The sequence below is a fragment of the Chenopodium quinoa genome, unplaced genomic scaffold (assembly GCF_001683475.1).
Source record: "Chenopodium quinoa cultivar QQ74 unplaced genomic scaffold, ASM168347v1, whole genome shotgun sequence".
Taxonomy (NCBI): Eukaryota; Viridiplantae; Streptophyta; class Magnoliopsida; order Caryophyllales; family Amaranthaceae; genus Chenopodium; species Chenopodium quinoa.
The window spans coordinates 1692953-1765041 of NW_018743285.1; the positions used below are offsets into that span (position 1 = coordinate 1692953).

Sequence of the window (72089 nt, forward strand, 5' to 3'; positions counted from 1 at the left end):
AACCAGACAGATTCCTTGGTATTGTCTTAACCGAAGATCAAGACATCCTAGTTATGGATGGTGATGAGCCAGTGACATACAAAAAAGCTATGACGAGCCCCGACTCTGCTAAATGGCAAGAGGCCATGAAATTCGAGATGAACTTCATGTCTGAAAATCAAGTCTGGGACTTGGTTAATTTTCCCGAAGGTTATACACCTATCGGTTGCAAATGGATTTTCAAATTGAAAACAGACAAAGATGGAAATGTATCTATATACAAAGCTAGACTGGTGGAAAAAGGTTACAGGAAAATTCACGGAGTTGTTTATGATGAAACCTTTTCACCTGTTGCAATGCTTAAGTCCGTCTGGATAATCCTAGCAATTGCTGCATATTACGATTATGAAATATGGCAAATGGATGTCAAAACCACCTTCCTTAATGGGATTTTGGAAGAAACTGTTTATATGACACAGCCGGAAGGTTTTGTCGATCCAAGCAATGCTGGGAAAGTATGCAAGCTTAAGAAGTCCATTTATGGACTAAAGCAGGCAAGCAGAAGTTGGAATCCGCGATTTGATGAAGCCATTAGTAAGTTTGGTTTTATCAAGAATCCAGATGAGTCTTGTTTCTACAAGAAGGTCAGTGGGAGTGACATTGCATTCCTTGTATATATGTCGATGACATATTGCTCATTGGAAACACCATTAAACTGTTAGAGTCCGTAAAGGGCTGGCTGAGAAAGTGCTTTTCAATGAAGGACTTAGGAGAGGCACAATACATATTAGGCATCAAGATCTATAAGGATAGATCTAAGAGGATGATTGGATTGAGCCAAATTACTTACATAGATAAGGTACTAGCACAATTCAACATGGAAGGGGCCAAGAGAGGGCACCTACCCATGTCCCATGGCATAATTCTCAGCAAGAAACAGTGTCCACAGACACTTGATGAGCGAGAGAGAATGAGTCAGATTCCATATGCTTTTCTTATTGGATCGATCATGTATGCCATGATATGTACTAGGCTGGATGTATCGTATGCCTTGAGTGCTACAAGCCGATACCAATCAAACCCAAGAGAGGCGCATCGGACTGCGGCCAAGAATATCCTAAAGTACTTGAAAAGGAACAAGGATAAATAATTCCTGGTCTATGGTGGCTGTAATGAGTTGGTTGTTGAAGGTTATACTAATGCGAGCTTCCAGACTGACAGAGTCGACTCCAAGTCGCAGTCGGGGTACATATTCTGCCTCAATGGAGGAGCGTTTAGTTGGAAGAGTGCGAAGTAGAGCACCACTGCAGATTCTACAACTGAAGCCGAATACCTGGCAGCTTCGGAAGAAGCTAAGGAGGCAATTTGGATTCGTAAGTTCATTGGTGAACTTGGTGTTGTACCATCAATCAAGGGTCTAATAGACCTCTATTGTGATAACAATGGAGCTATTGCTCAGGCCTGGGAGCCAAAGGAACAACATAAGGTCAAACATGTCAAGCGGCGATTTCACATGATAAATGAATGGAAATCCGAAGGCAAATTCAGAATTTGTAAGATTGGAACGGACGACAATGTAACTGATCCTTTGACTAAACCTTTGTCTCAAGTGAAGCACAACAAGCACGTTGATGCAATGGGAATCAAGCACATTGGAGATTGGCTTGATTTCCCTGTATAGATGTTTTAATTAAACTTGATGTCTTAATGTAAAACACTATGTTGAACCATTCAATTTTGGAGCAATTAAATTTTCTGCAAATTTATTATTACTCCATGTCTATTTAATTGTGGTTTAGAATTAAATAATGAGCCCATTCGATTTTTGAGAATATTCAAAACAGGGTATCAAGACCATGTCTTGGATAAAGAAATATGTCTTGGATAAAGAAACACCTGTTAAGTGAACATTGAATATTTTAATCAAAAATTATCCCTAATCGAGGTCATTTAAACGATGGATGATTAATGACCACTTGAGATTAGTTTATAGTATGATTTATAGCACCGTTTCTTGTGCTACGAGGACATGAGTCGTAAATCATTTAGACAGGTACTAGTTTGGAACTATACCAGATAGACTTATGAGAATAATTTAAGAGATATCAAATCGTCATAAGTATATTTCTCATTATGGCTATCGGAACCTTTTTCCTCGACCATGAGTATTGTAAGTTCTCTTGTTTGAGTACTGGTCGTTTTGATGTTGTCAAACGTTTGCCGTAAAAGGGGATTATAACAACAGCACTCAGGCGACTAGGTCCTCTTAGTAAGGGAAGCTTACAGTACAAGACTAGGAATGTCCCACTATTAACAATAGGGAATATGTCTTTGTTGTTTACAAGGCCTCTCGATGAGCGAGACTGTGAAAATGCATGGCCGTGCTCAGATAGATTTAGAAATCATCTGTTTATTGACAGTCGAACTCGAGAATCGAGAAACACTTCTGGACGTAATTAGGTTGCGAAGAATCTTACCTTATAGTTCATGAAGAGACATTAAGCGACATAGGAAATGGGCTATATACAATTTGCACACTTGTCCGGAAGGATAAGTGCGAGATTGAAAGGAATGGTGTCCTTCCAACAGGTGTATTATTCCGATAGAGGGTTCAGAATTATTGAATAGCTAATTCTTCAGTAAGGTCAAGTGAGAGGGATGCCTAGGTGGAGGCCGTTTCCGATCAGTAATATTTATGTACAATTAATATTAAAGCTTAATCTTGACTGAACCCTTCGGGTCGAACCCAATCGAGCAACCGATCTGAGATGAAATGTCAAAGTTTTACAAACAAAGACGTCGGATATCGAGCTTAGAGCGTCGAGATCGAGCGTCGCAAGAATTCGACGAGACGCAAAATCAATCAAGTTACAACTACGAGCCTAGTCGTGGCCTCGCATTGGCCTAGCTATGTGAGTGCTAGGCTAGGCAAGACCCATCGTAAGCCTATCATTCTAGGCGTTCTAGGCCCTTGTGTGTGTTCTAGAAGGCCATGTTCCCAAGCTTCGCAAGACTAGGCCTTGCTAGCATGCTAGGCGCTGGCGCTAGGCAAGGCCGAGCACTGCTCGTCGCACCATCACAGCCACGCACCATCGTATAGCAGCATGCTAGGCGTGCCATGCTATGCGTGGTGCTAGGCGCTGGCACCCTTGCTAGCACTGCATCCCTAGAACAGCACCAAGCAGCAGCGTTCATGTGCATCGCTAGCAAAGCACCAAGCAGCAGCGTGCGTGTGCATCGCTAGCACAACACCAAGCAGCAGCGTGCATGTGCGTATGCCTATTAGTGCAGCGCCCAGCATGCATGGCTCGCTAGCAACACGCATGCTAGATGTGCGTGGGGTGCTTGCTAGCTGGCTGCGCTATGTGCGTGTGGGGTGCTAACTGTGCTGGCTGGCTTCCCAGCCTTGGTGCTAGCCGCCGGCTGGTAGCCTTGGCAGCCAAGGCAGGCTGCCAGCCAACCACATGGAGGTTGCCGATTTTGACTAAGTAAGGACCAAAGGGTTGTGGGAATTTCCTTGGGTACCAAGGTCATGGTCCCCCCCCCCTTGGAGATGGTCCTCACCTAATTTTTCTTCCTCCTTATGCCACTTGTAACTTATTGATTGATTTACAATTTTAATTTTGTTTTGATTAAAATAAAATGGGAAAATTGCAAATCTCCCACATTGATCAAGAGTGGGAATTCAAGGTTCATTTCCCTATAAATACCAAGGTTTTGGGATTCGGGAAGAACACTTGAGTGGAACTAAAAAGGCATCTCCTTAGAAAAGTGAGAAAACCTTAAGTTCGTAAAACTCTAGTTTTTATTGGTCGGGTCCCGAATAACCTTCGGGACTTGGATCGTTCGGGTCAGGTTCACGGGTACGAGCTGTCGGAGACCTTGCATTTGCAGGGTTCATGTAAGAGCTCGGGATTCGAGCGAAGCATGCGACAAGGGTAAGAATGTCTTCTCTTTCTCTCTCTTAGTTGTTGTTTAATTAGTGATTGCATGCTTAGTCGGTTTAATTAGTGTGCGGGTCTTGGGTGGGTTTCCCTTCAGCGTAGAGTCGGACTCTACGAAACCCAACAGAATGTACTAGTTTGCTTGAGAAAATTAATTCTTTTCTGACCTATAAGCAAACTAGTCCATACTCTAACACCTACAATTCAGGGTTGAAAAATAACCAAAATATGTCGTACAATGGTACGAATGTGCTTAACCCCCCACCACAAGTACAACAACCACAACAGAGGTACTACCAACCTCCACATCAGAGACCGCAACAGATTGTTACTCCTCCTTTTGATTCTGGCTTGTCAGAAATCAAAACAATGTTCGTTAATGTGCGAAACAGATGCAGATGATGCACAAATTGACTCGATCCTAGCACATAATAAAATCATGGATAATCAAATTGAGAAACTTTCCTCTACTCTGCAAAGTCTCCATTAGGGAGCCTTACCATTGCAGCAAGTACAACCTAGTAACCTACAGATCACGTGATTGCACTTACTCTGAGAAGTGGTTCAAAATATGATGGGCCTTCTATGCTCAAAGATGATGAACCTACCATTACAAAAATTGCTAATCCTGATTTTGTTTTCCCAAATAGTGTTGTTACTAGCCCTGCAGGGCTCTAGGGTAAAACTAACATTTATGATGATACATTGCAGGGTATAACTTCAAAGAAAGTTACAACTCAAGAAAAGAGTGGAGATGTACTGAAACCAGTTGTCAAACTACCATTCCTTAATAGACATCTTAAGAGTAAGCTAGATAAGCAGTTTGGTAACTTTCTAGAGGTTGTCAAGAATTTGCAGGTAACGGTTCCTTTCACAGAATTAATTACTCAAGTTCCTGCATATTCTAAATTTATGAAAGAAATATTGACTAGAAAAAGATCTATTAGTGAGGTTGAGACTGTTGCTTTTACTGTAGAATGTAGTGTTATATTACAGAATAAATCTCCACCTAAACTAAAAGATCCGGGTAGTTTTTCTATTCCATGTCATATTGGTAATCTGATGATTGATAAAGCTTTATGTGATTTAGGTGCTAGTGTAAGTGTTATGCCATTATCTATGAGCTTTAAATTAAATATGGGTAAATTAAAAGCTACCAATATCACTCTACAAATGGGTGATCGTTCCGTTAAATACTCTTTAGGTGTTTTAGAGGATGTTCCTGTTAGAGTAGGTATATTTTGTATACCTGTTGATTTCATTGTTCTTGATATGGAAGAAGATTTGCAAATTCCGATTATTTTGGGTAGACCATTCCTTCATACTGCAGGGGCAATAATAGATGTGAAAAGTGGTAAACTTACATTATGTGTAGGGGATGATAATATTACTTTTAATCTAAATAATTTCCCTAAAAGCCCCATGTTAGAGGAAAAGTGCTTTAGTATTGATGTGGTTGATGTAAATAATTTTTCTAATAAGCCCCAAGCTCTCGTTAGAGATTCCTTGGAGGCGGTATTTTGTGCTACATCTTCCACAGGAAAAGCTACTACATGGAAAGATGAAGTGGATGCTATAGAAAGAACTCAAAATTGTGTAGGGCTTGGATTTGAAGATGAACAAGTGGAGAAAAATGAGAAAATTAAAAAAAAAAAATCGGACTCATAGTGTTGTAGAATGCTCGACTGGAAGAGCACCAGCCCAAACGGGCGCGAGAGGAAGTCCGTATGCGACCAAAAATCGCCCTACCAGGCGAGACCCGCTGACCAGTCGCAGAAGAAAAGAGGATTTTAGCCTACGAATCGCTTGACCGGGCGAACATCTGCCCGACCGAGCACGAGAACGAAGATTAAAAAAAAAAGTCAATTTCGCCCGACCGGACGAGATGGCACCCGACCGGGCGTGAGAGCGCGACAACAAGACAAGCCAACTTCAAGACGCCATATCTTTTGCGTTTGTTAATGAAATTTTGCGTGTGACCTATTGTTGAAAAGATCTTCAAGTCTAATTTCCAATGAAATTAGAATCACTGCATTATCATTTGTATAAAAAAGTTATGAGCAAAATAGTGAACCTGACTCGTTTTTGCCTCTTTTCCTACTAACACTTTGTTTCCTTTTTGTCCAGAATTGTACCAAAGTGATGAATTGTGATGCTTGGGATGGTAGTTGCTACGAGTTTGATGACGAGGGGTAGTCACTTGGGTTACTAACTTCTCTTTAAGCCAATGAGGACATTGTCTGATTTAGCTTGGGGGTAATTTCTTGTATATATAGGTACTCTTGCTTTCCCTTTTCTTTTTATTTTCTTTGGTGTGCTTAGTTTTGTTTTCTTTGATTTCATAGTATAGATTTTATTGTTTTCTAGGGTAGACTTTATTGCTTTCAAAAAAAATAAAAAAATACGATCCAATGAATGGTAAATCATGCTTCCTTGTGCCCCATACATGAAAATTGTTTTGATTTGATTCTTGGTATATGATGATGAGTATTGTGGATAGGTTAGCCATTATTTGATGTTTGATTGCTTGGATTCCCTAACATGAGTCAATTTTGTCCAACTATTTGTGGATTTGGTGCTTGGCTAGTTGATTTGGTTAGGAATTGTGTGTTTGTTCCTGGTATGTCAATGAAGTTGAGTATTGGTTTGCAACTTCGAGTAATGTTTGTATGGCTCCCTATTATGCACATTGAGGAGGACGAAGGCATTTGTTCTCTTAGGTGGCCTTCAGATGATTTTAGATACATTTGTTCCCTTCTTGCTACCCATGTTGTTGCCTTGACTTTTTATTGTTTATTTAGCAGCATTACAAGCCTATTTAAGCCTCATTAATTACTAGTCCCAAGCTTGGCTTGGGGGAGCTATTAGTTAGTAAGGTGAGGGAGTTGTAGTGTGCACATAATTTGCACAATTTGGGTGGATATGAGAAGTTATATGTTTTTTTTTGTTGATTGGAAAAAATAGAATAGGGTGTTCAAAAGATGAAAAAATTCCAATGTGAAAATAAAGAAATAAACAAGAGCAAAAAAATAAATTGTCTCCATGTTCAAGTGTTCTAATTGAAGGTTGCTCAAGAGAAAGAAAAAAATATTCAAAAGGAAAAAAGAATTCAAAAGTTTGTTTGATTCGCTCAAGTTCTTAATTATCAAATCTTTATGAGCGAAATTGTAAGAGTTGGAAATTGTTGATATAATTGGTTGTTTGGTGAATATTTGGTTGAGTTGAGTTGTGTTAGAGACGATTAATCATTATTTATTTTTGACTGAGGTTTATTAGGATTAGCTCCCTAAATCATGAATTTACTCTCACATTTTCCCAAATTTATCCTACCTTTTACCCTAACCTTACGTTTCAAGCTTTGAAGACCTTCCGACCTTTGTGCATAGAGTTGTATGAATGTGAAATTAGTTGTTTATCAATGCAAAGAATGATCTGATATATTTCGAGTCGACTACTAGGTTGAGCGCTTGTTTTCTTAAACACACGAGTGTTGTGAGTTTGGGAGGGCATTGTTCACATTAAAGGGGCTGGATGGAGAGCAATCGAGTACATCTTTTACTCCTCGCATAAAAGAGTGAAGAATGCGTGAGCACTAGTCTTGAATTCCATATACACTTGTAATTTTCTCTACTTGACAATTGTTAGGGAGGATGAGTAGTTAGATGAATTTGTTGGATTTGCCTTGAATTGGTTATACTTGGTTTTTTTTTTATTTTGGGGTGAAGTATGTTTTAATTGTTCATTGATGAGCTCTTTGCTTTAGGACAAGCAAAGGTTTTGTTTCGGGGTTTTCTGATGTCCTGCGGGAGAGTTACAATTCCGAGACTGGAACCGGACGCCTGTACCTGCAAAACAAACGGATGCTCCGGATGATTGGAGATCCGCCTCTGACGGTCAAGTTAGTACTTGATTAAGGAGTAATTAATGCGGAAATTAAAGTGATTGGGTCTCTCTAGGTGAGAGTGTTTAATGTGTGTAATCTGCGTTTTTGCGTTATATCCCTTAATTGGGATTAAGGGAGGTATTTATAACCTCGGGAAACGTGTCAATCTAGGTTTAGGTTAACCTTGGGCTGATTGGGCTTCCCTCGGAAGTTGGGCCTAGGTGACCGGTTATCCCAGGTGTATTGGGAAGGACACGTGTCGTGTCGTAATTGGTCCATAGTGGACGGATCATTGCTTGACACGTGGCAGGCTCCTATTGGCCCATGTGATGGACACATGGCGGAACCTGATTGGTCCACTTGTCAGATGGGGATTGGTGGGGAAAAATCCCCTAATCAGGTTTGGCTTGGGGGAGTTTGATATCTTCATTTTATATAGTGTTGTACCCCTGTCCTTTGGTCATATTTAGGAGTATTCTTGGCTCTTTAGAGCCACTCTTATTACTAATATGTGTTTTCTAGTGTTTTCGTAGATTTGGTATTGTTTTATAGGATATTATAGATTTGGAGCATTTTCCCGGACTTATTTGAGCCCCACTACGAGCACTGGAGTAGGATCACATTCATATGACCACATTCCGAAGCCCAAGGCCGCGTTGGAGCAATCAAACCGGTGATTAAGGGCTTGGCAAAGAAGAAGAGACCGAGGCAATGGACCAAGTCTTAAAGACCCAAAGAGGAAATGCGAATTGGGCTAAGAAATAGCCCAATCAAAGAAGTCCACATATGCTCGAGTGCTCGCCCGACCGGGAAGGCCCTCGCCCCGAGGCGCGCCCGGCGGGCGAGGCAGATGGAAAAAAGTAGCTCTTCGCCCGAAGGCGGGCCCGGTCGGGCGAAATGGCGACCGACCGGGCGCGTGTTTCTGAAAGTTGTTTAACGACTTTTATTTTTTTTCAATTAGGATTTTCTAGCCTAAGTATAAGTATGCTTTTATTAAGCGAGTTTTGGGACGTCTTTCATTACTTAATTTCCAGATTTTTGTTTTAATCTTTTGGTTAATACTCTTGTTCTTTCTCTCTCTACACTTTTAATTTATGCAATTCATTATTTCCGTTCATTTTGGTAACGATTTCTTCCCTTTTATTTTCAGTAATTAATTGCTTTGGTTAATTATGTCTTGTTTATTTGCTTTGCTTAGCTTAGATTTAGATATGTGTGAGTAGTTTTATTTCTAGGGTTGTGGAGATCCATAAATAATATGAAGGGGTAATTTATTATTGTTGATTGTCAATGCTTGATTGATTTCCTACTGATTGATTTAATGCTATGCAATTAGATTTGCGCAGGTTTAATTTTATGAGTTATATATGCAATATTGATTTGAGATTCAAGAGATGAGAATTGATGTTTAGGCTTAGTTTCAATAGGCAGGTTAATTTATAAATGGTTAAGTCAAGATTCGAGAGATGCGATTTAATACCGGTAGATTAATTTTGTGAATGTATTACGTAGCGAAAGCCCTTTATGATCTGATTAATTGATGCATTGATAATTGTTTTTGTGTTTTACCTTGGAATATTATTTATTGGTGAACCTATACCCTAGGCTTTGATTTATTGATTTCCACCCTTATTCAATTTGCTTTAATCTACTTATTTTCCTTATTTTAATTCTCACAAAAATAATTTTGCTACTTAATAGTTTAGATTATATTAATTATTTAGGAATAGAAAGACTTGTTTCCCTATGGATTCGAACTTACTTCCCTATCTACTTTAGTTAGAGGACTTAGGTAATTATTTTGATTAGGTGATACGACTCTAGCCTTTCAAGTGTACTAGCCAAATGCTTTAATGGCGGGATAAAATATTCTACTACTTTTCTTGTTTTGGACAATTTCAATTTTGCTACCACAGACTTTGTTTCTTTTGAAGTTCCACTCACATAAACACCTTCTCTTACAGAATGTGGTTATCCTGTTACCACCATTGTGCAGATAGTAATACTCATACCTGTTCTCAACAGCATGTGTTCTCAATGCTTTCCTTATAATAGTGCTGTTGCGGAACTTCAACTTCTTCACTAGCACAACAGGTTTTTTGAAATTAGTTTCTTCATGAAACCATGGACTGTCATCCTCTTCCTCATCTGACCCATGCAAACTTCTAAGCTCATCTGACTCAGAACTTTTAGCATGCACATCCACTTCCTTCCAACCAATGTCCTTGCTTAGTTGTTTCAATTTCCCCTCCCTTTCAACACCAACACCCTCTAAATTTTCACCCTTATGTGTCACAACCTCCAAGCTACTATGTACTGCAGTTAGGATGCCTTCTCCAGTCTGCTTATGCCACTCATCATCGTCACTGTTTACCTCTTCTTCCCAAGGCTCCCAATCAATCTCTATATTAGTTGCATCTGAGCTTGATGACCCACCTACATCAGTTGCATCGAAGCTTGCTGACCTATAACCTGATTCCTCCTCTTCACCCAATTTTAGAGCCCTCTTTGCCTTTTCTTTCCTACTTCTCTGCCCTCTACCCTTATGCAGCCTCACACCACTATCACCAATTTCCCCTGAAACCTTACCCTTCCCCTTATCAACAGATCTAGAAAACCTAGGGCTTCTCTTTACTTTGCTCACAACAGGTTCTGTTTCAAGAACTGTACAAAGTCTAGGGCTCCTTCTCTAGACAAGGTTAATAGGTTTTTGTGTTTTGCTTTGGGTTTCAAGTGGGATAGGGCTTTTCTGTGTTTAGGATGGCTGTGTTTGGGTTGGGTTGGATCCAGCAAGAGTATGGGCAGACACTTGGGTTTGAGGTGGGGTTGAGCATTGTTTTATTTGAGATTGCTGTTGTTGGGTTGGATTGGATCCAGTAACACTTTGGGCAGACACATGGACAACCCAGTTGGATGCAATTTCATTGAGGTTGGAATTTTCTGGGATTGTGGTGGGGTTGTTATCTTGACCTTCAATGCTCTGGGGGTTCTCACTAGGGGTGGGGTCATCAGAAACTGTACAATACAACTCTAAATACCCATCCCTGTGCTTGGCTTCTAATAACCCTGCTACATCCTCATCAGTTTCTATCTTACTTTTATCAGTCATCCAAGTCTTACCCTTTTCTTTGTACCAGAGCACATATGTGTTAGGTACATCCCACCCCATGTCCCTAATCCCTTCAGTACATAAGTATCTTAAGTATCCCACTGTCAAGTAAGTTAGAGATACTTCCCTTTTCCAATATGTGAACCCAGCTTCATACACTTGGTACTGGACTCCCCTACGACTCTTAAACACAAAACACCCATATATTCTTAGCTTAATATCAACATTATCATCACCATCAGCCATTTGTTTTAATATACAATAAAATAGTAATAAACAAACAAATCAAACAATATTATATTCCTAACACTAACTAAATCAATGCAATTGCTACAAAAAAGGGAAATTTCATACACCCATACCCTACCACATGACTGTGCAAGCATCAATTTTAAATTAGTCAAACAACATTTCTTAAAATAATCAAAGTTCATTAATCTAGGGTTTACTGCATATTCTCCCTAAAATACCCCAACCACAATTAATTATTGCGAAATTACCATCATTGTTGGACCACTTGAAATAGATAGGGTTTCGTACCTTCCAATGCGTCGTTGTCAGGCGAATCTTCAGCTTACAACAATGGAGATGACGCTTCCTCGCAAGTGTTTGTCTTCCACTACTTCGTTGTTCCAGTTAAGGCTTTCCACGCAAACAATTATAACCTCAAATTTGCAGAAAAGTAGAGATGAGAGATGGAGATGGTGACAGAGGAGAGAGAATTATTAATAATAAAAAAAAAACAAAATATTTAACTTAACCTTCAATTGAGTTAAATATGGGGGTTGAGAATATTCAATGGAGACAAGGAAGAGTTAGGTAGGCAGAGGATTAGATTCCAGGACAGAGAAGAAGTGAGGGGAGGTAGTTAATTGATGTGGGGCCCACCAAATGGAAAACTTAACAGCTGATTTAGATGGTATAGTAAAATAAATTTTTTTTAAGGGATAGCAAAACTGAGGTGCATGCCTTTTAGTGGTAGCAAAATTGAAATTGTCCTAATAACTATTATGAGTAAAAAAAATCTTAATTAAATTAAATTTCTTCAAAAAAATTAAATTAAATTAAAGTTATTACTCGTATTTACAACTCAATGAAGAACGCAATAAGAAAGATAATAGAGCATTAGCTATTGACAAGAATTAACGAATTGATATCAAATTTGAAATTTAATCATATGAAAAATGTAGAATCTAAACTAATTCAAAGACTAATTTCATCAAATTATCAATGAATTGTAAATTTGTGACATTCGACATGAACATTAGTTCTAAAAAACTAAAAGTAGAAACCCTAATTAACAATCTTCCTTACTCAAAACATGAAATAAAATTATTGTCAAAATTATAATCGGAAACACATTTCAAAGAAAATGAGTATAATATCACAAGATAAAACGCATGAAGAAATCAAATATGAAAGTTGAAGTTTGGGTTTGAAAAAATCGCACTTACGATTTTTGAGCTTGTGATCAACAAAAGAAAGAAAAATTAGAGATCCTGAACTCAGCACGATTGGATTTTGAATTGTGATTAAGATTATTCAACTTTTGATGAACGAATTTTGAGGAAGGAATTGTAAATGTGATCCACTCCTCCTCTCTGTTACAGAGTATGAAGCAAAAGGAGATAAAAATAGCGGGACATTTTAGGTTTTAAAATGAGAAAGGACAGCGACATGAAATGTTATGTTTTGGGTATTGGGATTAAAATATTTCTAAACTCCCCCCATCCAAAAAAAAGGTTATTTTATATATGTCAATATGATCCAAGGTGATTCTTTGGGTGGGCCGTGGGTAAACTAACTTTTGTCGTTTTCATTTTAAGTTAATATCACCCTTCAACAATAAGTTTTTTTTACTAAGACTAGGGTATGTAGTGTGCAATGCGGCCGCTCGCATGGCTAATTATGTCCGGAAAACTCTTTTAGTTTAACCTTATATCACAAATTTAATAGTCAACAATATTAATAAGGGAAAATAAGTAAATAAATATTTTTTAAGGGTGTAAATGCCTGCACACTAATTTTGAGACTTCAAAAAAAGATGCAATTAATATTAAATGAGGGGAAAAAAAATAAACGTTTTAGAGGATATAATGTCCTAAAATTATTGAAAGAGTTATCTCATAAATAAAAAACAATTTACATTAATAAAGGCAAATAAGTAAATAAACATTTTAGAGGGTATAATTATCCTAATAATATTCATAAGAGTTATTTCATACATTATAAAAGGTAGGGATAATTAAGTCAACCATTATGCTCTATTTTTAAATAAAATAATCTTCAAATTTTTAGTTTTAGGACTCCCAAATTATAATTTTTTGATGTTGGATACTACTCCCTCCGTGTTTAAATAAGTGAAATGATTCTCTTGTGTATGTATGCTAATGTAAAACTTTAACTGATAATATCTGTAATTAGCAATAAGTAAAAATTTTAACAATTGAATATTTATAAACTATTCATTGAGATGATTCCAACAAGTACACACAATGCTGTTTTATTTATTCTTATGTATAAATCACAAACATTAGTCAAAGTGAATTTGATAAATAGTGCAAAAGGCCAAAACGTGTCACTTATTTAAACACGGAGGGAGTACGTCAAGTTATTTATCTTAGTGTCCATCTTAATCCTTCCATCCGCGATAACTAGGTAAAACAGAATAAAACGAGACATAAAATCTTATGAAATACTACCGTAAAAAAAAATTAAAAATTTTGATTTTACTACCAAACTCCTCTTTTTGACCGTTTATGATGTCATCTTTTCCTCTTAACTCACGTTAATCCCTTGGTCAACCATTTAAACGACCCAAAAAAAAAGGAAAAATACAATTCCTCCTAACCCATGGTTACCCTAGCTAATCTAAACCCCTGTTTCCTTTCTTTCTCTCTCATAACTCCATTTTGACCCTCTAGCCTTCAACCTTCATTGAAAATGACTCTAAAAATTAATTGGTGTCACGATCTTCTACTCTGCAATGAATCCTTTACTTTGCAAAATTGTCAGAATTTCGAGCAATGAAGGAAAAGGGGTGATCATTGAAGGAGGACCAAAATAGAAACAATTTACGATTTCACTTTAGAATTCGTTAATAGCTTAATTCAAAGAAAAATCCCTTATTATGCTTTGTTGATAGGTTAATTCAAAGAAAAATACAAAAGCCCTATGTTAATCAACCAAAATCACAACCCATTACCCCTAAAATTTAAAGACCCTAAAATTCAAAACCCTAGAATTCGAAAATCCTAAAAGGCGAATTTATTAGAGGAATATTACATGTTCACCTGGAGTAATTGGAGGTTCATTGGGAAGAATTAGTGTGAATTTGGAGCAAAAAGCTTGGAAGGTATTTAGCAATGGTGAAGAGGAAGATTAGTTAGCTAGGGTAACCATGGGTTATGTTGGATTTTTTTTTCCTTTTTTTTCGTTTAAATGGTTAATCAAGGGTTAAACATGGGTTAAGGGGAAAAGATGACATCATAAATGGTCTAAGGGGAGTTTGGTAGTAAAATCAAAATTTTTAAATTTTTTACTGTAGTAATTCACAAGTTTTTTAATTTGCAGTAGTAATTTTCAAAATGACATTAATACACGGTAGTAATTGGCAAATTTTCCTAAAATCTTATATAAACTCATTGCTAAAATCATGTATTTGTTATCAATATGGGTAAAAATTAGAAAAACGATAGAGTATGCAATCCTTATGGCTGCATATAAGAAGCCAAAAATAGAAAGAAAAGAGGTTAACTAACTATTTATATATTACACTGATTCACGCATAAATTGTTGATAAATTCCCAAATTAGTACTAAATAGGAAATATTAAGTGCGTATATGCAACCCTACTTATACACCATGCATTGTATTACATAAGTGCTACAGTTTTATAATAGTTTAGGACCCGTGCCATGCACAGTAAGTCCAAAACAAATTATACATTAATTATACAACTATATAACAAACAAAACAGGTCGAAAAAAAATATCAGGGATATCCAATGAATATCGGAGACCTAAATAAATTATGAATAATACAAAATGTAAAAATAAACAGATTAAATAAAGTAAAAATATAAATAAAGTAGAATGGTGAACTAAAGGTAGTTGATCACCAATCTTATGGTTGTTATTTTCAAGGTAGAAAAAACATAGAATTATATAAAATTACCTTTGTGTCGTATAACACCATTTTCAAAGAAGTTGTTTCATTAAGACAAGCTTTTAAAGGTACAATCCATAACCTAATAACTCTAGCATGTACAACTACATGCTCATTGGTAGGACTAATATCGTTAATTGAACTCTGATTTGTTGTCATGATAAAAAGATGATTGTGGCTCCTAAATACAATTATTAATAGATTTATTTATATAGTATAAATTATTCAAACTTAACAAAAAAAAAAGTTTGGGTTAACTAAGTTTAGTGGTATGAAAAATTATAGAGAATTTACTTATAAAACTTATAATATAAGATTGTCATTTTGTGAAGATATTGTGCATGTATGGAAAAGATATTGTGATATATGTGTCCCATGACTCCCATCTAATAGTAATGATTCACCATAAACAAACAAAAAAAAAACAACCTAATACTCCCTCCGTCCCCATTTTTTTGCCCCATTGCCAAATATGGGTCAAATTTTATAAACTTTAACCATAAATTCCTGTTGATCTACAAAAGGAAATATAATCATGTGGGATCTTGTTTTGTTCGTATCATTGTAAATTTAATTAATATCAACTTTTTATAATTTTTAAGCGTATGAAATAGAGAAATAAACAGTTTAACGCATGTTTTGGAGACCGCACAAAAATGGGGCAAAAATAAAGGGACAGAGGGAGTAGTAATGATATTGTGCGTGCATGTAATGGTAAAGTCCTATTAATGTGATAATTTTGCTACTTGCATAAAATCAAATTAATAATCAATTTGATTTTTTATCTTTAAAGAATAGTAAATCAAATTAAAGAATCAGTTTATTATAATAAATTATATGGATATTCTCAATGGTAACCCCCAACTTCTGCTACACACTAATGGTAACACCCTTTTTTTTGGATTATACAAAATGACCTTAGTTAAAAATTTCATCCCACTCACAGCCTTATTTCATTAAATATTAACTATGGTTATATTTATATTTTTTTTATAAAAAGAAAAATTAAAAAATTAATCCCAACCCCCAATCCCCCATTGATTCCGGCCAACCCAGCCCCCTTCCCTTAGCACCGTTCTGGCTAGCCCCCTCCCTTACTCTGTCCAACCTAACCCCCTCCATTTCCATCCCCTTCCCTTTCCACCGTTCCGGCCAGCCCCCTCCTCTACTCCGTCCAACCCAGCCCCTCCCTTTAGTCCTTAACCCCGTCGCGACCATCCCCTGCTACCTCTTCCGTTTCGGCTTGGATGCTTCAATGATCATCATCACCACAAATCCCCACCATTAATCCATTACCACCATAAAATCGCAGCCGTTAGACAGGGAGCCGGTTCCAGATCCTCGGGTCGTTTTTAGCAGGGGAAAGGGGATAAGGTTTGTTTTCCGGCAAGGGGAGATGAAGGGTGTTTTCTGGGATGGGGGAAGGGAGGGGGATGTTTTCAGGGGAGTGGGAACACCAATCGGCGGTTTTCGGGGTCGGGGGAATGGTGGGACTACGTTCTGGCAGGCAGGGAAGGGGAAAGGTGTTTAGGTGGGAGTGTTTCCGGCGAGGTTAATGGGATGAGGTTGATTTTTTCTTTTTCTTTTTTTAGTTTTAGTTTTTTTTTTAATAAATTTTTTTTTCAAAGTTAACCATAGTTAGTTTTTTTTTTTAAAATAAATAACAATGTCATATGTGAGATAAATTTCGTAATTAGGGTCATTTTGTATAATCCAAAAAAAAGTGGGTTACCGTTGGTGCGAAGCAGAAGTTGGGGGTTACCGTTGTGAATATCCATAAAATATATATAGTATAAATTATTCAAACTTAACACACAAACAAAAAAAGACAAACAAACAAACCAAAAAAAAAAAAAAAAAAAAGGGGTTAATGAAATTTAGTAGTATGAAAAGTTATCCAAAGAATATACTTATGAAACTTATATTATATGAGTGTGATATTATGAAGATATTGTGTGTGCACGGTGCATTTATAATAAAGATATTGTGTTATTAAGATAATGTATGTCTTCCATCTAATAGTAATGATTCATTGAATAAAGAAATCTAGTAGTAATGATATTGTAAATTTTTTTAGAAAGTGTGATTATACTGTGTATATTAGAGAATATAAAGTTTATTAAAAAGAATCAATTTATTATAATTTCGAATCAAATAAATTCATTGTTATATCATGTTTCCTATTGTGATATTTATATGTTGAAAATATTTTAATCAAAATATATTCAAATTATATACTTGATATATATAATTTAAAAAATTATAGTGAAATATTTAATATAAGGAATGAGATAGTTTAATTAAAAAAAAGAAAGAGAAAAAGGAATTTTTGAGGGAAAATGACAGCACCAGGAAGTGACACGTGTCGTTCCTGGTGTCTGTTTAAGTATTATGTTATTGATATTGATTAGATATTAAGTTCCAAAATACCAAAAAAAAAATAAAAATTTACAAGATTAATTGGATTTTTTTTCATAAGTTTTTTTTTTAAAACAATTGTTTCTTTGTATTATTAAAATTAATAGGTAACCTACAATATAATAAGTAATTATACTTCCTCCGTTCTTTTTTTATTGCATCATAGGGGTTTTGGAGGCAAAATTTGGTAGTGGGAAAAAGTAAGAGAGAAACGTAAAAATACAAAATTGTCCATGTAATTGAAAGATAAAATAAAAAGTAAGTGTGAAAAAGTAAGGGTATAATGGGTATTTGCAGTGTGAACATAGATATTTTTTGTCCTAAAATGGAAGTGATGCAATATTTGTGAAACTTCCCTAAAAGGCAAGTGATGCGATATTAAAAGAACGGAGGAAGGTTATGTTTTTTCATCTTAAGATCAATAACTATTACTAAAATAACAATCGTTGACACCATCTTTGCACACGTGTCATTTTTTTATTAAAAAACTAGATTAGTTCCCGTGTGATGCCCGGATGCAATTAAAGAATTTATAATTTTGTACATTTTCAAGTCACATTGTCATTCAAAATGTGTAAAATCTTTGTATTAATATAAACCAAACTACAAAAAGTAAAATAATATAAACAAAAGAAAATTCATGTCTACAACAATATTTAGTGGCCTGGACTTTGTAATTAGACGGAGCAATCACATATATATACAGGGTTAATATTTGGTTTTTCTTATAATATTTGGTTTTTCTTGTAAAATTGGATTTTATAAAATAAAATCTTTAAAAAATCTTTTCATAATTTAAAAACTTATATTTTATAAACTTTCCATTTTTAAAGCTTGCCAAGCTTTGTCACACCTCTAATAAATTCCATGCACAAAACTTTCCTAACATATTTACAACAATCCTTAGAAAAATAAACTTAGCATAAACTTATATATTCTAGCTGGATTGTCTCATTAATTGCTGTAAGTTAAGGATACCTAGGCTTCACGCAAACCAGGATTAAGTTCCTGCTGTCCTTTACTTTCCAGCTCCTTGCTGGAACTTCGCAGGCCAAGTTCTTATAGAAGATGCTGTCTTCAATGCAGACCAAGTCAATCTTCTTAACTTGCTGTCAAGCATCTATAAGGGAACTTCTTTTAGTGTTCCTGTTATGGAACTCAGTCAGTTTTAGTAAGGAACTCAGTCAGTTCCAGTAAGGAACTCTTCTTCTTCTTTAACTTTCCTTAGTTTCCCCTTGAGTCTTCATAGGCAGGATACTCTTCCACTTCCAAATTCAACTTCACTTGTTCTAGTCACAACACTTAGAGAAATTCGCATCAGTTGAAGTTTGCTTTTATCCATCATCATCAAAACTCTTAAGCTTCAAAATATACCTAATGATAATGTACTATATAAAAGTACTTTGCAGTTAATATTTAGCTTCTCCAAAAAAAATGAAAGAGAAAAAATAATTAAATAAAAAAAAGTTTAGGCGGGAAAGAATTGAAGGATAAGCTGATACGTGTTAAATTTGGGAAAAGGGATGATCTCAGCGGTTGTTGTTTTAGTATTAGTTATAGTAGATTATTTGCTTATGACATCATCGTTTTTTTTTTTCTTTCCAATTTTTTTTTTAATATATAATATTTCTACCAAAATCCAAATTCAAAGATTAGAAACATGATTTTTTTTTTAAAAAAAATTGTGTGTATCAATTACCAAAATTGCATTAATGACTTTTCTCATCCCAAAAGTACTCTTTTATATGATTTGTTCCAAAATCAATTAATCAATAATATAATTTTTTTTAATCGTGCATTGCACGAGTACTAATCTACTAATAAAATAATACATTTCAGACAAGATATTCTACATGATTCTAAATTTCCAAGTCCAGTTACTAATGCACTATTTTGCATATATCATTCAAAAGGTTGTGATGCAGGGAGCAAATATCTTAAGTCGTATTATTTCTGGCACATAAGCAATAGTTCAGTTTATTTAGAGCCAATTTCGTTTTTATTAAGTTCAACAGATAAAGGCAAACCCAAGTTTCCAGAATATGAATAAGCCTCATCAAAATCAATTTTGAACGCATCTAATAAGAATAATAAATTGATTCCCTATCTCGTTTAAAAAGTATGAGAATAAACTTATGAATAGTGTGAAGATAATTATAAACTTCAAAATGTTTGTTTACCTCTATACCCCTCTTGATATAATGTTAATTGTCTTTAAGTTTTTCCTTGTGTAATTTAATGATTTAAATCTAATGATTAGTGTTTGGACAGTTGTACCTTCTCAAATGTTTATTTACTTATTTGCCCTTATTAACATTAATTGCCTTTTTTAAAAAACTTTAAAGAATAGTGTGCGGACATCTATACCCCTAAAAATATTTACTACTTATTTTCCTTCATTAGGTTGCCACCAACTGAAGGAACTTCCTGAAAATGACTAGCTATAGCGCGCATCGCGCGTGTTAGCTACCCTAGTTACATAAAAAACTTGTGGTAATAAATTGAACAAAAAATTGATAAAAATAATCCCAACATTGAATTATTTTTAAATAATCCAAACTTTAGGGTTATTCGCTCAAAATGGTCTCAAGTGACCGATAACCTGTTATAGAGGTAAATTTGTTTTTTTGAATTTAAGTGACACATGTCACCATGTGAATGGTTGCAATTGTTAGTGGTTGCCGCTGCTTTGGTTGCGCCATTGCGGTGGATGTTGGTTGTTCTTGGGGTTGTGCGGTTTCTTGTGCTGCTGCGGTATGAAGAGGTGGCTGGTTGTTAGTGGCTTGGCGGGTTGCGAAGATGTTAGATATTTAGAGTGTATGTGGAGAACAGGGGCCACGCCCGCGGTGGGTTGGCCGCGCCCGCGACCAGCCATCTCCAGAAACTTTGAGTGAATCGTAATTCACTCTGTCCGTGCCCGCGGGTTGGGCTGCCGCACCCGCAGTCCTTCGGGAGTTGCGGTTATTCTTTCGATTCTTTTTATTTTAAAGAGAAGAGAAGGAATGTTAGAGAGGAGATAAACCATTATTTAGTTTTTCTCTCTTGTTCTTCCTCTCCAAGAAATAGAATCCTCCACAATTTCATTGAGAAATCTTGCAAACTTCTCATTGAAAACTCTTGAAATTTAACCTTCCTTGTGAATTGTTCATTGTATTTCGATTCTAATGCTAGGAACAAAATTTGCTGTCAATTGTATCTCAAAGAGGATTTCTGGTTTAACCCAACCCCCGTGTGGGGGAAATAAACCTCTTTAGGAAAGTGTATACACGCCTTACAGTGCATCAAGGTTTGAGTCTTACGGGACATTATAATTCTCATGTTCATGCTCGTTATCATCGGCTTGGAGGAAAGGCAAGTTCGATTTTTCACACTAGTGTAGTCTTTGTAAATTTTCAATAATTTCTTTGACATTTCTAATACTTGAATTGATTGTAATACATTGTTTTGTATTTGATTTTATAATTTATATTGTAATCATATAATTTAGATTTTATTCCCACACATATTTTAAGTGTTTTCTTAATCACTGTAAACCTAACAATCTAAAGAGGTTTATTAAGGTTTATAGTGATTTCAATAAGAAAACACTTAAAGAATGTGTGGGAAGAAAACCTAAATTATATGATTACAGTACAAATTATAAAATCAAATACAAAACAATGTATTACAATCAAGTATTAGAAATGTCAAAGAAATTACTGAAAATTTACAAAGAGTACACTAGTGTGAAAAATCGAACTTGCCTTTCCTCCAAGCCGATGACAACGAGCATGAACATGAGAATTATAATTTCCCGTAAGACTCAAAACTTGATACACTGTCAAAGGCGTGTATACACTTTCCTAAAGAGGTTTATTTCCCCCACACGGGGCTTGGGTTAAACCGGAAATCCTCTTTGAGATACAATTGACAGCAAATTTCGTTCTTAGCACTAGAATCGAAATACAATGAACAATTCACAAGGTTAAATTTCAAGAGTTTTCAATGAGAAGTTTGCAAGATTTCTCAATGAAGCTGTGAGAATTCTATTTCTTGGAGAGGAAGAACAAGAGAGAAAAACTGAATAATGGTCTATCTCCTCTCTAACATTCCTTCTCTTCTCTTTAAAATAAAAAGAATCTAAAGAATAACCGCAACTCCCAAAGGGCCGCGGGCGCGGGTGCCTAGGCCGCGGGCGCGGACAAAGTGAATTACGATTCACTCAAAGTTTATGGAGATGGATGGCAGCGGGCTTGGAGAGGGCGCAGCCCACCCACCGCGGGCGCGACACCCCAAGCCGCGGGCGCGACCCCTGTTCTCCACATACACTCTAAATATCTAACAGAAGATACGGGATGCGACCATGGGGTTTTGGTGGTCCAGGAGGTAGGAGAAAGGCGTCACCGGTGCCGGCGTGAGGGAGGTGTTTCTGGGCACCGGCGGGATAGAGGGCTCAAGGACGGCCTGTGGCTAGTGGTGGGGAGATTGGTTGTGGGTTGGGCTGGGTTTTTTTTGTATGTTTTTTTTTTTCAACTAATTATGTGGTGACACGTGTCACCTTAACTTGTTATCATAGGTTAGGTGACCAGTTCGGACCATTTTGAGCGAGTGACCCCCAAAAGTTCGGATTATTTAAAAATAATCCAAAGTTGGGGTTTTTTTGAACGAACGGGCAAAATTTGAAATTTTTCCTAGATTGAAAAGAGAGTTCAGTGCATATTTCTAGCTTTGACAGCTAGACTATGAGCTCTCTTGACTTTGGATCTACAAGCCTTTATACCCTTGAAATATCTGAGAGAGCTTACTCGTATAAGCTTGTGGAGTTGTGGTAATATTTGACGGGTTGGATTTAGAAGGTGGTAAAATATTAAACAAAATTAAAGGAGGGTAAAAAAAAATGATGTTATCAAAATTGGAAAATTAAAGGGCAAAATTAACACTCCAATTTTTTTATTTATGTTTTTTTTTTTGGGAAATTCTAGACTATAACTCTCTATTATTGACTTTTTCAAGTTATATCCTCTCCTTTAGAAAGTCACACGAAAATTCGAATTCACAATATGTGGCTTTTACGTTATTTTTTTGCCAAATTCGAGCTCAATTTTGTTCTTTAGGGTTCGAAATTACCCCTATAATCTTTAACGGAATATTTTCAGCACGCAAATCAAGAAAAATAAATTAAAAAGTGTAAAGTGGGCCCCACTAACGGTGACCGTTGGCGGTAGGATAATGACAAGGTCACTATTGAGACATCACAAACTGTGTGGCCAACCACAATTTTATTAATTTTTGAAAGAATGGTCGGGGTTACTTGGTCATGGGAAACTCACTCGTTCGGGTTACACGGTCAGTTAGGGCTTACTTGGTCAAGGGTCATTCGACCGGTCAGAGATTACTCGTTTGGTCGGGGGTTACTCAGTCAGGGGTTACTCGGTCGGTCAGGGTTTATTTAGCTTAGTCAGGGGTTACTCGGGCGGTTAGGGGTTACCTTGTCAAGGTTTACCCAATCAGGGGTTACTGACAGGATCTAGTCGTATCACCTAATCAAAAGAATTACCTAAGCCCTCTAACTAAAGCAGATAGGGAAGTAGGGTTGAATCCACAGGGAAACAATGTTTTTCTATTCCTAAATAATTAATATAATCTAAATTATTAAGTCACCAAGTTGTTTTTATGAGAATTAAGCTAAGGAGAATAAATAACTAAAGCAAATAAAATTAAGGGGAAATCAATAAATCAAAGTTCCGGATATAGGTTCATAAATAATATTCCAGGGTAAAACACAATAATTAATCAGTAATGCATCAATCAATCAGATCATAAAGGGCTTTCGCTACGTATTACAATCAGAGAATTAATTTAGCGGTATTAAATCGCATTTCTCGAATCTTGACTTAACCATTTATAAATTAATCTGCCTATTGAAACTAAGCCTAAATATCAATTCTCATCTATCGAATCTCGAATCAATATTGCATAACTCTTACAATTAAACCAGGCCTAATCTAATTGCATAGCATTAAATCAATCAATAGGAAATTAATCAAGCATTGACAATCGACAATAATAAATTACCCCTTCATATTATTTATGGATCCCCACGAACCCTAGAAAATAGACTACTCACACATATTGAAATCTAAGCTAAGCAAAGCAATAAAGCAAGACATGATTTATCAAAGTAATTAAGTTGTTGGAAATAAAAGGGAAAGAAATCGTTACCAAAATAAACGAAAATATTGAATTGCATAAACCAAAAGAGTTGAGAGAACAAGAGTAATAATCAAAAGCTTAAAACTAAAATTAGGAAATTAACTAATGAATGACGCCATTGTCTCGCTTAACAAAAACGTATTATACTAAGCTAAGAAATCCTAAATTAAAACAAAGTAGAAAATCGTCATTAACAACTCTTAAACACGCGCCCGGTCAGGCTCGCCTTCAGCTGCCGGGCCAGAGCTAAAAAAGTATGCCCATTTCTCGAGCCGGGCCAGGTCAGGCCAAGCTTCGAGTCGGATTTTTTGTGCCAAAACTCACCCAAAATGGTCGGGCCGTGCGGGGTTTTCGGGCCGGGCCTAAAAAATAAACTAAATATGCATAAAAACGCATTCCCAATCCCGTCCAAAAAAATAAAAATTTCAGGCAAGGCCGGGCCCAACCTGATTTGGGCCGATAGCCCAAAACCCGCCCAAAATCGGGCCGGGTCGGATCGGGCCATACTTGATCAGCTCTACCTTCAGCTGAGAAACTCTCGCACGCTCGCCCGGTCGGGCACGCTTCAAGGTGAGGGCTGCTACTATTCTTCCTTCCTCGCCCGGCCGAGCGCGACTTAGGGCGAGCATCCGGGCAACAAGAACTCTTCGATTGGGCTCCTTTTTGGCCCAATCTAGATTTCCTCTTTGGTTCTTTAAGACTCGGTCCATTGCCTCGATCTCTTCTTCTTCGCCGAGCCCTTAATCATCGGTTTGATTACTCCAACACGGTCTTGGGCTACGGAATGTGGTCATATGAATGCGATCCTTATCCAATGCTCATAGTGGCTCAAATAAGTTCGAGAATATTCTCCCAATCAGCAATTTCCTATAAAACAATACCAAAGCTACGAAAACACTAGAAAACGCATATTAGTAATAAAAATAGCTCCGTAGACCCAAAAATACTCCTAAATATGACCAAGGGATGGGGGAAAATCACTATATAAAATGGACATATCAAACTACCCAAAGCCAAACCTTTGCTTGTCCCAAGCAAAGATCTCTTCAATGAAAAAATAAAACATACTTCCTCCCAAAATCAACTAAAACCAAGCATAATAAATTCAAGGCAAATCCAACAAATATGCATCAAAGTCAACCAATCAAATACATCTAATTACCAATCCTCCCTAACAATCGTCAAACAAAGCGAACCACAAGTGTATATGGAATTCATGACTAGTTCTCACACACTCTTCACTCTTTTATGTGGCGGATATAAAATGTATCCGATCGCTCTCCATCCAACCGCTTTATTGTGAACAATTCCCTCCCAAACTCACAACACTCGTGTGTTTAAAAAGACAAGCACTCAACCTAGTAGTCGACTCAAAATATGTGAAATCATTCTTCACATTTATAAACAACTAATTTCACATTCATACAACTCTATGCACAAAGGTCGAAAGGTCTTCAAAGCTTGTAATGTAAGGCTAGGGTAAAGGGTAGGATAAATTTGGGAAATTGTGAGAGTAAAGCTCGCTTTAGGGAGCAAAAACCTAACGCATAAAACCAAGGTCAAAAATAAATAATGACCAATCATCTCCAACAGAACTCAACTCCACCAAAATTTCACCAGACAACAAATCCAATCATATCAAAATTTCCAAATACTTACAATTTCACTCATAAAAATATAATAATGTAGAATTTGAGTGAATCAAACAAACTTTGAATTTCTTTTTTTCAACTTGAAATTTTTCTTCGGAACTCATTTTTTTTTTCTTTTAATCAACCTTCACTTCGAACATTTGAACATTGAACAATTTTTTTCTTTTTGCTCTTTTTTTTCCCTTTGAAGTTCACTTTCTCTTTTTTTTTTTCCTTTTTCTTTTCTTGAACTTTTCTTTTTTCCATTATGCTTTATTTTTTTCAAGGAATTTCAACTTTCAAACTCATCAAAAATAAACCATAATAAAAAACAAATCAACTTCTCAAAACCCACCCATATTATGCAAAATAATAGCGCACTACATACTCCCTCACCTCACTGACTAATAGCTCCCCTAAGACAAGTTTGGGACTAGTAACCAATGGGGCTTAAATAGGCTTATAAATGTGGTTAAATAAACAATAAAAGGACACAAGCATCAACATGGGTAGCAAGAAGAGAATAATGTATCTAAAATCATCTGAATGCTACCTAAAAGAACAAATGTCTTCGTCCTCCTCAATGTGCATAATATGAGCCATACAAACATTACTTAAAGTTAAAAACAATATTCAACTTCATTGACATACCATGAACTGTCACACAATTCCTAACCAAATCATCTAGTCAAGCACCAAATCTACAAATAGTTGGACAAAGTTGACTCATATCAAGGCATCAAAGCAATGAAACATCAAATCATAGCTAACATATCCACAATATTCATCATCATGTACCAAGAATCAAAATAATTTTCATGTATGGGGCACAAGAAAGCATGATTTATCATTCATTGGAGCATATGTTTGTAATTTTTTTTTTATTTTTCAAAAGCAATAAAATCTACACTATAAAGCAATAAAACCTATACGAAACACACCAAAAATCAAAAAGAGAGAAAAAGAATAAGATACTTCTACCAAAAATCTCCCCTTAGCTAAAATCAGACAATGTCCTCATTGGCTCGGGATTTAGCCGCAGCATAGCTAATTATCACCATCCTCATTGTAGACACCTGATTGTGTCTCCCCAAAACCAAACCCAGTGATGAGTACCTTTCACGTCTTTGATTATCGAGTTCGGTGAAGAGTTGAAGAGTATCGTGAATTTCCCTTTAGCCTTGACCATTTCTAACCTTTCCTTAAATTTTTTAATCCAAAATCAATTATTTCTTGCCCATAAAACCAAAATAATTCATTTCGTGTCTTTGAAAATCATTCTTTCGTGTCTTTGAAAATCATTCATTTCGTGTCCTCTTTATAAAATCGTACAAAATATTATATTTTTGTCCTTAATCTGGGTCCAATAATTATGTAGTTGGATAAGATTTGAAAAGATCTTTCCAACGATATATTATAAGCTCAAATCCGAGTCATAACGAGGAAGTTATGGCCAAAATACTAAACTGAGCCCAAACCGAGCCTTACCTATGACCCAATGATCATGTGGAGGGTCCATTAACCTTTAACATCATTCTTAAAACCCTTAGGATTTATTATTAGCTTCTAGAATCTTCTATAAAGTTTTAATTTATCCTCTTTTTGAAAAGATTAAATTTAAGAATTTTATGTCGGATAAAACACTTGTTTTTAATAGATTTAATTATGATAAAATAAGGATAAGTACGGATATTCGACTAACCCAATTTGATTGGAAGTCGGATTCCGTACGGATCTTATATTCTGAAAAGCATCGCGCAACGATGGAATTATTGCACAGCTATGCAAATATCGCGCAACGATACGCGATGAAACCATTGCCACGCAATGAAAAGTATTTTACTCTAAGTCGAATTCTGACTCTTTTTCTGATCTTTTCCCTTGTTTTTCGCTATAAATAGGTTCTTTTTCCTCCGTTTTCATTCACCGACAATCATCGTTTCAATTCCTCTCTAAGCTATAAGCTTCTCTCTCTCTTTCTTAACCTAACCTAAACACATCACACACCATACGTACGACCTTTGCGAGACTTGAATACTCCAAATCTTTCTGGAAGTTGCCTTCAACCTCGACGTGAAAGGTTGATATATTTGACGGTTTGGTCCCTTATTTATATTTTAATTATTCTTATTTGATTTATTTGTTTGTTTATTTCTTTCTTGAAGTTACTAACGTGTGTATTGTCTTAATAGAAAGATGTACGAGGCATCAAAGTGAGTAGATCTATTATCTTTATTCCTTGCTTTTGATATAGAAATCATGTTTAGAATTTTATATTAATTCCTAGTATCATGTTAGGATTATTCTTAATTCTTAGTATCATGTTAGGATGCTTTTATTATTTCTAGTATCATGTTAGGGCGTTATTTTAATATTCCTAATATCATGTCGGTTTCTAGTGTCATGTTTAGGCTAAAGTTGTAATATTGATTATTTTTTAGTGACATGCTAGGGTTTGTTATTAATCCGTTTAGTATCATGCTTAGGATCTTGCTAATATTATTTTTATTATTAGATGATGATTTGTTGTGTCAATAATTATTATGTTGCTTTATTGTTATTGCTTGATCACGCCCTTTCTTGCAGGTTTAAAGGGAATTTGTACTTGAAATCACATCTAATAAGATAATTAATAATTTGGTTTTAAGCTTAATATGATTTTAATTTCAAGTGATCCCCAATAATAGATTTATTTGTGCATTAATAATCAACCAACATAGATTAAACAGGCTTAGGGTTAACTTGTTGTATGTATGTTGATCGGGAAGCGCACATGAATATCATAAGAATTAAGTAGAGGCCGATTTAGGGCGGGTTCAATCTCTTTTAGGTTGGATTCGTACCATCATCCCCGAATATCCAGTCATGGTTCCGAACCACTATGAAGTTAGCGATCTCTGTGATCGTGAATGGGGTGTAACCTTCACACCCGTGAATGGTTTACAAGTTCCTAAAACTTGTTGGCGACTCTTTTTCTTTAACTTCTTTCCCTTTGGATGCCACCATGCTTAAATGCATGATCGCACTAGGGTTCAAATTTGATGTTTGAAATATTCCCTACGATTTTTTAGCGACTCCGCTGGGGAGGATTTCTAATTTTGATTCCTAAAATTTATTTTGGCAATTGACTTTAGAATGAGTGGATGAGACTTGAAATGTTCTAGATATTCATGTGCGTAATTTTGATTAACGTTGTGGCATAAGCATAAAAAGGTCTGCATTGGAAAGACCATCCGTAATGCGTTAAAAACATAGGAATTTTACACGTAGGAAAATTGAGAAATATCTTTCACAACTAGAATCTAAAAAATACTATGAAAAATCAGAAAATTCTGAGAACACAGAAAGTTGCCTCGAAGCGTTGGAACTGTCGCGAGACGACAGGATCCATCTCCATGCGATGGCTATATCGCGATGCGATTTTGCTATCGCTGCGCGATGGCTCTTGTTTCCTCACGCCGAGTTCTTCCGACATCGCGCCAGGAATCTGCCTTCTTGTTTTGACCGATTCTAGTACTGTTTCTCCGATTCTACTTCCTAATTAAGTTTTTACTTCTTTTCTGAACCCTTATATGTTCTACATATGATTTTAGCCCCTGAGAATTCACACTCCATCTACCCAATCAAACTCTCCGTGCAACGACGGGTACATTCAAGTTTGTGAATTCACCAAACCATGGAAGCAAGTATAACTTACGGGGTCCCATCCATACGCGCCAACCTTTCCAAAGGTAAGGCTTCCACGCAATGCATCTAGATCATAACCATGGACCCTCTTTGAATACCATAATCCTTGAACTTTAGAGAACTAGAGCCATGGTTAGGTTGCAAACGCGTTGCATCATATTGTGACTATTTGACTAGTTGTGCATTCTTTACTTGTGCATATCTTTCTTGTGATAAACTAACCTCTTGTGTTGACTTGTGTTTATAAAGTCTTAATTAATTAACTAATGACTAAAAAGGACTTTGATTAATTAATTAATTGATTAATTAAGATTAATAAAGTCTAAACATACTTGACTTAGTGAGACTATAGGTTTCCTTTTTGAAAGAATTACCGAAAACAAATTAAATTAACGTTTCAGTTCTGGCGCGGAGGTTTGATTTGTCACGCAAAACGTTAGCTTTCATTGCTACGCGATAGTTATATCGCGCTGCGATGGAGCCAACGCGACACGATATTTCCATCGTCTCACAAAGGTTCGAATTTTCTTCCTAAGTCTTCGTGTCGAGTCTTAAACTTTTTTATTAATTAATAATCGAAGTCATAACTTAGTCTTTGTTTGAGTCTAACCACATGTCTAGTCACATGGTCATGACACGAGTCTTGAACATATCACTTTCACTCATAAGTCCTTGCACACACTCTGTACATACTTCTATCACACCATGACCATGTCTTAGGTCCATGCATGAGTCGTCTTTTCCGTCATTTGAGTTGAGGGTCCATCCTATTCCCCAATTTTTTCCATATCTTTCCATATTCAATACTTTCCATATACACATATACCTTCCTACATATCTTCCTACATGATCTCCCCATACATATCATTCACCCCATACACTATGATATTTTCCCATCTATACATGTTGAATTGAGTCCAAGTCAAAAAATTGACAATGAGTGACCATGGTTTCCTTTTTCACAGCGTTTGGTCGAGGAGAGAAGGGCGTTTGATCAAGGAAAACACCTTCATTCAAGTACTACTCTTTGATAGACCGATTCGACAAAGAAGAAAGTTCAGAATAATGGCCAGTCAAGAAGAAGTTGACCAACTTAAACAAACCGTCAATGGACTCGCCGAGATGCTTAAAAGGCTCACCACTCAAGTTAACTACCCTAGCAAGCAAGTACCAGTCGAGACCATCAAACGCATAGAAGAAAGCTTGAGTTAAATGTCTAATGACTACAAGTACCATGGGATTAGCTCCAAAGGGGTCTAAGTGGATAAGAAACTTCTTCTGCAAAAGTTTTCTGCCAATGACATCCTCAAGTTCAAGCCAACTGACAATCCTTACTTTCACTTAAGAGCTTTTGAAACAATCATGGACATTAAGGGAATTGATAAGAGAGTTTTCCCTTCACTCTTCCCGCTTTCTCTTGAAACAGTATGTCAACAATGGTTCTTCTCTATAGACAAAGAGAAGATCGCTACTTGGGAATCCATTACACATGATTTTATTGATAAATACAAAGGTAATATCCAAGTAGAAACTGATCATATGGAGCTTGAAATACTTAAATATAAAGATAATGAAGGATTTACTACTTTCTATAATAAGTGAGGGGACACTTCCGCTAAAATGATCGAAATTCCAAGCGAGAAAGCATCTATAAGGATGTTCATTAAGAACCTCTAAGAAAAGTATCAAAAGCATTTGAAATATCAATGTAACTTGAATACTTTCAAAGCTGTTTATAACATAGGCATTGAAATTGAGGATGACCTTATGAAATCAAAAGTTGCTAACAATAGTAACAACAGTGGCTGGAAAGGTAAAAAGAACGACAATCCTTCTTCTTCTGAAAACACCCACTCTAGTAACAATGTTAGCACCTTTAATCTCAATGATGTCTTAGCCATGGATAATCAAGGGCCAAGAAAGCAACTAAGGAAAGAGTTCACCTCTATTGGGATGAGCTATGACACCGCCTTCGATCGTCTCCATGCCAAGGGACTTATCACTCCTATTGGACCTATTTAAGATCATGCACCTGAAAAGAGGTTGCCTAGTTGGAATCCAAATGCACACTACAAATACCTTCAAGGTAGAGGTCATACTACCGAGAGTTGTTGGAAGCTAAAAGAGGTCATCCAATATTTGATCGATAATAACAAACTTACCGTTCCTTCAGCAGGCAAGAAGACCGAGTGATGATAAGCACAAAGCAAGAGGCGCGTTTCAATGACAAGATTCCATGATTTCTTTCCTTTCCTTAAAAAAAAAAAAAATAAAAAAAATCATTGCCGAACTAAGCACAAGGTATGCTAATGATTTGAGGCACTCCTTGTAGCCACATCATATCACCTTACCCCATTCAAATGTACAATCCTTTCTTGATAAACCACTTTAAGCCTCGTCTAACGATAAACCTTTCTTTTTTCAACCCACATCTACTTAACCTTGGGACGGGATAGTGTGCAACTTATGCAACTCTTAAATACAAAAGCTTGAGTGCTTTTTATCAAAGTTCCAAAATTTCAAAAGTTTAAAACAGTAGTATAAGTGTGCAAAAGGGCAAGTGTTCCAATGTCTTTGATATGAACACGTCTCAAATTGCGTCTCTTATCGAGTGCTCGGTACCGTGCCTGAGAAACATAAATTCCAAGTGAGTGATAGACCACATGATCATTGCCCATACTTAGAGAAGAGAATTCAAAAACAAATTTCAAGTGAAAAAAATAAAGAAAAATGAGTTCAAAAGTGAGAAACCTCAAGCATACAAATACTAAGATTCAAATGCAAGATTGCACACCTTGGGGGTTTATGTTGGGTCTTGAGCCTTTATCTCTTGTTCTTTAAACCTTTAGCCTAAACCCGTTACAACCCTTGAAAGACCTCCTTGAGGTATACACACACTTGTGCGAGGTTCGGCTAGAGCTACGTTCGGCCTGATTCCTAACGGATACGTAGGCTACCTCGCATTGAGGTGCGGCCGTAGTAAAAATTCATTCACATTCACATTCATGCATGATCATATCAAGGGATCTCCAATGTTCATCCCTATCCATTTAGAGCTAGACTTGGGGGCTTGATCCCTACTTCATTAGCCTACCTAGCCTAAGAGTCATCATCATTTGGCTCTTCTCAATAGTTTCCCACACCCTTAGCTTTTGTAGCTTAACCTTAGTGTCACTTTCACGCACATCACAGATATATAGCCAAATAATCCTTCCCTTAGGAATCCTTTGTCATGAAATCTTGATACAACCTTGAAGCATGCCTTGTCATCTTTGAATCACTCATTATCACAATCATCAATCATTGCATCACAAAGTATGAAGTACTTAGCCTCCGCGCCTAAGTTACCTAAATACTTTCATTATCGAGTCATCACTTTAGATAGTTTAGGATGCTACAATCCTCGCACCATGAGATATAACGACCAATGCATACACTTGATTAAGCTTACTCAACATGCATCATTACTTGATTCATTCTTTTCATCTTTTTCCTTTTGCGATTGGGGAAGTTCAAAAACTTCATTTTTTCCGATACTTTACCTCTTTTTCTCTCGGGAGAACTCGATACCTTCCACAAGAATGACGAAAAGTTTTTTTTTTTTGCATTTTCGAGCACAATCATTGTACAATGCAATCACAAGTCATGCACATTGAGTCATGTCGTGTCATCACATTAAGTTGATTTAAACACATTGAGTCACACATTGAGTCAAGTACCACTAAGTCTTGGGTCAACCTCAAAGAAACTATAAAACATGATGAGCAAAGTCCTATAGTCCAAAATATAGATGCGAGTACACTAAGTCCCTAGCTGAAAAGCAACCTTTACAAAAGATTTGAGGCAATTTGATTAAGCGCAAATGAGAAAAAGGCAGGAACAACAACAACGAAATGAGGAAGAAGAAAGGATATAAATCTGGAAAAACATGAAAGTATCGCGCAGCGATGAGAGCTAGAATTGTGCAATGCGTCCGCTCCTGTCGGCGATGGACTTTGTGAATACTATAGATGGATTGTATGGACTAAATTTGAATAATTGTGCTCTTTGGTATGCCATTTAGCCCTTAAGCAATTGATTTGATTATTAATCGGCCCAATTACAATTTTGATTAATGATCGGCCTGATGACGATCACTTTATTTGATTAACGCCTAAGATTGGAGATACTTATGATTTCTACAGAAATTAATGTGAAGACTCGGAGAATTTTAAGATATGATTCTTATGATGAATTTTCCAAAGCTGGAAAGGTCTATCACTTCTTGGAGTGAAGACTTCCCAGCTTATGGGAATTTATCAGGGTACAAATTGAAGGGTACAAATCCCTACCCTCTTTGTGAAGATGATTTAGAGGCATTGCGCCTGGAAAATTGTGGCAAACATGTATACATGGATAATCGTGGACATCTTCCGGAAGGCCACCCTTTTCGAAGAAATAAGAATGCCTTTAATGGAAAAGTTGAGATGCGAGAAGCTCGTGCCCCTTTACGTGCATCTGAGGTTTTTCGGCGAGTCAAAGACATTGAAAAAGAGTTTGGTAAGCCTTATAAAAGTAAGTCAAATAGGGGTTATAAGAAGCAGTCTGTGCTATGGTCACTCCCATATTGGAGACATGTAGAAGTAATATTGTCTAGATTTAATAATAAATGTGTGTGATGCTATTGGGAACATTATTGAATATGCCACGAAAGACAAAAGATGGAGTTAAAGTTAAAAGGGACATGGCTAACATGGGTCGCTTAGAGTTGGCACCAGAATCTCGAAGAAAACGGTGGTATCTTCCCCCAGCTTGCTTTACCTTGTCAAAAAAAGAAAAAACTAGCTTTTATGAGTTGTTGCACGGTTTAAAAGTAAATGCTAGATACTCTTCTAACTTTCGGCGCCTAGTATCGATGTCTGACTTAAAATTGGTTGGAATAAAATCGCATGATTGTCACGTCTTGATGCAACAATTATTACCAGTTGTAATTCAAGGAATACTGCCACCTCAAGTGAGGCATACAATTACAAGATTTCCTATCTATTTCAACACTATTTGCAGTAAGGTGATAAATCCAAATATATTAGATGACTTACATACAGATATAATTGAGACGATGTGTCGATTTGAAATGTATTTTCCCTCATCTTTCTTTGACGTGATGCCTCATTTGGTTATTCATCTTGTACAAGAAATTAAACTTTGTGGCCCTGTGTGTATGAGATACATGTATCCTTTTGAAAGAGTTATGGGGGACTTGAAGGGAAAGTTCATGAATCAGGCCAAACCAGAAGCTAGTATTGTGTAACGAACGATTTTTGAGGAAGTGGCAGCATGGGTTGCTCAGTATCTTGCATGTGCACAAGTATTGGGTTGCCGAAGTCTCGACATGATGGAAGGCTTATTGGTCAAGGTATTGTTAGTAGGAAAAGGACATCACTGGGTTATGAAATGAAGAATAAGGCTGAGCTTTTTGTGTTGCAAAGTCTTATTGAAGTTCATCTATACTTGGATGAGCATATGAGTTTTCTTAGAAATAAATATCCTTCAAAAAATCACCTTCAGTTGATAAAGGAGCATAATTGTTCATTTGTCTCATGGTTCAAGGAATAAGTGATGTCTTAATTGTCCACCACACCGCTTGAAATACCTGACACAATGAGAGGGTTGGCATATGGTTCCAAAATTCAAGTCGTTTTATATGAGGGTTATTCAACAATGGGCATTCCTTTTACACAAGGCAACAAGATGACAAATCAACGATGCAAAATAGTGGTGTTTAAGTAATTGGTTTGACTTCAGAATATGTTAGTGCACGTGATAAAACACTTGTGGATAGAAAGAAATTTTACTATGAAATCATTGAAGAAATAATAGAGTTGGACTATGTGGATCTCAAGATTGCTCTCTTCCAATGTCAATGGGCTGATAGTAGCCATGGTGTAAAAAAGGATGAACATGGGTACTTGCCCCTTGTAAATTTTGGTCGCCTAGGGCATCTAGCTGATCTGTTTATATTAGCATCACAAGCAATTCAAGTTTTCTACATGGCTGACCTGGCTGATTGTAATTGGTCAGTTATTCTAGAAGGCAAGGGAAGGATAATTCTCATTGAAGATGTCGTTGACGAAGATGAATACGATGAGCAATTCAATAATTTCTAGTAGCGAATAAGACACCATCTTCCTCATGGAACATCCCTACTATAATCGATAATTTTGGGATAACTTTAAAATGTGTATATCATAATGAAGGATCTTATGTTGCAAAAGAGAAAGAGTGATAAAGGTTTGAACTTTGTATTTTCTTTTTTAATACTTTCGTTATATGTTTGTAAAATATGCGTAACAAATTCATAACATGTATATTCTGCTTACATTTTTCAAGTTTATAAGTTGTAAACTGCATAAAATTAATGTATTAATGGTTTTTTTTTCTTTAATATATTGCAGGCATATAATAATTGAGGATGAGCATATGATTACTGATGGGAAATCAAAGCAACAAAGGGAAGTTTTACAGACGGCAAAAAAAGGGGCAAGAGGTCCATTAAAAGGCCTAAAATCCAAGTATGGGGCTTCAAGAGTTCTCGAATAGGATGAACTGTATTGACCCATTGGGAAATGGGTAAAACCATACAAGGCTCATCTCGGTGAAATCAATTAGGCTAAAGTATTTATACTGATTAAAGACTGGGCTCATGTTCCAAAAGGCATCAAAGACACATTGTGGGAAGATCCCAAGGTAATTAATATTCGCATTCCCAATGTTAAATGAAATACTAATTATTACATGTATTTTGAAGTTGTTGGTATATAATAAAACTGATGTTTTGTGTTATGTTTTGTTTAGATAGAGTTTCAAATTAAAGAGGATGAAAAGAAAAAAAGGAGGGTCCTACACACTTGTGCTGAACAATGGAAGGATTTCAAAACCAGATTGGTGAGCGGTTGGATCACATGCACAAGGAAAATGCTCGAACAAAATAGAATGTTGTATGAAATTTTTATGATTTCATAACGGAAGATGTGTGGAAAGAATTTGTGAATGCACACATCACGGATGAATTTAAGGTATATGTTTCATTATAAGTAGTAAAAATGACTTTTTTTTCAAAAAATATGCTCAAAAAATACCGCATCTCTAGCTTCACAAATCGATCTATCACTTAAAAGCATGAACCTATAGGCTGCACTATTATGAGCATATCCAATGAACACACAATCAAAAGTTTTAGACCCAATGGTGGATTTTCTAAAATCCGGAAAGGCCACCTTAGCCAAACACCCCCACACTTTCAAAAAAATTAAATTTGGACTATATCCCTTCCAAAGTTCATAGGGGGTTTTATCCAATTTTTTATGGGGCATTCTATTGAGATATTCAGAGATAGCAAGTCCCCTCACGGACTTGTTGAAGAAAGTCAACAAGTGGAATTGGTTGGAGAAACAACAAGGGGCTTTCCTTAAGCTCAAAGAAGCAGTGATGAAAGAACCGGTTTTAGCCCTCCCTAACATCAACAAGCCATTTGAAGTTGAGACGGATGCGTCCGACTATGCATTGGGCGAGGTCTTACTCCAAGAAGGCCACCCAGTTGCTTATGAGAGCCGGAAGTTGAGCGGTGCCGAAAGAAGGTATGCTGCCTAAGAAAAAGAGTTGTTAGCCATTGTTCACTGCTTAAAGGGGTGGAGACACTACTTGTTGGGGGCAAAGTTCATTGTTCGCACTGATAACACTACAGCCTATTACTTCCTCACCCAACCAAAGTTAATGGGGAAGCAAGCTCTTTGGCAAGAGGTACTAACAGATTTTGATGTGGAGTTCATGTATAAGACAGGAGCTAGTAACAGGGTCGCTGATGCTTTGAGCCGTCGCGCCGATCTGGCCCCCCTACAGAAACTATCCCCCATGTCCGCCAACAACGTCACCACCTCAGTTAAAGAGCAAGTCAAACAACACCTCTCAGAAGACCCCATGACGAACACTATTAAAGGGCTGATAGAAGAAGGAAAGACAAGACGCTTCTGGATAGTAGATGGGCTTATTTACACAAAAGGTAACAAGTTATTCATACCAAAAGCGGGAGGCCTGCGGAAGATGCTCTTAAAAGAATGTCATGATACCCTATGGGCCGGACATCTAGGTTGGAAGAGGACTTTAAGCTTACTCTCTTTGGGGTACTATTGGTCGGGAATGAAAGAAGAAGTCATTAGTTACACCCGGACCTGCTTGGTTTGTCAACAGGACAAAGTAGATCGTCAGAAACTTGGAGGCCTCTTAGTCCTCTTCCTGTGCCGACGCGTCCGTGGGAAAGCATATCTATGGACTTCATCAGTGGTCTCCCCAAAGTGGACCAGTACTCCGCAGTAATGGTGGTGATCAACAGATTCTCAAAATATGCTACCTTTGTTCCCATGCAGAAGGCTTGTGGTGTGGAGGAGACGGCGGCATTGTTCTTCAAACACGTCGTGAAGTATTGGGGGTTGCCCCAAAACATAGTCAGCGATCGAGATACAAGATTCACAAGCATATTTTGGACAGAATTGTTCCAGCTGATGGGGTCGGACTTAAACATGTCTTCAAGCCACCACCCTCAATCTGATGGCCAAACAGAGAGATTCAACATCTCTTAGAGGAATACTTGAGACATTTCGTTAGCGCCAATCAGAAGGATTGGGTGAAGCTTCTTGATATTGCTCAACTTTGCTTCAACGCCCAAAAGAGTACTACATCCAACAAAAGCCCGTTTGAATTGGTGATGGGCCAACAACCTATCCTGCCTCACACCATAGCCACATCTGAAGATAGGAGGAGCCGAGAAGCACGGGAGTTTAAGCGAGAATGGCAGCAAAACATGGAAGTTGCTCGCGCATACTTAGAGCGAACATCAAAGAGAATGAAGAAGTGGGCTGACCAGAATAGAAGACCACTGGAGTTTGGTGTAGGGGACATGGTGATGGTGAAAGTCCTCCCAGAACAGCTCAAGTTCCTTAGAAGAAGAGATCGCAGACTGGTAAGAAAATATGAAGGCCCCATCCGCATCATTAAACGGATTGGGAATAATGCTTACAAGGGTCGAGTCGCCTACGTGGATGAAGATACATCACATCTTCCACGTCACCCGTCTCAAACCCTATCATCCAGATCCAGAAGACAGGCACCGCAACACCAGCAACCGCGCCAACATCAGAACCAGGACGAGAGCCACACCAGCAATGGAAGAGTGAAGCTGTTATTTCTTTTTCTTTAAGTGTATGTTTTGTTTTGTAAGTCGACTGTCGACGGCTTAAGTGGGGGAGGATGTTATTGTGTTACTGTAGTTTCAGTATGTATCCCCCTTCCTTTTTCCTTGTATTTTGCTTATATAGTGTCTTCTAAGTCTTTCTTTTTGCTTTCTTGGCTCTAGGAAAAATTTTTGTGTTACTGTAGTTTCAGTGTTCACTAGTATTTCTCCATGTAATCAATATAAAGCTCTTTATGGGGAGAATGGTTGAATGAATGAAAGCTCCTATCCCGGTTTCCTGCTTTAAGACTTGTGTTTTGATTTAAGCCTTTATAGATATTTTGCTTACCTTGTTTTAAAGCATCCCCTCCAAAGCAAGAGAACCTCAAAAGATGCCTTCTTTATCGTCGGTCCCGCTTGTGCCCGCTTCGAAATATCGGCCATCACAAGCCCCGACTCCGCACCCGTTGTTGACGAGTGCTTCCTTGAGATACCTTTGGTTTGTGTTGCTATGTGCCCACGAACCCCCTCCGCTCTAGGCTTGCGTCCTTGTCGCTAGAAGACAAGTGCGCGCCGCACAATCCAGTGTCAAAACTCTCGGACCGTGACACCTTGCCATATCTTCCAAGGTTTTGTTTTTCCTCTCGACAACACCGTTTTGTTGAGGTGTCCTAGGTTCAGAAAAGTTGTAACTTATTCCCTGTTCCCTGCACAAATTATCAAACTTGGAATTTTCGAATTCCGTGCCATGATAAAATCTTATGTGAATTAGTTGATGACCGAATGATTTTTTAGCTTTATTTATGAAGGTCACAAATATATCAAAAGTTTCATCTTTACTATGCAAAAATATGACCCACATAAATCTAGAGTAGTCATCTACTAAGACCAAAACATACCTTTTTCCACTTCTACTTTGAACTCTCATGGGGCCACACAAATCCATGTGGATAAGTTCCAATGGTGTTGTGGTGTTTACCATTTTCTTAGATTTAAAAGATGATCGAACTTGCTTTCCTTTTATACAGGTTTTACAACTTTGTCATTTAGGAACTTGATGGAAGGAAGTCCAATTACCAAGTCCTTTGACCTTAATTTGTCAAGTAGTGAAAGGCTAGCATGTCCAAAGCGTTTATGCCACAGAAGCAGATCATCCTCAATAACACTTAGACAAGTCAAGTTGTTCCTTGGAACCGTATTTAGGTCCACTGTGTACGTGTTCCCTTTACGAGTTCCTTCCAAAATGATTTTCCCAGTGTCATTATTGATGATTCTGCATTTTTTTGGAAGAAAAACTTACGGAGTTTCCTTTATCACAAAATTGAGAAATACTGAGTAGATAATGTTTCAAACCCTCGACTAGGAATACGTTATCAATTGCATAGGAACTTGACCTTCCTACTTTTCCTATGGTAACGATTTCTCCTTTCTTATAATATCCAAAGGCCACGTCCCCCTCTATAGGCCGTCAGTGAGAGAAATCTTTATTCATCTCATGTCATGTGCTTAGAACAACCGCTATCGAGGTACCACTGGTTGTTCCCCCTCACTACGACCTGCAAAAGAAATTAAGGGTTAGTAGCAGGAACCCCTTCTTTCATGGGTTCCTGTGTTGACATAGATGAATCTAATTTCTTCTACCAAACATAATTCATATTCTTATTGTACTGGTTAGCCTTTTTAGTACAATCTTCACTGCGGTGTTCCTTTTTACCACAAAACGAACATACAGTCTCATTAGGCAAATCTACGTACTTCTTTCTCTTAGTATTGGACTTCTTTTGTGGACCTAGCCTAGACCTTCTGTTCTTTTTGTTTGAGCTTCCTATACCCACTTAGGAACACCCATGCTTATGGCATTTTTACTGCTTCTTGCAATTTCTAAGTCCTTTTCTAGTTTCTCATTTTTATCATTAGTATCCTTTAACTCTTTTTTAATGTGTTCTAACTCAGTATTGAACATGGTTAAAGGAATTTCGGTGGACTTGCAAGAATCAATATTGGTGCACAACATTTTATATTGAGTCAATTCAACATTCAGCATTATGTTTTCACTTTTGACTCTCTCAAGGGATTCCTTTAACATGATATTTTTATCCAATAATTCAAAGAATCTACCTTGTACATCAGTTCTTGAGTTATTTAAATATTTGACGTGATCTCTAAATATTCCAGTGGCCTTTTCGGCTTGCCTTAGCTTTTGACATAATTCTTTATAATCATCTAAGGTTTCTAATAATAAAGAGATTTATAATTCTTTTGAAAGTGATTTCAAATAACTAGATTGAATGCTTACCTTATCATCATGCTTCGCCATTAGACAAAGATTGGCAACTTCTTCATCAGCAAGTTCCTATTCCTCTTCTTCGGAACTCGAGTCTCCCCTAGTGGAAATCATTGCTTTCCCGAAATTGGTTTTAGAAAAGTTAGGTTTTACACTTTTACTTTGATCAATTTCGTTACCTTTGCTTTTCTTAAATTCCCATAAAGGACACTCCTTGATGAAGTGATTTGTGCTACCACACTTGTGACAAGAAGATTTTTCTCTTGAGTCTGATTTTTCTTGCTGTATGCTTTCTTCTTATCTGTAAATTTGTTGTTTCAGTAGAACTTCTTCATCCTTCTCACCAACATAGCAGCTTCTTCTTCATCTATATCGGACGTCTCCTCGGATTCTTCATCAGCTCTTAAAGCTAGTCCTTGACTCTTGACAGTTTCTTGAAATCTATTGTTCATTTGAATCTCATGGTTTATTAGGGAACTCGCAAGCTGTTCAAGATTGAACTTAGTGAAACCCTTGGATTCCTGAACCGTTGCCACCTTGGCTGCGCTCTCCATCTCTTGTTTTCTGGAAGACTCCTTAACACCTTACGAACCTGTTCATCTATGGGAATAATCTTACCAAGACACGTTAGTTCGTTAGTAATATTTTTGAATCTAGTAAACATATCTTTGATTGATTCTTTATTACCCATTTCGAAACGTTCATATTATGATAATAAAGTGTTAATTTTAGAACGTTTAACATCAGAAGTTCCTTCGTGTGTTACTTCCAGTAAATCCCAACTTTCTTTAGCTGTCTTGCACCATTTAACACGTGTATGTTCATCAGGAGGGCCAAGTCCCCATATTAAATTTTTTTTTGCTGTAGCATTTAATTCTAGTTTTTCGAAATCAGATTTTTCATATTCATCTAAAGGATTAGGGATTACCTCGTTATTTGCATTTATCTTAGTGACTTCGTAATCTCCTAATTGAATAACTCTCCATACCTGATAGTTCTCTGATTGGGCAAAGATCTCTATCTTGTCCTTCCAATACGAGTAGTACTTACCATTGAAATATGGAGGCCTTTGAATTGATGAACTTCCAAATTCGCGTTCCTCTTTGTGTGCCATTCTCCAGGAACTTACTCAACAGGGTTCCCTGATATTTCTGAGTTCAAGCTCTGATACCAACTGAAGTTTTAGATATCTACTATACAGGGGGTGAATTGTAGTAAAGGTAAAGTAGTAGACTTTTTGCGGAATTTAAACTATGTAAAACGATACAGAGAAATGATATGGGTTTTTCTGAATTTCCACTATGTAAATCAAACTCTTTTACAAGTGAATAATAAACCCAGTCCAAGTTCCACAAGAACGGAACTTGTTCCCAACTCTCTTAGAAGTTTCGACTCTGAAACTTCCTTTACCTCACAAGTTACAACTCTCACCAATACCCCAAGATCCCAATTTCAATATGTAATACAAGACCTAATGTACTAGAGAATATAAAAAGTAATTTGGAACTCTCTTCACGCTATTACTAAATTGCTCACTGGAATATTTTTACTCAAGAATTCTGCACTGCTGAGATTGATTGCATGGGTTTTTATAAAGAGCAAGCTTAGTCATTAACTTCCCACCATAACCACGTACACATGTCAACACTCCCACTAACATGTTGTGGAGTAAACATGACAAGTGGTGATCATGGGAAGTTTCCTAAATTTGCTCACCAATCCACTATAATCTTAACAATCTCCTATAATTTTGCCATTGAAAAACCAGATGGAGGAGTATGACAAAAACGATTATTTGAGTTATTCAAAAAAGATAATTTGTTTAAAAGGATATTTTAAAAATTACTTTATTTATCAATAATATAAAGTAGATATTTTTGTTAAAAAGATAATAACTAAATCAAATTAATTTATTTATTAAAAACGGTAGACAAATAAAAGGATAATAAATTAATTTGATTAATTTATTTATAAAACAATAATTGTAAAATATCCTATTTACTATTAAACAAACTTATTAAAAATTCCAATTGAACGTTAATTATTTTAACCTTAATAATAACGTGCCTCACTGAGTTCCATACCAACTTATATTCCAATTACTTACAATTAATCTAGAATATGGGATATGAAGTTGTACTTGAATGAATTCTACTCCGCATTCCCGATTTTGTGTTCCTACTCCGGAACAATCCTAATTGCGTGAACCTTTCATTTACCAAAGACTTAAAACATACATTAGTCGAGTTTGTCAGTTTATTCATCAAAACCATAAGGGTCAACAATTTTTAAGTTTTATACTCTACAAATAAACTAAGCAGCTATTTCTAATTAATTTTAAGTTTATATGGTGTACATTACGTGTATCTCATGAAACACATTTTTTGATGCAGAGGAAGCAGAAGAAATATTTCGACGGTTGCTTCAAAGAAAGCCAGGCTTAATTGAACAATGTACCGAAGATAACGGATATTCGGCATTCCATCACTGGGTAAATTATGGTAAAATGTGGCCATTTCAATGTCTTCTAAAATGCCATGATATTATCCCTGATGTAAAGAGAGTTTTTGCTAAAATGGTCTCTTTAACAAACGTATATAATGACAACCCTCTACATAATCTGGCGGGGTATACTAGCGAGGAAGTTGCTATTGAAATAGCGAAATTGCTCATAGATATATACAAACAAGAATTGCCGAACATCGATGTCGATGTGCATCCCTGGTTAGTGCAGGGTTATAACAAACATACACCATTGTACTCGGCCATTGCCCGTCAATGTGAAAAGTTTGCAATGTATATTATATCAGTGGATGAAGATGTCATTATTACGAGTCAAAAAAATGTTTTGTTCTTGGCTATCGAGAAGGGATGTCATAAAGTTGCAAAGAAGATTTTCGAGGTAATAGAAAAGGAAGGTTGGACTCAACTTCTTTGTAGTCATCAGAAGAACGTGTTGCATCTTGCACCATTATGCAAAAGTGAGTCTTCATCTCTCTTCCCCTCTCTCTTAAAGAACTAATTTTATTTAACTACTTTTTTTTTGTTTATTTTAATATATCACCTACAAAAAACACAAAAAATAGATTTCACCACTTATTAACAATTTCAGTAAAAAAAAAAACCGTTAAGTTCTAAATTACAATATTTAAAAAAAAAAATACCGAAAATATACACCTCATTTTGTAAGCCAAGAAATGTCTCTATTTGTGTGCTACTATTTTGAAATATTATTTTTTGAAGCAGAAGAGCTTTGTACTAGATTGGTTGAAGGACATCCAGAGTTACTCGATGAAATAGACAAAAAAGGGATTACAATATTACACAGTTGGATTAAAAATGGTGAAGTATGGTTCTTTAAATACATTTTAGAGAGCAAATGGAGGAGTACTTTTGTCAAGTTCTTAAAGGTTTCAGATTACGATAATTGGAACAATCCTTTTCATGTTTCTGCAACTACCACCAAAGATGAAGCAACAACAACCCAAGTAGTAAAGCTCCTTGTAGAAGCTAACAAAGAAGAACTTCCTATTTGGATTAAGTGTGAGGCTTATCAATTGCCATGGTTTAGACAGAATAAAGCAAAAGAAGGACCTTTGCACGTGGCCATACGCAACAAAAATGAAAAACTTGCATTATACATATTGTCTCTATATAAGAAGGATCACATCAATGAACTACTAGATTATTACAAGCCAAAGCACACTACTCTGTTTTTAGCCATACAGAATGATTGTCAAGACGTAACCGAGAATATAATGTCAAGATTAGATAAAAGCAGCTGGACCGAATATCTTAAGGATATTTCCGAATGCCGGAATATATTGCATTTGGCTGCAACTTTGACAGGTAAAATTGGATTTTTAAAAGATATTATTGAATCTCTCTATTCTGTTTAGATATATCACTTGCAAGTGAGACAAGTGACAAACTAAATTATTTTATAAATGTATATTAATTATATGAAAGAGAGAGCATGTCAGAGTGTGGCTATTAATAATTATTTTAATAGGGATTATAAAAAATAGATGGAAGATGAAATATTTTGAGTGGTGACCGTAGAGAAAATAGTGAAATAACATAAAAAATATTATAAAGTTACAAAATATATATAGAAATGATGCATCTAGAAAACGGTGGAATAAGATATGTAGATACTAATATTTCGCTTCTTTAAATTATTTGTAAATTTCAACCTGTTTGTGTTATTGGTTATTTATTTGCATCTTGGTTGTACTTAACTTCTTCTGATTATGTGAATAAGTTGGGGTAGTAGGTTGTTTAATTTATCATTTTTCACATATTGGGTAGTAAATTACTATCATAACAAGTATGGGTACCCCATGACCTGACTTTCAAACTACCTGGTAACCCAAAAACCTGGGTACCCGGACCTAAACACCCCTAGTCTTATGTAAAAGAGATAAAGTAGCAATAATAATAATAATAATGATAATAATAATAATAATAATAATTTTATTATCTATCAAATTATAGTGCATTATGTAACAAGCACGTATCATAAATTGTCTCCGCTATTTTTAATTTCAATAGAGGAGAAGGAATCATGGTAATTTTGGAGAGATATGTCCCACCAAAAGTAGAAAGAGGCGCAAAAAAGATAATAAAAGATAGAAAATTATAATGGTTAAAAAAAAAAGATGGAAAAATATATAACCAGCAAAAGTCCTTAACATGAGGTTAATGTCAAGCATACGTTAGTAGATCACTAAACTATTATATTCTTGAGGGATGTCATGCATTAGCTTAATCTTTTGGTTGACTTGGCCCTCTAACATGATATCAGGGCTTGGACGATCTATAAATCAACAAATTTATTTGCTTTAGTTTGGATGAGCATTTAATTTTCAATGTGACAATGATCAACTATGAAGGTTTCATTAGTTATAAGCAAAATCCTATGGATAAAACTTTTTACATGAACGATAGGGGTAATTGCTTTGATAATCCTCATATTTATTCATTTGATTTTGAGTGATACAATATGTATTTTTTATTTAAGTAAATCATTATTACAGGGTCTCATGTGCAAAAGAATTGGACTTGATCCAAAGATAAAAACAACATACTTCCAGCATAAGACGAATTTGTTAGACGTGCGGGCTTCACTATTTGTGGTAGCAGCTTTACTGGCCACTATTACATTCACTGCTGGATTCACTATCCCGGGTGGATTTGATCAAAACAACGGTGAAGCATTATTAGGGAAGAAGGCATCTTTTTTAGTATTTTTAGTATCTAATACATTTGCCTTGTTTTTTTCAATGCTAGTGCTAGTTTGTCTCACATGGTCTATGATTTTCGAACCTAGTGAGTCGTTAATATTGGTTGATCGAAGCATGGTGTTACTTAGGGCATCACTCAACTGCACCTTATTGGCTTTTATGACTGGAGTATACGTTGTCATGGCCCCAAAGTCCTTGTGGGTAGCCATTGTTATCATTGTCATCATAAGCTTACTCATAATAATTTCACTAGACAAGAGATTCTTGTATAAAATTATGGACAAGTTGTTCCCTGCGGCAGATAAGGAGTGCAAAGATCCATTGCGATTGGTCGAATTGGTAAGTTTTATTGACTTTTATTGTCCGCTTCATATTTGAATGAAATATATAATAATTTTAGTTTATGTATTATGGCCAAGTCTATAATGTGTTGTTAATTTCTGAATTTTATGAAATTAACTTGAATTGAAACATTTTCGACTATAAAGTGACAAGCTGACAAACGCCTGCTTAATTTTTTCCTTTATTTATCATTACAAAATTATCCAAAAAAATTTAGAAATGAAAATCTAGAAGGCTTTGATAGAATGAAGTGATAGACTGTAAATATTATTCCTGGGCCTTAATCATTAAGTTTAATTTTTTAATTAAGGTACCTTATAACATGATATCAAGAGCCTGCGTGAAACCAAAGTTACGGGTTAATTCAAATCATCATCCAACATCCTCGGTGAAGAAGTCTAGATTGATAAAATTGGTACTACCTCTTTTAAAACTAAACTAAAAGATATGATTTAAATGCAGGGGTACAAGACTGGGGAAGAGTTTGATTTGATGTGTACTCAAAACTGGCATGACTCAAACCAAAGCGGCAGAGCTTCAAACCAGTCAACTTTATTAAGTTCTATTTATCACAAAATTTTAAATTTTAGATTTCGTTTTAAGAAAGAGTAACTTCCATTCTCATAGTTGTATGCATTCATCTTTTAATTATATATAAAGAAAGAGTAACTTCCATTCTCATAGTTTTATGCGTGCGTCTTTCAATTATATATAAAGAAAGAGTAACTTCCATTCTCAGTTTGTATTGGTCATATATAATATTTGTTGCACATTTATATACCTAGAAAAAAATATTGCTTGATTTATGGTAAGTTATAAAAAAAATCAAACAACGTTCGATAATTATTTTACTACAATGTTTTAATTTTTCTCCTTATCATACTTTAACCGAAACCGTTTGAACCCGCCAAAAACTCGACAAACCAGAACCATTCTAACCCATAATCTGTTGTGTCCTCACCGTTTACAACCGCAACCTGATGTCCAAACCATTTCAAACCTGCAACCCCTTTAATCCGAACCATTTCAACTCGTAATCTATTGTATCCGAACTGTTTACAACATGCGACTCGTTTAACCTAAACTATTTCACCCCGTAACATGTTGTATCCAAACTGTTAACAACCCGCAACCCATTTAAAAGAACCATATCAACCCATAATCTGTTGTATCCAAGTTGTTAATATATTAATTATGAGAGTATTTCTTGCTATCCAATTAACCTAGCGTGTTTATGATCCAACCAATTAAGATCATACTCTTTATAATTTTTTATTCGATAACCACAATTGTTTAAGTCTTCACTTGTTTTTGACCAAATTTGTTCCTATTCACAACCTAGTAACTTAACTTGTTTATGACCTAACCCGATTTTGGCTTACCCAATTTGGATTGTCTAGAAATCCTCTTTAAACTAGGTAAAATTGTATTCATACTAACAAAATTCAACCCAAACTAATTATGACCTGAATTGATAATGACATGACCCATTTATTTTGAACCGAAATCTGTTTTCAAACTGACCCAAGTAAACCCAAACCGATTATGACTTGAATAGACAATGACCCGACTCGATTGAACCAATTTGTTTTGGCCCGACACCTATTTTTAAACCGACCCAATTCATCCCAAACCGATTATAACCTTAACCAGTAATGAACCGACCTAGATTAACCCGATTTGTTATTAACCAATAACTAGTTTAAATTGGTTAAGCTTATTTTTAAACCGACTCATTTCAAACCAAATCGATTATGACCCAAACTTATAATTGTTATGACATCATCTATGTATAAGTAATCTCTCTGATTATACAAGCAATATAACAATTTTCAACAATTAAATCATTCTTGTTAAGATTACTCCACAAACTTTAGTTCCCTTAAATCATATACTCATCATAGTATTAATTATCATACTCCGTATAAAATATTTTTGGGGTTAATATTGACAATGTCAATATGCTAAAATTAACAAATAATATGCAAACTTTAGCTCTTAATAATTAAACATGATTTCCAAAGATAGAAATAGTTGGTTATTATTGCATTGCAAGCCTACTAGACTAGAGAGAAAGATCAACATTAACTAACTCTCAAGGACAAGGAATAAAAGATTAACAAGATAAAGATCATTTCTTGAGTGTATAGGGTCATGGAAAGTGATGATAGTTAACAAGTATTGATGAACAACATCAATTTGCACATAAAATGCAATAGAAGAAGTATAATATTTTGTTGAAAAACCAACTATTATTGACATGCAACTAATATATATACGGAGTAGGAAAATTAAACCCAGTCGCTTGCTTAATTCGCAAGCAAACTAATTAATAAACTAGGAGCCCACCTATTAATTGGTACAAGACTTAGATTCTTGTAGGGTTTCGTAGTGACCCGACACTACGCGGAAGGAAACCCACCAAGACCCGCCCCTTAATTAAAGCAATTAACAAGCATAATAAACTTAATCAAACAAGATTAAGGAAAAGAATTATACCTTTGACGCGTACTTCGCTCCTAAAGAGCTCTTACTTCAAAATCCCGAAAAGACGAGATCTCCGACGGATCGTACCCTCGACCCGACCCGAGCGTCCTAAGTCTTGAAGGTTAGTCAAGACCCGGACAAAAATAACTATGAGTTTTACGAATCAAAGGTTTACTCTTTTCTTAGAGTTGCCTTTTTAATTTCACTCAAGGTTGTTCATTTCCCAATACCCAAGCTTGGTATTTATAGGGAAATGAACCCTTGCATTTCATTCCCCAACCAATGTGGGAGAATGTTTTATTTGCTAATTAATTTATTTCTAAAATAAATTAATAAGTAAATGCAATCACAATTCGACAAGTGTCAAAGGGAGAGAGAGCATTAGGTGAGGACCATGGAGAGGTGGGGGGACCAATGCCTTGCTCCCCAAGGCTTTCCCAAAGCCTTTGTCCCCACTCTCCTCACAAACCGCCTCAAGCAAGCTGCTGGGCTGGCAGCCAGCTGGCACTGCCAGCATGCGCAGCCTAGCTAGCACCAGCCCACCAGCAGCCTTCGCATCCCTGCCAGGTAGTGCTGCTTGGTGCTGGGCGATGCTTGGCACTGGTGCGTGCCAGTGCTTGGCGCTAGTGCGTGCTGGCGCTGCTGCTGCCCCTGGCATCCCTCGCACCACACTCATCCATGCTTCACCCTTCGCACATGCTTGCACACCCAGCATGCGTGCTGCTAGCGAGCCACGCATGCTGGCCCCTTTTGCTTCTTACACCACGCACACACACCTTTGCAGCATCTCCCTCGCACCATTGCTAGCGAAGCCCAGCATGCGTGCTGCTAGCGAGCCACGCATGCTGGCCCCTACCTTGCCAGCTATGCGCGCCAACCTCGCACACCCTCGGATTAATTCGTCGTCTCAGATCGGTTATTTGATTGGGTTCGACCCGAAGGGTTCAGTTAAGATCAAGCTGTAATATCAATTGTACCTCGATATTACTGATCGGAAGCGGCCTCCACCTAGGCATTCCGATCACTTGACCTTACTGAAGAATTATCTCTGTAATAATTCTGAACCCTCTATCGGAAGAATACACTTGTTGGAAGGACACCATTCCTTTCAATTCTTTGACCCTACAACAAATACAAAGTACTAACATAATAATGAAAACATTGACAAAGATCAATTATAAAAACTCACTTTACAAGTTCGGCATGGGCCGGGCTGGCACGCAGGCAGCCCGACATGGCACGACAAAATGGTCCTACATGGCATGGGCTCGGCAGGGGCCCGGAACGGCACGAGGAATAGTAGGCATGCAGTGAACAAAATTCCTGAATTTCGGCACGAGCACGACGGGCGGTCCAAAAATTAGATCGCAGGCATGGCACGACCCGGCATGTATAACAGCTCTTTCCAAAGACTCCAACTCCAATTAGTTGTTGCTCCAACATCTATTTCTCCAAGACTCCAACAGCTCTTTTCTCCTAAATTCCTCTAAAAATACTTCAATGAACTCTTCATCATTTTTTTTCCACAACTAATCTCTTCTCAATTCTATTATTCTCTTAATCTCTTATTCTCTAATCTCTTATAATCATTGATTCTCTAATTATATCTGAAATCTCAATATCGAAATTCTGATGAAAAAAATTAAAAGTTCATAAAAATTATTTAGTGGAAAGCAATCGAAGCTTGGTTATAAGATCTAACTAATATTTATTTTTGTCATTGTTATTGTTATTGTTATTATTGCTATTGCTATTGCTATTGTTATTGATATTGTTATTGTTACCAAATAGCTTTTAATCAAATTGCTTTTTGTTTTTGAATTGAGACATAGAAAATCCGAAAATACCTTTTACTGCTTGACGTTTTTCTCTCTCAAAAAATTCTAAAACACTCTTCGGGCATTGTTTTAACGAAGTTCTCAATTCGACCTTACAAAATACACAGTTCGAGTGAAGTCGTGTAACCTTGGGGGTCGATTGGCAAGAGTTCGTGTGTACGAGTGCGAGGAAAATTCAACTTTAGGGCAGTGATATTTGTCACGCCACGAAATTTCTCTTCAGTTTCCAGATAAGCTTTTTGTTTCATTATTAGTCTCATTTCCTACATTCTAAAGTTGAATTTTTTACTCATTATGGCTGATAACGAATCCGCAACTTTTATTCCTACTGCTCTGTCAATGATTCGGCCATGCTTAATTCTTTCGTCCTTGATATGTCTAAAGATCCCTTTGACGAAAAAAAAAAATTATTAAATGTGGTCTGATAAAGTGGAATTTAATGGAATATTTTCTTGCTTGGTCAAATTGGTGTTGATTATGCTCTTCTTGTTGATTCAGCTCCTTTGAATTCCGTTAGAGATTTTGCTAAGGATAATAAAACATGTCGTGGTATGCTTTTACACTACTTGACTCAACCTTTGTATTTAATTTATAGCAAATATAAAAATGCTAAAGACATATGGGATGCTCTAAAAATTAAGTATGGAACTGATGATTTTGGGACTAAGAAACATGTTTGTAGTCGATGGTTGAATTTTCGTATGACTGATGATAAATATGTGCTTTATCAAGTTTATGAATATGAGACTTTGTGTGTTGACGTTATTGCCGAGGGAATGAAGATTTGAGAGACATTTCAATCTAACTGCCTTCTTGAAAAGTTATCGCCTTCTTGGGAATCTGGTAGGCATGTCGCGTACCTATCAAAAATAATCTAACAGACCAATACTAATGTAGACTGGCAAGTAAGGGTCGGATCCCAAGAGACTAAGGTTCAGAAATAATTAAATAGACTCGAATTTCTACTAAGAAAGAATCAATTATAATCAATTATCTACGGAACTAAGTATGAGAAGAATTCGAAAATAAACTAAATGAGATGATTAAATCGAGTACTTAAAACATCCAAGATCTAGTTTCACCACAATTATTATCGATGCAATTGTAATTCTACCCTTAACATACGATATCAATGGAACGGGGAAAAGTAAACCCTAATAAATACCAAGGACCTCTCTCGAGTATCAATGGCTTCCCTAACATACAATCAATCCTATTCTCATGGTATCATGCATATTAGAGACATTAAACACATTACTCTCACTTCCAAATTATCAAACCCAACTACTCTCGTGTTGAGAATCAAACCCTAAATTGATTTACTCAAATCCGTTTTTACCCGACTCTCGCTGTGATAAAAACAATGGAATAATCGCAATACTATAGTTACGTCTAACCTAGCATTGGCATAATCACAATCAATTTAGCAATTCAATTGTTAAAGTTGTTAAAGAATTTAAAGATTTAATTCATGCATCAATAATATTTGGGCTACACTAGATCTTGAATTAAAGAATCTACTCACACATGATTAAAGAAACAAAAACAATAATAAATAATGAAAGCATAATTAAATAACAAAGATGAAAAATAAATACCGAATCTTGAAATTAATGGAAGTAGAAAGCTTGAATCTTCAATCTTGAATTACAAAACTTGGAAAATAATGAAAGAGAACTAGTTCTTAAGGAGAGAAAGAAAAAAAAAATTAAAATAAGGCTTAATGAATAATCCTCCAAAAAACACGGCTAAAAAGGTTTTTAAACAAACCTAAAAAGATAAGATTTAACTCCTAAGTTTGGCGCACTGAAATTCCAGGAGGCACGGACGTGCCTCTATGGCAGAAACTTTGGATTAATTCTTTCGCGATGAGGCACGGGCGTGCTTCAATGGGGCACGGACGTGCCTCCTCTGCTGCGCGTATCACTCATCTGAAATCAGTCATAACTTCATTTCCAGAGCTCCGTTTGAGGCGTGTAATATATCGTTGGAAAGGTCATCAAGTCTACTTTCTAATGCAATTTGAATAACTCCATTATCATTTGTATATCAAAAATTATGAGCATAATAGTGAACAGGTGTCATATTTGTCAAGTATCTCATCAACGTTTTGCTTCATTTTCACTCAATTAGCTCCGTTAATCCTGAAATACATCAAAAACAACGAAACTACCCATAAAAGCATCGAATCATCGAAACTAAACCAAATTACACCAAAATGGACTAAAACACTCGACTAAGCTAATAAAACCAACCAAAAATAAGCTAATAAATACGCACAAAACACGACTTATCAAACTCCCCCAAGCTAGACTAATGCTTGTCCTCAAGCATTTAACCATGAATCACAAGGGAGGAGAATGACAACTCCTCAAACAATCACAATGTGCCATCAAGTTCAAAACCACGATAAAAACGAAATCAAGAGTCAACTTACACAAAAACCACCATTCATCTCATATACTTGGACTTGACAACCAATCTTACCACACATCTCCCCATACCTACTCACACAAACATGAATAGTTCTCACTTTAGTTGTGAAAAATAAAAACAATAACTCTCATGTGTTTTCGGGGTGAAAAATGAAGCCACTCAACCTAAGCATAGCATGCATATCAACTTCACACAACCGGCCTCTTTAGGCTTGCAATGTGACTTTCTCCACTTTTAGTGATTGATGCAAACACGAAAATTATGAAATCCATATTAGGTAAGCTCGGTAAATAAGGGTTAGACGACGTATTTTGGGAATGTGGTGCTTAAAATAAAACAAATCCTAATCCCACTACACATTCAAATGTCGGGTTCAATCCAACCTTATTTCCTCCAACTTCATACAATTATAAACATAGCCCTTTATTCTTTCCTTCACCTTTTTTTTCTTCTTTTTTTTCACACAAAGAGGAAGGAATTAAATAAATAAAACAAATGGAAGAACTCTTAATTTTTTTCAAAGGCCTTTGAGACCATATTTCTTTTCTTCTTTTTTTTTTCTTTTCTCATAATCTCCCTTCTTTTCTCTTTGTTTTCTTTCCTTTTTTTTTCTTTTTTTTTTCGTTTTTTCCATTTTTTTCGTTTTTTCAACATCATTCACACTCATAGGGCTTAACAAATGTAAAACACCTTCAAAATAAACATAGAAAAATAGCTCTAAAGCTTTAAGTATAGGGTGTCAAGAAGGGGTTAATATGGCTCAAATTGGTTCAACCTATGGGTGAATGAAAAATAAAAAAAAATAAAAAAAAAAAGAAAAAAACATGAAGGCCTAAAATGTGGAGGCTCTAATTTCTACAAGGAAATTTCAATCATCTTTTCGCGACATGCATCATAAAGTCTCAAATAGTCACAAAGCAAGACCAAGAATTTGATTATATGAAGGACAATCTAAATCACACAAGAAGAAACATGACTGAGGTAGAGTGAAATCAGTCAAATAAGGCTCAAGACTCTCACCGGGTACACAAACTATTCACATAAGTGGAGCGAGGAGACCATCCTAGCCACAAACCAACTCAAATCCAAGCACATCAGTCAATGGGTTTTCAAAAACTCTTTTCAAAAAGCACACATATGTGATTATTATCATAGAAGCATAGTCATGCAATGGCATATTATTCGACACTAGAAAGAAATAAACTACCCAAAAACTGAAATAAATCTAATATATACAAGGTGAAAAGCATATCCTCCCCCAAGCTAAATCATACATTGTCCTCAATGTATGCATATAACAGTGTGAAATGAACAAGGGGAAGGGGAAAGCAAATTACTGATAAGGAGGGGTGGAGGGAAAGCCATACCTCGGGTCGCTGCTAGGACCGCCTTGAAAGTGCCTCTGCAGATATATATATATATATATATATATATATATATATATATATATTTTTACGAGCTGAGGCACGGACGTGCCTCTCTAGAAAAATAGTCCCCAAAGTTTCTGCCTCTGAGGCACGGACGTGCCTCCTTAGGGGCACGGTCGTGCCTCTGCAGAAATGTGATTTTCTCCTTTTTCCTTCTTCTTTGCGCATTTCTTCCTTGTTTCTTCTTCTTTTTGCTTACTTTTCACCTATATAAAAACCACAAACAAAACAAAAACTAGTTATAAGAATCAAAACAAAAAATTCAAGAAAAATAATGAAATTAACGAAATAAGTGTAAGAACTCGAGAATGTGTTGCCTCCCATTTAATGCTTGTTTAAAAGGTCTTTAGCTCGACCTCCCTTGTTGGCTCAACCGGGATCATTACACGGAGAAGGAGGACCGCGATGTTGTTCATGAATTCCTCCAAGCGACTCCTTCATCGGCTTATTCACTTGCCTTATAACTGAATTCACCTTCATATAGCCAAACATGCCATCGGGTGGAACTTTATCCTTTCCTTTCACGAAATTCCTGTCAAACACATACCTATCAGATGGGGGGTTAGTAGCATCGATTCTCAAATAGGTACCACCATCAAACATAGAGTTATGCCCATCAAGCACGGCTTTTAACAACCGTTGCGAGAAGGGCATCGGTTCATCATTGGCCGGTGGAGCTACATATTTGGAGCCTTGAACATCCTTGCTCCTTATGTCCTTTCTAGGCTCCTTGATACACACCTTCTCAACAATTTGCTTCGAAATAGTTCATCTCTTCTCAGGAAGATAGCATTGCATTGTTCTTTCTGAACCTTCGCTTGATCTTGAAGAGTCGATAGGCGGTTCACCTGTTGCGAAAGTTGGCTTATCTGATAAATAGTGTCTCCCGTAGAGGGAGCACCCATGACATTCAAAAGTGAGTATTCCAACTTTTCATCACCTACTTTAAAAGTGATCTTACCTTTCTTCATGTCTATGATTGCACCTGTAGTAGCTAGGAAAGGTCTACCAAGTATGATCGGAACATTCACATCTTCTTTCATCTTCATCACAACAAAATCACATGGAATGAAAAATTTACCTACTCTGAGGGGTACATCCTCAAGTACACCCAAAGGAAACTTCACTGACCTGTCTGCAAGTTGTAGAGATATTCGTGTAGGTTTAAGCTCACCCATCTGTAGCTTCTTGCATATGGACGGCGGCATAAGGCTCACACTTGCACCTAGATCACATAGTGCCCTGTTGATCTCAATATCTCCAAGCTTCACTGGAATTGAATAGCTACCTGGATCTCCTAATTTCTTAGGGAGAGTGTTCTGCAAAATAGCACTGCACTCTGCATTCAAAGCAACTGTAGTATTCTCTTCTAATTTCCTCTTATTGGATAGCATATCTTTCAAAATTTTTGCATAAGATGGCATTTCAGATATGGCATCTAGAAATGGAATATTAATATGAAGCTTTTTAAGAATATCGAGGAACTTACTGAACTTTTTCTCAAGTTTAGCTTGTGCTAACCTTTGAGAAAAAGGAATCTTGGGCACATATGGAGAAAGTGGCTTTGGTGGTGGTTCCTTTGATGCCTCCTCAACCCTAGCATCTTCTACTTCCTTTTTTCTTGCCTCTGCTTCTTCATTGACCTCCCTTGATGGCTCCATGGTAGGAGGATCGTCCAACTGCCTTCCACTCCTCAGGGCTACAAAATTCATTTGGGCTCTTTGAGGTTGTTCTATCTGGCCCGGGAAGGTTCCTGGAATCTTTAAAGCTTGGTTAAATTGGTTGGCCAATTGGCTTATCTGATTCTCCATAAGTTTACTCTGGGCCTGCAACTGTTGGATAGAGCTATTTTGATGTTGGATGGCACTGTTTGTTGCGGTTATGAAGCTCTCTAAGGTCACCTCTAGGCTTGATTTCTGAGGTTGTGGTTGCATAGGTTGTTGGGCATTGGGTGGTTTCTGTTGGAAGCCTGGTGGTGGTTGGTTGTAGGTATTGGGTTGAGGTGGTGGTGGAGGGTTTTGTTGCGCTTGGGAGTTTTTGTAGGAAAAGTTGGGATGGTGTTTCCATCCTTCATTGTAGGTGTTGGAATAAGGGTCATAAGGCCTCTTTGGGCTAGAGGAGTAGAAAGCATTGGCTTGCTCGATTGATATTTCTTCCGCATTTTGCGAAATCAGTGGGCAATCTGGAGCAACATGACCCTGCACATGACATAACTGACACAACTCCTGTGGGGTGTTAGAAGTTCCTGCTTGGAACTTATCAAACCTGCTTGTTAGTGCCTGCACAGAACTAGTTAGCATAGTTAAAGCATCAACATCAAATTTACCTCCCTTTTTCACAATGTTTCGGCCTCCAGGATGATAGTTATCATTGGCCGCCATCGTCTCTATGAGCTCCCTAGTTTCAGTGGGGTTCTTTGTCAAGAGAGAACCTCCTGATGCAGCATCTATGTAAATACGGAACTCATGAGTCATGCCATTGTAAAAGGTCTGCATCAAAATCCAATCTGGAATGCCATGGTGAGGGCATTGTCTCTTCAATCTTTTAAATCTCCTCCAAGCCTCATAGAGAGACTCATCATCTGACTGCCTAAAAGTTTGTAGCTAATTCCTCAATCTTGCAGTCTTCTCATTCCCTAAAAACTTCACTAGGAAGGCCACTAACTTGTCCCATGTATCGAACAAGCCAGTGCCTTCATCTCTTAACCACTCCTTTGCCCTGTCTCGAAGTGAGAAGGGGAAAAGGCGTAGTCTGATTGCATCATCTGTAACACCATTCAACTTCATAGTATCACATTTCTCCAAAAAGCTATCTATATGACTTACGGGGCAATCATGTGGTAGCCCTGCGAATGAATCATTGGAGATGAACTGTATGAACTGTGGCTTGAGCTCGAAGTGCTGAGCCGTGACTGGTTGTCTTATGATGCTTGAAAGGACTCTGGTAGTCGTGTCAGGAATACCGTACTACAAGAGGGATTTCGTTGGTTGGTCTACCATGTTTCTCCTGCGTCTGTTCCTTGTTCTCCTTCTTCTTATAGTTGCCTCGATCTCAGAATCAAATGGTTCAAGATCTTCTGAACCTGAGCTACGTGTGGGCATGCACAAGAAAAACTAGAGAAAAGTATCAAAAACACAAGGGAAAATAGCCGAAGCAACGAAATAAACTTAGTACAGATGAATCACAAATAATTCTAATGAAACCGTTAGTCCCCGGCAACGGCGCCAAAATTTGGTAGGTGTGTCGCGTACCTATCAAAAATAACCTAACAGACCAATACTAATGTAGACTGGCAAGTAAGGGTCGGATCCCAAGAGACTAAGGTTCAGAAATAATTAAATAGACTCGAATTTCTACTAAGCAAGAATCAATTATAATCAATTATCTACGGAACTAAGTATGAGAAGAATTTGAAAATAAACTAAAAGAGATGATTAAATCAAGTACTTAAAACATCCAAGATCTAGTTTCACCACAATTATTATCGATGCAATTGTAATTCTACCCTTAACATACGATTTCAATGGAACGGGGAATAGTAAACCCTAATAAATACCAAGGACCTCTCTCGAGTATCAATGGCTTCCCTAACATACAATCAATCCTATTCTCATGGTATCATGCATATTAGAGACATTAAACACATTACTCTCACTTCCCAATTATCAAACCCAACTACTCTCGTGTTGAGAATCAAACTCTAAATTGATTTACTCAAATCCGTTTTTACCCAATTCTCGCTGTGATAAAAACAATGGAATAATCGCAATACTATAGTTACGTCTAACCTAGCATTGGCATAATCACAATCAATTTAACAATTCAATTGTTAAAGTTGTTAAAGAATTTAAAGATTTAATTCATGCATCAATAATATTTGGGCTACACAAGATCTTGAATTAAAGAATCTACTCACACATGATTAAAGAAACAAAAACAATAATAAATAATGAAAGCATAATTAAATAACAAAGGATGAAAAATAAATACCGAATCTTGAAATTAATGGAAGTAGAAAGCTTGAATCTTCAATCTTGAATTACAAAACTTGGAAAATAATGAAAGAGAACTAGTTCTTAAGGAGAGAAAGAAAAACAAAATTAAAATAAGGCTTAATGAATAATCCTCCAAAAAACACGGCTAAAAAGGTTTTTAAACAAACCTAAAAAGATAAGATTTAACTCCTAAGTTTGGCGCACTGAAATTCCAAGAGGCACGGACGTGCCTCTCTATAGGCACGGACGTGCCTCTATGGCAGAAACTTTGGATTAATTCTTTTGCGATGAGGCACGGGCGTGCTTCAATGGGGCACGGACGTGCCTCCTCCGCTGCGCGTATCACTCATTAAATCAGTCATAACTTCATATCTGGAGCTCCGTTTGAGGCGTGTAATATATCGTTGGAAAGGTCTTCAAGTCTACTTTCTAATGCAATTTGAATCACTCCATTATCATTTGTATATCAAAAGTTATGAGCATAATATTGAACAGGTGTCATATTTGTCAAGTATTTCATCAACGTTTTGCTTCATTTTCACTCAATTAGCTCCGTTAATCCTGAAATACATCAAAAACAACGAAACTACCCATAAAAGCATCGAATCATCGAAACTAAACCAAATTACACCAAAATGGACTAAAACACTCGACTAAGCTAATAAAACCAACCAAAAATACGCTAATAAATACGCACAAAACACGACTTATCAGAATCCTATGTTCATTCCATGAAGCATAAACAGAAAGATTTCACTCTCCAGGAATTGGTTTCTCACATCAAAATTGAGGAAAAAAACCGAATTCAGGTGAAAATTAAACCTCGTGATCATTCTTCATCTACTGCTAAGTTGAATCTAAGTCTGTAGGTAAAAATTAGGGATTCAAAGGCAAGGGACCTAATCAGGTTCATGGCACAAAGTATAACAGGTTTCTGAAAAATAAGAGCAGTGGTACATTCAATGGAAAGTGCTATACTTGTGGTGAAACAGGACATACTTCCTGATTTTTTCCTAAGGGACATGGACCCAGTCCAAAAAATAAGGGCAATAGTCGTAGCTCTAAATCACAGGTTAATCTTACCGAAGACATTATTTTTGCAACTGTCTCTGAAGTTGATTTAGTTAGTATTGTGACTAAATGGATTGTTGATACAGGAGCAACTCGTCATATTTGCTCTAATAAAGAACGTTTTCAGAATTATGAACAGGTTGGAGATGGTGAATGTGTTTTCATGGGAACTCCAGTTTTGTGAGTGACCATGGAAAAGGAAAATTTCTCTTAAAACTTACTTCTAGAAAAATTATTGGTTTACAAAATGTTTTGCATGTGCCTGATATTCGCAGAAACCTTATTTCTGGAGCTTTACTTAATAAAGCAGGCATTAAGTTAACTTTTGAATATGATAAGCTTGTACTCACCAGAAATGGTGATTTTGTGGAAAAGGTTTTTTTTAATGGGGGCTTTTTATTTTGATGTTGATGTTATCATTGATAATAAAATTTCTATTGGTTCTGTTTATATTACTGAGTCTATTTCTTTGAGGCACTCTAGGTTAGGACACGTTAATGTAGCCTCTATTAAGAGGTTAAAACAACATAATTTAATTCCTAACTTAAGTTCTACATATTTTGATAAATGCCAAGTTTGTGTTGAGGCTAAACATCCAAAGAAACCTTTTAATAAAGTTGTAAATAGGTCTTTTTCTTCTCTACTAGAGTTAATTCACACAGACTTAGGTGACTTTAAAAACTCAATGAGCAGGGGAGGGAAACACTACTATATCACTTTTGTAGATGATTTTTCCCGTTTTACAAAGGTTTATTTGTTAAGTACAAAAGATGAGGCTGGAGCTAAGTTTCTAATTTACAAAGCTGAAGTAGAAAATCAATTAGACCTTAAAATAAAAAGGCTCAGATTAGACCAAGATGGGAATATGATGGAAATCTCCTTAAAAATTTTGTGAAGAAAACGGAATTATTCATGAAAATTCATCTCTCTATACCCCTGAACAAAATGGAATAGCTGAAAGAAAAAATAGGACTTTAAAGGAAATGATGAATGCTATGATTATAAGTTCTGGTATGCCTACTAACATATGGGGGAGGCTCTTCTTTCTGCTTGTCATGTTTTAAACAGCGTTCCCCATAAAAAAACTAGACAAGACTCCTTATGAGTTGTGGAAAGGTTATAAGCCTAACCTTAATTATATCAAAGTGTGGGGGTGTCTAGGTAAAATCGGTTTGCCTGATTTTCAAAATACTAAAATTGGTCCTAAACTGTTGATGGTATTGTTATTGGTTATGCTTCTAATAGTGTTGACTACAGGTTAATTCTTAAAGATGGTTCTAGATTTGGACCTATAAAGGAATCCAGAGATGTTGAGTTTTTTGAACATATTTTTCTATGAAAATGCATGAACATCCTTCTTTTCTTGTTGCATCATCTTCTAGCATTTCTCAACATGACTCTGCATCTTCCATTGATCTTGTAGAACCTAGAAAGAGTAAGAGAGCTAGGGTTGAGAAAAGCTTTGGTCCTCATTTTGTTACAAGCTTTCTAGCTGAACAAGAATTTATAGATGAGCAAGTTGTAAATATTTTTTGTATAAGAAGATGACCATAGGACTTACCAGGAGGCCAAAAACAGTGAAACATAGTCCATCATGTGTAATAACACTTGGATATTAACTGACCTTCCTAGGGGCTCTAAGCCTTTAAGTAGCAAATTGGTGTTTACAAAGAAACTAAAGCCCAATGGTTCAATAGAAAAATACAAGGCTAGATTAGTAGTTTGTAGAAACTACCCAAAGAAGGGGCTAGATTTATTTGATACTTAATCTCCTATTAGTAAGGTTGCCACGATTAGAGTACTTATAGCTTTTGCATCCATTCATAATCTTATTGTGCATCAAATGGATGTAAAAACTGCTTTTCTTAATGGTGATTTGCAAGAAGAAATATATATGAGGCAAACTGAAGGATGTGTAGTACCAGGACAGCAAAGAAAAGTATGCAAGCTAATTAGATCATTATATGGTCTAAAACAGGCACCAAAACAGTGGTATGAAAATTTTGATCAAACCATTATCTCTAATGGTTTTCAGGTAAACGATTTTGATGTATGTGTTTACTCAAAATCTGATGAAACTGGTTGTGTTATAATGTCTATATGTGGATGATATGCTTATTTTTGGTTCTAATATAGACATTATTAATGCAACAAAAACTTTTTTAAGCTCTTATTTTGATATGAAAGACTTAAGAGAAGCTGATGTGATACTTGGCATAAAATTACTAGGATTTCACATGGGTTGTGTCTAAATCTATCACACTACATTGAGAAAATTTTACAGAAATTTAATCAATTTGAGTGTTCACCTGTTAAAACCCATATGATCCTAGTCTACATTTGAAAAAGAACAAAGGTAATAGTGTTTCACAAGAAGAATATCCCAAGATTATTGGAAGTGTCATGTTTTTAATGAACTATATAAGGCCTGATATAGCATATGTTGTTAGTAGATTGGATAGATACACCCATAATCCTAATCGTGAACATTGGGGTGCTTTGATTAGATTATTGAAATATTTAAAGGGGATAATCAATTGGGGTCTACATTACCAAAGGACACCATGTGTCTTAGAAGGGTACTGTGACGCCAATTGGGTGTCTGACAATGATGATTTTCAATCTACTAGTGGATATATTTTATTTTACTCTTGCAAGTGGTGCTATATCATGGAAATATTCTAAGCAAACTTGTAATGCTAAATCTACAATGGAATTTGAATTTATTGCTTTAGAACTTGCAGAGCAAGAAGCTGAGTGGCTAAGAGGGCTACTTGCAGACATTCCATTGTGAGGGAAACCTACTCCATCAGTCTCTATGCACTGTGACTCACAGGCTGCCATAGGTGCTGCAAAGAACCAATCTTATAATGGAAGAGGAGACACATTTGCATGAGACATAGAATATTTAGAGATCTGATTAGAAAACATGTGATATCACTTGAATATGTAAAAATCTAAGAGGAATATTGCATATCCTCTCACCAAAGGCCTATGTAGAAAATTGGTGCTGGAAATAGCACAAGGAATAGGTTTAAAGCCTATTGAGGAGTGATTTGTGATGGATACCCAACTTAGTTATTTCTAAGTTCAAAAGGGTCAAACGAAGTCATAAATTAACTCATCGAGTTTCATACTACTACCATTCCAAATCAATAAAGTGATGTAATATTCTATTATTTGTTTTAAGGATGAGCTTTAGCTCTTAATAAGTTCATAGCCTTTAAGGTGGTTTGTGATGAGTACAAACTTGATGAACTTACCTATGTGAATGTGGGGAATTTGTCCTACCCCTATGAGGTCGTATAGGCTTGTGATCTAATAAGTCGTGTTTTGTGCATATTTTTAGGGTCTTTTTAGTCCTTTTTCAAGTCTAGTTTAAGAGTTTTTGGTTTATTTATGTTTGATTCAGTTTAGTTTTGATGATTCGATGCTTTTATGGGTAGTTTCGTTATTTTTGATGTATTTCAAGATTAACGAGGCTAATTTAGAGATTTTACGAAATCACGAGACTAAGCCGAGGCTCACGAACCTTCATGAAGCTCGTTGGTCTAAGAACGAGGCATAAAGGCCATTTTTGGGCTAGGCACGCCCATGCCTATGTGAGGTACAGCCGTGCCAAGTCAGCAGAAGAGAAGAAAAATCAAAGTGTTGAAGAATACAGCTAGGCACGCCCGTGCCTTAGTGAAGAAGTCTGAAGATAAGTTTCTGTATAGTAGGCATGCCCGTGCCTACATGAGGCACGCCTGTACCTACTGAAGGGTTTAGAATCTATAGTCTAGGCATGTCCGTGCCTACATGAGTAACGCCCGTGCCTAGAGGAAGAATTTCATAAAAGTTTCTGCCTCCCAGGCACGCCCGTGCCTCCCTCAGGCACGTCCGTGCCTCTACTACTGATTTTTAGTACTGTTATAAGAGGCATGCCCGTGCCTCTCATAGGCACGTCCGTGCCTCTAGGGAAAACTATTTTGCGGTTTTTCAGCTTAATTTAGTTGGTTTAGGACTTATTTCTTATCTTTTGGTTGGAGTATAAATACTCCTAAACTTTGTTATTTTAGGATCCATCATACTTTTAGACCTAGTTTTCTCTCTAGTTTTCATTGTAATTCAAGATTCAAGCTTTAACTTTCGTCGTTCATAATTCGATTCAAGATTCGGTATTTCTTTATTTTCCTTTATCTCTTTAATTATTAATTATGTTTTCTTTAATTATTTTTGTTATTTCCTTAGTTAATATGTGTGAGTAGTTTTCTTATTCCAAGATATAGTGGAACCCAATTATGATTGATGCATGAATTAATTCTTTAAATTCTCTAATAATAATTGCAACTAATATGCTTAATTGATTGAGTTTATGCCAATACTAGATTAGAGATAATTAGTATTGTTATTATTTCTTTGTTTTAATCGCAACGAGAGTAAGGTTTTAACGGATTTGAATAGATCAATTAAGGGTTTGAAGTTCATCACAAGAGTAGTTGAATGGATAATTAGGAACCTACGTGATGTGTTTAGTGTCTCTAATTTACATGATTCCATGAGAATAGATTTGATTGTGATTAGAGATGTCATTGATAGCTAAGTGATGTGTTTAATGTCTCTAATCTAGGAATTACTTTTCCTCGTATTGATTGAATTTATATGATAGGGGTTGATCGACTATTGCATTAATCGTATTTGCGGTGATACTTGATCTTGGATGTTTTTAGTTATTTGATTCATCAATTTGTTTAGTTAATTACGTTACTTAGTATTCTAGTTATTAATTCTCATTAATTGATGTGGTTACTTGCTTAGTGATTACTTGAGTCTGTTTAATTGGTTGAACTTTAGTCTCTTGGGATTCGACCCTTACTTGCCCGTCTACATAGTAGTGGTCTTATTAGGTTTATTTTTGTTAGGTACGCGACACGCCTATCAAATTTTGGCGTCGTTGCCGGGGACTAACGGTTTTAATCTAGTTATTTGTGATTCGTTTTTACTAAGTTTTTGTTTTGTTGCTTCAGCTATTATCCCTTGTGTTTTTAATCTCCTGTTTTTAGTTCTTTGTTGCATGCAAACTCGACGTTTAGGTTTAGACAACTTGACACCTTTTGACTCTGAAATTGAAGCCACTGCAAGGAGACGAAGAGGTAGAAGAAGGAGAAATTGAAATACAAGAAATATGACCAAAAGAAACAATTTTTTATTGGAGTACGACATTCCTGATACAACAACCGGGCTCCTCTCCAGCATTGTTAAACCACCTGTTACCGCTCAGAGCTTTGAATTAAAACCTCAATTCATACAGTTCATCTCCAATGACTCATTTGCAGGCACACCTCGTGAATGCCCTGTTAGTCACATAGACAGTGTCTTGGAGAAGTGTGACACCATAAAGCTCAATGTTGTTACCGATGATGCTATCAGACTTCGCTTATTCCCCTTTTCACTAAGGGATAGAGCAAGGGAGTGGTTAAGAGATGATGGTATAGGTTCCTTTGATACATGGGATAAGCTTGCCAAAGCTTTCTTAGTAAGATTTTTGGGCCAAGAGAAGACTGCAAGGTTAAGGAACGAGCTAGCTACCTTTCGTCAATTAGATGATGAGTCCTTATATGAGCCATGGAGGAGGTTCAAGCAATTGCAGAGACAATGTCCGCACCATGGTATTCCCGAGTGGATGTTAATTCAAAATTTCTACAATGGCTTGACACATGAGTTATGAATATACATTGATGTCGTATCAGGAGGTTCTCTCATGACTAAGAACCCAACGGAAGCAAAAGAACTCATAGATCAGAAGATGGCAGCCAATGATAATTATCACCAAGGGGGCCGAAACAGTATAAAGAAAGGAGGAAAACTTGATGTTGATGCTTTAACCCTCTTGACAAGTTCTGTACAAGCACTAACAAGCAAGTTCGACAAGCTCCAAGTTGGATCTCCTCCACCTCACTTGAAACATGTCAATTGTGCGGTATTCAAGGCTATGTTGCAACTCATTGTCTACCTCCTCCTGAAGACATGTCGATCGAGCAGGCAAATGCGTTCTACACTACAAACCCAAAATGCCGAATGATCCTTATTCCAATACACATAATGAAGGGTGAAAAAATCATTAATGGCTCTTATACGGGAACACTCAATCTCAATTGAATTCCCCATCACCACCACCTAATTTCAAGCAAGGGCATCTTTCAATCACCACCCCATGAACCAACAACTGCCACCGAAAACTTTAAAATATGATCTTGATTCCATTATGGAGACATTTACTACTTCTCAACTCCGACAACAAGAGCTTATAACACAACAATTTGAGCTACAAGCAAAGCAAAATGAATACTTTGAAAGCTCGATGCAAATGCTTATTGCTCAAAATAAGAGGATAGAAACTCATCTTTCTCAATTTTGCAACAAGTGAGTCATTTATTAACTCTTCATGATCAAGAAAAAGTCCAAAGGGAACAATGCAATGTAGTTTTTTTGAGAAGAGATGAATTAGTTTCGGGAAAAATAGATGAGAAAGTGTGCAATGTGGAGTCAAGAACAAATGAAAGTGTGAGGATGAAAAAGGTCCCAAATATATTTCCCCACCAGCCTATGAGGAACCAGTGCCTTTCCCACAAAGGTTGTCAAAAATCGTGCTCGACAAACATTTTGGGAAATATTGTGAGACTCTTAAGAAGTTATATGCTACCATTCCTTTTTCTTATCTTTTAATTCAAATGCCTATATTTGCAAAATTTGTGAAGGAAATTAAAGATCAACATAATAACAAGGAATAAGTAATGCTCTACTCTTTTAAATGATAGCCTACCACCTAAGCTGCATGATACAGATAGTTTTACTATTCCCTGCATGATAAACAAAACATATTTTGATAGGGTTTTGTGTGATTTAGGTGCTAGTGTTAATTTAATGCCTTATTCATTGTATGAAAAATTAGGTTTGCAAAAACTTAAACCTTCCCCCATATCTCTTCAAATGGCTGATAGGACTGCTAGACTTCCTAACGGTGTAGTTGAAGATGTATTAGTTAGGGTTGGTAAACTTTTTTTTTCTGTTGATTTTATTGTTATGGATATGAAAGAAGAGCATAAGATCTCGATAATATTTGGTCGTCCCTTCCTTGCCACAAGCCAAGCTCTAATAAATGTTCCTAAAGGACAAGTGACAATTAGGGCTCAGGATAAACAAGTAGTGTTTAAGCTCTTTAATGACCATAATTTTACTTTTAATGGTGGTCTTGGTTGAGAATTGATGCTACTAACCCTTTGGTTGATAAGTGTGTATTTGATAGAAATCTTGTGAGAAAAGGGAACAATATTCCATCATATGATGGGTTTAACTACATGAAGGTAAGTTTGGATACAAAGCATGTCAAATATAAATTGAAGGAAACATTTGGAGGTGGATATTTTCATGAGAAACATCGCGTAATTTCTTCTTTGTGTGGTGACCCAGGTTGAGCTTCTAAAGAAGATCAAGCTTAAGACCTTAAACAAGCGCTAAATGTGAGGCAACCCATTCCTTTTATTTTCCTTTTACCTTTTTTATTTTCCTGTTTTGTTAGTGTCTAGAAAACAAACAAACAAACAAAAAGGTCCTCACCTATTTGCATAAGGTAGCTGGGGGGATATGATGTGTCAGCATTTTCAAGGCAATCCTAGCTCCGCCCCGAGGTATAATCCCTTTTCTGGCCAATAGGCTTAGTGTTCTCCTTCCCTTGCTTGTTTTTTTGCTCATATGCTCACATTAAGGACAATGTGAAATTTAGCTTGGGGGAAGAATTACTATTTGGGTGTGTACATAGTTGTTAGTTTAGTTTTGTTTGTTCTCACATCTCTATATGACTATGCTTCCATGACAATGATTATACATGTGTGCTTTGTGAAAAGTTTTTTGAAAACCCATTTAATAATTTGCTTGGAATTGAGTATTTTGTGGCCGGGATGGTCTTCCTGCTCTACTTAATGATGCATATTGTGGAAAGATTATTGAAATTCCTTCGTAGATATTTTAGAGCCTCAACATTTTAGGTCCATATAATGTTGTTTTATTTTACATTCACTCCTAGGTTAAGCCACTTTGAGCCATGATTTTTCCTCTTCTTGACTCCTTACATTTAAAGTCATAAAGCCTTTTTGTAGGTTTATTTCGGAGAAGAATTACATGTGTATTTCATGCCCTGTGTGTTTCGGGGTATTCTGTGTCCTTCGGGAGAGTTACAATTCCAAGACTAGATTCTAAACGCTTGTACTTGCAAAATAACGGAGACTCCGGTTGGGTGGAGTTCCACCTCCGACGATTAAGTTAGAACGTGTATGGAGTCTGTAAAAAGTGCGAAAAGTAAAAGATCTTCTGGGATTCCGAGATCGGGAGTAATATCTATAATAAATGATTGCTCTGTTTTTTGTGAATGAATGTGAATCGTTCTCCCAGGTGGGAACATCTCCCTATTTATAGGGTCTCAAAATGCGTGCCACCATCCTAGGTTACGGAAACCTAGGAATGGCGGGCTTTCTCGGGAATTGGGCCAGGAAGGTCGCCTTTTCCCCATGATTGGGAATTCCACGTGTCAACAGAGGATTGGTTCATTTCGAACCTCTCCTAAGGTGACACGTATCGCCCTCTGATTGGGCCACGTGGCCCTGGGTATTTTTACCCAAAACATTTGCCCCTCACAGGTGTGACCTGGCGTGCCACGTGGCATCTGTGACATGTGTAAAAGGAATTGTGTCCTTCCAACAAGTGTATTATTCTGATAGTGGGTTCAGAATTATTAGGAAGCTAATTTTTCAGTGAGGTCAAGTGATCGGAATGCCTGGGTGGAGGCTGCTTCCGATCAGTATTAGTAATGAATAATTAATATTACAGCTTAATCTTGACTGAACCCTTCGGGTCGAACCCAATCGAATTACCGATCCGAACCGACTAATCAATCCTAGGGATTAGATGAGTCATTAGAGTATTACTATCAAAGACGTCGGATATCGAGCTTGGAGCGTCAAGACCGAGCGTCATAAGTCGAGTCGAATTTGGAATTCGACGAGACGGGAAATCAACAAGTGACAAGTTCGAGCCAAGCCGTAGCCTCGCATTAGCCCAACCATGCGAGTGCTAGGCTAGGCAAGGTCGCCAACCCACTCGCATTATGGGTGCCTAGCATCCCTTAGCACATGCACATTACATGGCACGATCATCGCAAAGATGAGTGCATACGTGTGTGTGTAGTGTGGGTGTGCGTAGCTAGGCGTGCTAGCATAGCAACGCTAGCATCGCATCATGCCAGGCATGACCAAGCACTCATCGCAAGGCTAGGCCTTGCTAGCATGCTAGGCGCCCAGCCCATCGCAACCCAACACACGCAGCATCGCAAGGCTGGCCCTTGCTGGCAATGCGTGCTGTGGTTGGGCAGTGCGTGTGTGTGCTAGCGCGCTGCTGCCAGCACAACGCATCTGCACCGGTTGCTTCCCAGAACTGCGGCAATACGCTATGCGACAACACACATGTTGCGACAGGCTGGTTGGGCTGCCCAGCCTTGGTGCTAGGCTGCCAGCCAGCCATGTGGAGGGGAGGGCCGATTTTTCTTGTGGGGACCAAGGGTTGGAGCTCTGCCTTGGGGAGCAAGGCTATGGTCCCCCCCTGGAAATGGTCCTCACCTATTCTCTCATCCTCCTTGTGCCACTTGTAACTTGTTAATTGAATTGCTTTTTAATTTATTTTTTATTAAAATAAATTGGTGGAAAAATGCAATTGTCCCACATTGATTGTGAATGACTTTCAAGTTCCATTTCCCTATAAATACCCAAGTTTGTGGGATTTGGGAAATCACTTGAGTTGAACTCAATAAGGCATCTCATTGATTTTGAGAAAACCTTTAAGTTCATAATACTCTAGTTTTATTTGGTCAAGTCTCGACTAACCCTCGAGACGAAGATCGTTCGGGTCGGGTCGACGGTACGAGCTGTTGGAGGCCTTTCACGCTTGTGGGGCTTTAGCTTCAAAGTAAGAGCTCGGGTATCGAGCGAAGCACGCATCGAGGGTAAGAACGTCTTTTCTCTTTCTCTCTTTTATGTTGTTAATCATATGTGATTGCATGCTTAGTTGCTTTAATTAGTGTGCGGGTCTTGGGTGGGTTTCTTCTTCCGCGTAGCGTTGAACGCTACGAAACCCAACAGCGGTATCGGAGCCGCGCTCACTTTAATTATTGTGGCTAATAATTAATTAAGGGGATTTAAATTTCTGGTTTTGTTTTCTAATTAGATTAGAAACTCGTTTTAATTAGTTTTAATCTCGTATTTTTACTAATTTGGCTGACGAACCCAGATTTCGACTCAAAAATAGTGATTTTTGGGTGGAATCGATGTTCTAAATCGTTTATGAACCTTTTAGGAATGTCCAGAAGCCAAAATCCACCTAGAAATATGTTTTTTGAGGGGCTTTTCGTTTTTGACGAAAATTTTAAATCTGTAAACCTTGATTAATTATAGCATGTTAAGGGTAGATTAAATCTATGGTTGCATCCCTAATCTACTGCAATTATAAACCTTATTAAGCATGTTTATGAGGTCATAATGGGTGCTTAATTTGGTGTGTTCATTTTTCACATAAACTTGCAATTTCACAATTTTGCAAATCATCAATTGCTTTAAAGTGTGAATGTTTATGGTGAATGTGTAATTTTGAAGTTCCTATTATATTAAAGATCCAATCTTTTAGTGTTTAATTGGTTGGAACTTTGATTTCTAAATTCCATGTTGAACAAATTTTTGGATTTAATCATGTTAAGTTGATTAAAGTCCTTAAAGTTCAAAACTTGTGATTGAATTTTGATTAATCTTCATATTGGAAGATGTAATTTTTTCACTTATACACAAGTTAAAGTTGGAAAATTCTCATTGGATGAACGGGTTTTTTTTTCCAACCCCATTATTTTTTGTCAAATCTCATTATTAATTTATATTTTGCTGAATTAATTATGAGTGTAGCCCTTCAATTTTGTAGCATAAAGAAAGACCTAAATTGTTTTAAGAATGGTTCTTGAATAATTTAGGCTTGTGCACCATTAAAATTGAATTTAATTAAGTTGGACTTGTTTTATTTTCATTTTTGCCCTAAATTGATTCTAAAATAAATTTAGAATTAATTTTTATGTCGCACGTATAACGGGATTAAAATCTCGAGAAAAAGCACGCAAATCGAGGCAAAAACACCCAAACGCCACTAAGGCTAGCCGGGCTGCTCACACAGCCCACATGTGGCTGCCTTAGGTGCGCATACGAGTGCTCCACCTCGAGATGCAGCTGCTGCTGTGTGGCTGGTCTTATGTGTGCTTGGTGCGTGGTGGATGGCTGCTTGCCAAGCTTGTGCGTGCTGTTGGGCAGCGAGGCATCAAGCCCCAGCAAGCCAGCCATTCGCCTGCCAGCGCTAGCAAGCAGCTAGCATGCGTAGCAAGCTGCTGGTGCCAGCAAGCGTGGCATGCGTTGCTGGGCAAGCATGCCAGCACCTAGCACATGCAGCCGCAACTCCCAAGCGCTGCTAGGCATCCATGGTGCGCATCCCACGAATTTTGGGTGGGTCGATTTTTTGCTTGAATTGGGGCTATCGGGTTTGCGTAATTTTGCCGCTATAATTTTTTATTTAATTATTTTAACAAGGCTAGGCCTCGGTTGCTCCGGCATTTGCAAAATATTTTGATAAATTATGGGTTAACCGGCTTAATTAATTGGATTAATTAAGTTGGATGCAGAATTTAGTGGGAGCTTCGTTAATTGCTTGAACAAATTGCGCCTTAAAATCACATAAAATGGTTAACAACTTTGACTAGTTTTAATTAGGCGTGTTAATTGGATTAACCACCTAAGTTAGTTACTAGTTCGCGCGTGTTACACAATTTTACTTGATTATCGTTGTAAAATGCATGGGCCATTCACATATAGTGAATGGGTGAATGGAATGTATATATATCACAGGTTTTGTGAAAATGGCAACTAGTGGGACCCGACTAGGATAGTAAATACGGACTGCGATCCGTTATGTATTTTTGTAAATCTAAATACGGTTTGCGTACCATTGCGTATTTTTGTACCTTAATATTTAGATAATTAATTTCCTAGTTGTAGTAGCTAGCAATAGCATAAAATTGGCAGAGAAGTCTTGAAGACGGTGTTTCTTGGAATACGAGCTAAAGGAGTTGCATCGGAGTCCCTTGAAGATTTGAAGATTCAAGGGGTCATGCTAGTTGCCAAATGCATCTTATACTTATGTTATTATATTTATATATATATTGTGTTATATATAATTGAATTGAATTGTATGTTAGATGCATGTTTAGGATTTCGAATGTTGCGATGATTAATTAAGTTCACTTAAATCAACCAACATAGAAACCCTAGGTCCCTATAATATTGAGCCAAACTTGCCATTCCAAGTACGATACTTACCGAACTAATGCGCGTGGTGATGGGTTACGCCAAAGCGTGGCATCACTGCCTCCCTAGGAACGTAAGGTATACTAGGTATACAAGTTGTCTTGGTTAACCTCAACGATATCAGTAAGGAGTCCTTAGATGTCGTGGCAACAGCGATAAAATGTCATGGAAGCATTAGATGCGACCTTTTATCGAACCAAGAGTAGCTTGGAGCTATTGGCGATTGGATTGCCTACCCTAAAATGCTAAGTGTTAAGACAAGCCAAAGCATGCTTAATCACTTTTTGATTTTTGGGATCTTGGAATCATTTTATTCTCGCCTAAAAGGG

General features: G+C 36.8%; 1 protein-coding gene across 1 annotated transcript; it reads right to left on the reverse strand.

Moving 5' to 3' along the window:
• Nucleotides 1-54644: 54644 nt before the first annotated feature.
• LOC110735621 lies at nucleotides 54645-57061 on the reverse strand. Its single transcript, XM_021915808.1, has 3 exons — nucleotides 56940-57061; nucleotides 55124-56864; nucleotides 54645-55016 (listed from the first exon to the last, which is right to left on the reverse strand). Exons 1-3 carry the CDS (start codon nucleotides 57059-57061, stop codon nucleotides 54645-54647), a joined length of 2235 nt encoding a protein of 744 aa, XP_021771500.1.
• Nucleotides 57062-72089: the final 15028 nt, after the last annotated feature.

Excerpts from the sequence above, each read along its gene's own strand:
- LOC110735621 (XM_021915808.1), bottom strand. The coding sequence starts at position 57,061 with ATGAAGTTGAATGGTGTTACAGATGATGCAATCAGACTACGCCTTTTC. Across the intron at positions 56,865-56,939 it reads TTGTTCGATACATGGGACAA|GCAGTCAGATGATGAGTCTC; the intron begins GTTAGTGGCCTT and ends ACAAACTTTTAG. Across the intron at positions 55,017-55,123 it reads TAAGCCAACTTTCGCAACAG|GTGTGTATCAAGGAGCCTAG; the intron begins GTGAACCGCCTA and ends ATTGTTGAGAAG.